Genomic DNA, 54,468 nt, shown 5'->3' on the forward strand with positions numbered 1-54,468 from the left:
TTTACAATACCTAAGAAAATAAAAATAATCTGATTACCTTCAATATTACTAATCATAACTATTATTGGTATTAGAAGATTATCAAAATCTTATATTATTTGATAATCAAACATAATAATCAAGTAATATAAGATGACATAACCCTAATAATATTATATAAACTCCCACCAAACACCCACTAAGATTTTTATTTAATTAATAGAATAATTGGTTTGATTATCATATATTTGAATATGAAACCATTAAAATAAGCACAGCTCTTCCTTGTAATGATGCTGTTATAGAATTCAAAATTTGGAAGCATTATTTAATGGTTAAGGGCGTTTTAGTGGACGTTTATTTATAAGTTTTGGGGAAAGGTAGGTTGCGACAAAAGACATCTGCCGAGGCAACTCATAATGGTGGCCGGAAGAAGAAGATTCCTGAGGCAAAGCAACAAACAAATATAACCCAATCAAACTCAATCTCGGCCTTGCAAAAACACACATGGGTTTGGTGTATGTTTTGATGGAGATGACAAGATGCATCAGCATCACATTTCTGGTGAAGAAGCTAAGCCATTTCAAGTTGATGTTTATGACGTTACTCGCTCATCTGGGTCTGCTCAAACCACCGTCACCATTACAAGAAGTTAATTCTCAAGAAGATCCCACTGCCACTGGTTATGTTCTTGTTATAGATGGTCCAAATCCTTCGATTGTCACTGTCCCACTCCACATACTAACATCCTTGATCAAGAAGAGCCTTCCAGTTGTACAATATAGCAGCTTTATAGAAAGATTTGGAGCTCATAATGATGATGAAGATACCAATTCCGTATGTTCTGTTTGCTTAGAATGTATTGAGAGAAACGAAGAGATCAGAGAGTTGCTCAACTGTTCGCATCTTTTCCATAGAAAGTGCTTGGATTATTGGGTTGATGAAGGTCAAGTTACCTGCCCTCTCTGTAGATCCTTGCTATTTCCGGCTAAGGGAGAGATGATATCTTATTAATTAATGTCTTTTGAAGTACTCTAGTGTAAATATATTTTGGTTTTTGGGTTTTGGGTTAATCCTATTTATTTATGTTTGGCATCTCTTATTTCCTTTCTCTTTCTATGTTTATGATTTCATAAATCTAGCTTCGGACACTGCATTAAACTGGTCAGTGAACACTAACAGGGTGTTCAGATAGACTTAAAGAACTCAACAGAACGAGGAAGCCGCCACACCTCTAAAAGATACCAGAGCAACCTGTCAAGCCAAAAACAAAGTTTTGATTATACCACCTACCATATCAAGCCACCTAATGTTAACCACTTCATTAGCCAAGTCTTTGGATACCCAAATTTTACATTTATTAATTCCTTTTCAATCATGGAATTTGCATTTTATGAACCAAAAAAAAAATTACAGTCATGTGCAGAAACATTATTAACATATTGTTAAGCTAATCTTATATTTATTGTTCTAATCACGTGCTAATACACAGAATCTGTAAAAAGCCAACGGTCAGCTATGACGGGCCTTCTTCTTCTTCTTCTCTCTTCAACACACCCAACTCAAAACACATAATGGTTTGGCCCATGTTGTCATAAAGACGCAGAAAAGGATGATGAGCATCATATTCGTATACCTGTTACATCAGATTAGTTATTTGAAACAGGCACTTATACTTGTGGATCTACTCGAGCCACCTGAGCAAGCTATTTCTTAACAACATCCCACCAATTATGTTCTTCCATTAATGAATGGTCAATCTCCATCACTAGTTCCGGTCCCAGTTTATGTACTCATCTCATTTATCAAGAAGAGACTACCAGTTATAGAATATGGCAAATTACTCAAGGGATTTGAAGATAATAACACGGCATGTGCAGTGTGCTTAGATTGCATTGAGAAAAGCCACAAGATCAGAGGACTATGCAACTGTTCTCACGTGTTTAATAAAGAGTCTGGAAAGATGGATGGACGAGGGTCAATTTACCTGTCCTTTGTGCAGATCTAAGTCGGTATACAAGTACAATGTGTGGCGGAAGTTCATTGATTGTTCAAATTATTGACTATTGGACGATGATCATGTTATGGATGGGACATGATTCTAATATCTTTATCTAATTTGTAACCAAACTGATTATAAACATTTTGAAGGTGTACAATGTGAATATATCAATTTTATTTTATTTTTTCCAAAGTATAAAAGCTCATTTAGAATATGTTAATGTACTGGGTTTCTGGTCAAATATATGGAAACTAACAAACAAAGTGTCAAAGATTGGTTCACATATTTTCCCAAAAAAAGTTCCAAAAAAGTTAACTTTATTTCGCCGATTTTCAAAATAGTTTTCTAAATTATTTAATTTCCTTTAATCTTCTTAAATTTGTTAATTTAACTAAACAACCCCCAAATTTTTTTTTTAAAATTGACAAAAACACCCCAGTAACCAAAATTTACCAGATTCTGGCCACCATTGTCGGAAACTGGCCAGAATCTGGTGTAATGGCGCACTACCGGCTAAATCTGATCGATAGTGCGCCAATCTAGCCTTTTCTGACCAGATCTACGGCCAAAGATCTGGTCGTCAACGGCCAGATCTTTGGCCGTAGACAGTCGTCAATGACGGCCAAGATACGGTTGTCGTTGACCATCAACGACGACTGTATCTTTGGCCATCCTTGACGACCAAATGCGGCCAGATCTGGCTATCAATGGCTAGATCTAGCCGTAGATCTGGCTGGAAAAGGCCATATCGGTGCATGACCGGCAAGATCGAGCCGATCATACGCCGATAAGGCAACTCCGGCCACCCTCCGGTGGTGGCGGCCGGCTGTCCGTATTTTTGAGTGGATTGGGGGTGTTTTTGTTAACTTTGAATATTTTATTATAGGGGTATTTAGTAAATAAATAAACATAGGGGTGTTTGTATTAATTTTCAAAATTCTACATCGTAATACCCATCCAATTTAACTTTTTTCAAAAGATTATTCTAAAAATTACCCAATAATGAACCAAACGGAACCTAGATTTTTTTGGACTATTTCCAGATAATCTGGCACAGGCATGTTTGTCATTAGCCTGAAACAATCTTCTCTTACAATGCTGTCGTTCGAATAATAAAATAACTTAGCCATGCAAGGCAATCGGACAATCGACAATTTGGCATCTACAAATAATTTATTCTGGGCTAAGAATTAACTCATTGATTGACTATGATAATTTTTGTGAAGAGTGTTTTAATAGCCTACAAAACGAAAGTGATGGACTTCATAAAAGGACTGGAGTAAACTTATATAGTAGAAAAATTAAATAAAGACATCTCTGTTGAATGGTGATACCATGCTGGAAATGATAAAGTTGGCAGAAAAATTTGAACGACATGTTTTGCCGCCGTTTGGACTCCCATTGTTCATGCAAAAGCAGTTTTTGGTCACTGTTTTAGGAATGATTCAGTGATGTGTTTAGGTGTATTAGATTTGATTAAATGTAATTTTTCTTATGCCTGTACGTGTATTAGTTGGTGTATTGTGTTTAAATTTGAAATTTGTAAACCATTAGGTGAAACAGTGGCTGATGCTTGTATAAATTTATCCCTGTTTTTTGAATAAAAAACAAAGCATTATTTTCTAGTCTCGGTTCTCTTTCTTTCATCAGTTTCTCTTCTTTGTTTTCATGCAAAACCAACAATTGGTATCAGAGCATATATTGACCTTAGAGGGCCCAATACACTCATCTTCTTAATCCAACCTTTCAACCCCTGTTACGATATCCTCTTTGTCAAAACTCCAAATATTCAGTTTCAATGGCACAACCTTCAGCTTCTCTTACTCCTCCAGTCTTCAATGGCGAGCAATATCATATGTGGGCAGTCAAGATGAAGGCATTCCTTCGTGGACAGGGTCTGTGGTAGTACGTGGAGGAGAACCGTTAACTGCCTCAGTTGGGACCAAATCCCACCCTAAATCAAATCAGGATGCATGAAGAAGAAGCTGCCAAGGCACTGAGAGCCCTTTCTCACATCCATGCAGCAGTAACTAACCTTGTATTCTCGCAAGGATTATGGCGTATGAAACACCAAAGGAAGCATGAGATAAGTTGAGAAAAGAGTATACGGGAAGTGGCACAACAAGAGGCATGCAAGTGTTGAACTTGAGAAGGGAATTTGAGTTGCTGAGAATGTAAGAAACTGAGAAGGTGAGAGAGTATGTTGACAAATTTATGAGTGTGGTTAATAAAATTAGATTGCTTAAAAGAATAGTGGAGAAAGTGTTGGTGAGCGTACCTGAAAGATTTGAGACTAAAATCTCCTCTCTTTAGAATTCTAAGGACCTGATTCAAATAGCACTCATTGAGCTGGTCCATTCCTTACAAGCTCAAGAGCAAAGGAGGCTTTTAAGGCAAGAAGACATAGGTGCAAGTGCTATGATTGCAACACATAAAGGGAAGTTTGTGCAGGGAGGAAATAAGAGAAACACTGGAGACAAGAAAGGGCCAACGTTCAGTGGAACAAATCTGGTAGGATAAAGGAGTATCCACCGTGTTCCCGCTGCAAGAAGAAGGGACACTCAAAGAAAAGGTGCTAGTTCAGACTAGGAATTTAGTGTAGAGCCTGCAAGCAATTTGGTCATATAAAGAGAGTTTGTAAAAACAAAGGGGAACCCTCTCAGCAGCAAGCTCAGATGGTTGAAGACTTGCAGCAAGGGCAGGAAGCTGAGCAATTATTTATGGCATCCTGCAGCACAACCTCACTTTGCAATGAAACCTAGTTGATTAATAGCAGGTGCACCAATCACATGACTCCGAATTTGCAAAGCTTTATCAACTTGGACAAGGCATATCAGTCCAAGATCAAGATAGGGAATGAAGAATTTATGGATGTCAAAGGGAGAGGTGATGTGGCTGTGCAAACTCAATCAGGTATCAAGTTGATTTATGATGTTCTTTATGTTCCTAAAATAAATCAAAGTTTACTTAGTGTAGGACAAATGTTAGAGAGAAAATATGTTCTACATTTTTAAGATCAATCTTGTAAAATACTAGATAGTGAGGGCTATGAACTTATGAGCGTTAGAATGATGGGAAAAAGCTTTCTCATTGATTGGAAAAAATTAGAATTCAAAGCTCATAGTGCTAAGGCAGATGAATATGAAATTTGGTATAAATGATTTGGCCATTATCACTACCACGGCCTCAAAGAAATTCAAACCAAACAGCTGGTCCAGAACATGCCCAAAATTGAGGAAGTTAAATCCATATGCCATGCATGTCAACTTGGCAAGTTGAGTAGACCACCCTTTCCCGTAGAAAAGCTGCAACTCATCTACACAGATGTATATGGACCTATGCAAACATCTTCATTGAATGGGAGTAAGTATTTTATCTTGTTCATTGATGATTGGTCTAGAACGTGTTGGGTGTATTTCTTAAAGCAAAAGAATGAAGTGGCTGGAGTTTTTGGGAGGTTTAAGTTGCAAGTTGAAAACCGAACTAGTTTGAGTATTAAAATGGTGAGGAGTGACAATGGGAGTGAGTATACATCAAAAGAGTTTGAAACAATCTGTATAGAGGTAGGGATTAAGCACCAATACAGCAGTCCATATACTCCACAACAAAATGGAGTAAGTGAGAGGAGGAATATGACTGTTGTAGAGATGGCGAGGTGCATGTTGGTTGAGAAGAAATTGCCGAAATCCTTCTAGGTAGAGGTTGTAAATACTTCAGTCTATTTACTTAATAGTCTTCCCACAAAAGCCTTGATCAACCAAACCCCTTATGGAGCTTGGTATGGAATCAAACCAGCCATGGACCATTTAAGGGTCTTTGGCAGCATTTGTTATGTCCTTGTTCTAGCAGTCAAGAGGAGGAAGCTGGATGACAAAGCAACTATAGGAATACTTATTAGATATAGCAATCAATCTAAGGAATATCGAGTGTATAGTCCAGAAAACAAGAGGATCCATGTCACAAGAGATGTTAAGGTTGATGAGAAAGGTGTGTGGAATTAGGAAGAGAACAAAGTTGATGAAGGAGAAAAACCACGGCTGACTAAAGCTACTGGTGGTCAAGTTCTTGAAGAAGATGGAAGTGAAGCTGAAGAGGAGTTCCCAGTTAGAGGTACCCGATCTTTGGTTGAGGTATATGAGAGCTGTAATATGGCTGCACTTGAACCAATAAGTTTCACTAAAGCAACAAAATCTGAAGCTTGGAAAGTTGCTATGCAGGAGGAGTTAGCAATGATAGAGAAAAATTAGACTTGGAAACTTGTGGACAGACTAGAGGATAGAAAAGTGATTCAAGTCAAGTGGATTTTCAAGAAGAAACTTAATCCTGATGGTTCAGTTCATAAGCACAAAGCTAGGTTGGTTGTCAAGGGATTTGCTCAACAATATGGAATTGATTTTCAAGATACATTTGCACCCATGGCTAGGCAAGATACAATCAGGTTGTTACTTGCTTTGGCTGCACAATTAGGGTGGAAAATCTTCCAACTGGATGTCAAGTCTGCGTTCTTGAATGGTTGGCTCAATGAAGAGATTTATATTGAGCAACCGGAAGGATACCAAGTTAAAGGTCAAGAGAATAAAGTGTACCTTTTGAGGAAGGCTTTGTATGGCCTAAAACAGGCTCCTAGAGCCTGGTATAGCAGGATCAATGATTATTTGATCAGCTTGGGTTATTTGAGAAGTCCCAATGAGCACACATTATATGTGAGAGAGGTGGAAGGTGAATTGATTATTGTTTCACTGTATGTAGAAGACCTTCTCATTACCGGAAGCAGTCCAAGTAAGTTGAATGAGTTTAAGGAAGTCATGCATTGTGAATTTGAAATGATAGACCTTGGGAAAATGTCCTACTTTCTCGGTATGGAAATTAATCAAGCCTCATGTGGGATTTTTGTTAATCAAAGGAAATATGCTAATGAGGTTCTTAAATGGTTTGGCATGGATAAGTGCAAGCCAGTCAATACACCGCTGGTTTCAACTCAAAAACTGAACAAAGAAGATGAGGTTGTGAAGGTAGATGAGGGTCTGTACAGAAGCTTAATAGGTTGTTTGTTGTACTTAACAACAACCAGGCCTGATTTAATGTTTGCAACAAGTCTTCTCTCCAGGTTTATGAGTAACCCGAGTGAAATTCATCTTAGGGCAGCCAAGAGGGTGCTCAGATATATTAAAGGTAATCCTAGATTTGGTGTATGGTTCAAGAAGTCTGAAAATTTCCAGCTTGTTGGATATTCAAACAGTGATTGGGCTGGATCGATTGATGATATGAGGAGTACTTCCAGTTATGAGTTTTTCTTGAATTCAGGAGTTGTGTGTTGGCTGTCCAAAAAGCAGGAAACTATAGCTTAGTCTACAGTAGAAGCAGAATATATTTCTGCTGCTGCTACTGCTGTGAACCAAGCCATTTGGCTTAGGAAAATTCTAAATGATCTAAAGCAAACTCAAAGGAAGCCTACTGTGATTTTTTGTGACAATCTGTCTACAGTTGCTATGGCCAAAAACCCAGTTCATCATGGCCGTACCAACCATATAAAGATAAAATTCCATGCTGTAAGGGAAGCTGAACAAGATGGTGAAGTTGAGTTGATACACTGCCGGGGAGAAGATCAGGTCGCAGACATCATGACTAAGCCATTATCCAAAGCCAAGTTTGAATATCTTCAGTTTAGACTTGGTGTTTCCAGGAATGATATCAAGGAGGAGTGTTGAATGGTGATACCATGTTGGAAATGATGAACTTGGCAGAAAAATTTGAATTGCATGTTTTGCCGCCGTTTGGACTCCTACTGTTCATGCAGAAGTAGTTTTTGGTCACTGTTTTAGGAATGATTCAGTGATGTGTTTAGGTGTATTAGGTTTGATTAAATGTAATTTTTCTTATGCATGTACGTGTATTAGTTGGCGTATTGTGTTTAAATTTGAAATTTGTAAACCATTAGGTGAAACAGTGGCGGGTGCTTGTATAAATTTATCCTTGTTTTTTGAATAAAAAACAGAGCATTATTTTCCAGTCTCGGTTCTCTTTCGTTCATCAGTTTCTCTTCTTTGTTTTCATGCAAAACCAACAATCTCAAACGTTTTTCATTTTCATTTGTAATCACCTTAGTGACTGGTCATGTTAGCTCTGTTATGATGACATGTTAGGGACTGAATAGGCTGTTCAACTGATAAAACTTTCCTTCTCTGCCACATGGAGTTGTTTATATAATTGCAACATGCAAAGAAAAGCATAATTACTCAACTTGAAAAAAATTATTCAATTGAATGCGATTTTCACCCACCTTATACATCGGAATATGATTCATATTTGATAGTACGTATAGCTATAGGACTTCTGACAAAATGCTCACCATCAGTCCATGTGAGGCTCCCGAATCTATAATTTGTATGAAACTTCTCTGTAGTGGAGAAGGTAACTTTGAAGGAAATAATTTTGAGGGTCATGTTAAAACTTAAAACTTGAGGCTCAACCGTCATGTTTATGCCGTAAGGAGCTTCCCCTGCAGCTCTATAAACTGAGTTAACGTGTCCCACATTTGTGACCTTTCTTGTTACTGTCACTGACTTTTTGAGATTTGGGATACTGATAGATGGGAGGTTGAGGTTCAGTCCAAGATGGCTGCTTTTAGAGCAACCGATTTTGGTTTTGGTTAAAGCACTAATGGATGCATTATTGTGACCCATTGAGCAAAGGAACTGAATATAGTCTTCTGTAGTAATATCATAAACCAGCCCTGGTTGCATTGCCCTGTTAGGATTGACATGCCCCCCTCCAATGTCAAATGGATTTGCTGCCTTGCGAGTTAAACCCTCCGCAAATATGTTCATTCCGTCTGTTCCGTTTTGGGAAGCTGCAGTTTCGTCATTTGTATTATAAATGCTGAAGCTTTTTCTACAAGAAAAGAAAAAAAGAGTTTTGAGTTTGAGTCACCAGTAGTAACTAGAGCTGATCTTATGGCTGCAGGAGACCAGCCTTGATGTACAGATTTGATGAGAGCTGCTATTCCTGCTACATGGGGACAAGCCATTGAAGTTCCTGATAGCAGTGCATAAGAATTCAAGTGCTTTCTGCCGAATGGTCTAACTGCAGCTAAGATGTCCACACCTGGTGCAGCTACGTCAGGCTACACCATCAAACGAACATTGTAAGGGAAGGTAATAAGCTCAGTATACAAATAAAAAGAAGAAGAGCACACAAAAAAAAAAAAAAAAAAACGTTTAATTTTACCGAATTTTGTGCAACTCTTTTCGATAGGAAAAGAAAAGGATTGCTCATCAGATTCCACATAAACAGTTTCAATAAATTGATTAACTCTTGGGTGACTTAATTCTCAACTTAAACACTTCATTCCTTTGCCTTCAAAAAGAAAAATTAGATTGTTGACTATACCTTCAATAAAGCTGGGCATATTGAACTCGGTCCTCTGGACGAGAAAGATGCAACTTGTGGAGATACCCATTTTCCAATTTCAGTCTTGGGAAAACTCAGCTTTGCAATTGGCGACCTACGCATAAAGAAATACAATGAATGTTCTTCAGTTCTCTAAACGTCCATGTTTTTTTTTCCATCTTCATATCTCATTACCTTGCTGTTCTGATGTAAGAAAGTATTTCTGTCCCTACTTCATAATCAACTTTAACACAGGGAATCGAAAAGCAGGAGGAAAGCCCGTCGTTATGAAACTGTGCTAATATAAGTCCAACCCCTCCTGCTTCCGCCACCATTAATGATGTATTAACTATGTCCACTGAATCAGATTTTGAAAAGCATAGTATAATTTTCCCTGATGCTAATGTTGCGTTAAGAGTTCCCGGCTCACAGTACTTTCTGAAAGAATTTATATAACACAATATGTTGCAGAAATAAATATAACCAGAACCGGTTCAAAAAAAGAAGAAAAAAAAGGTCTAACGCTGAATCATCTGTAGAGTCAAGGGCTACACGTTCAGAGTATGTTAGGCCAGTGAATCCACGATTATCCTTTCCAGTATCCATGGATTGACCCTGCAAGAATTAAAGCTATGACTAGAAATCTTAACAATTGCATTCTCTGCCAGATTTCGTCTTAAGAAACATTTACTGTTTTATTTTACCCAGAGAGTTTGGTGATTTCCAAGTGTAATAGCCGTTGGGAAGGCCCGGTCAATGGTGGTGGATCCAACTGTGATGATCCAGGGGGCAGTATTCACAATGGTTTGGGAAGTAGGACCATCATTTCCTGCTGAGCAAACAACAGTGATCCCTCTAGAAGTTGCATGGAAGGATCCAATTGCAATTGAATCACGTTGATCAATGTAGGAGAACAAGGGTATATCACCGCCTAAAGACAGCGACAGGATATCTACTCCATCGTGTATGGCTTTGTCAAATGCTTTTAGAATATCAGCATCAGCGCATCCGAAGCCGTCCCAGCAAACCTTGTAAATTGCTAAGTGAGCAAGAGGTGCTCCTCCTCTGGCTGAACCTGCTGCTAGTCCTTCATAATTTGCTTTGTCAACAAAATAGCCAGCTGCTGTAGAAGCCGTATGAGTACCATGGCCAACTGCATCCCGTGGCGATATAAACTCGTCGTCTTCGGTTGCGTTAATGGGTCTTTTGATCATATCCACGAGCCCTTTTATGAACCAGCGAGCCCCAATTAATTTTTTGTTGCAGTTGGAGGAGTTGAACTTCTGTCCCTTTTGACATATTCCTTTCCAGTGGGATGGAATTGGACCCATGCCTTTATCGCTGAAACTTTCGGACTCCGGCCAAACTCCTACAAGTTGAAATTCATCAAAGTCTAAGTACATTATCTTTCTTTAGGTCTTTTTCTTTTAGCAATGACGTGGGCTGTTACCTGAATCGATTACACCAATGATAGTTCCTTCTCCCATGTTGCTCTCAGTTAACAGATTTTTGGAAGAATGATAATTCAGCCCAATGAATTCCCAGCTTCTGGTTGTGTGGAGCTTGACAATGCGATTTGGAATTACTTGGAGAACACCGGGAAACTCTGCCATTTTAAAGTAGCAACATTTTAGATGATAGAAAGATTTTAGTCCACACAGGTGCTTTCTTCAAATTATCATACCTGCAATGTTTTTAGCTTGAGTTTCTGTTAGCCTTGCAGCAAATCCAGAAAAGCCATGCTTATAGCTGTAAAGAATTGAACGCTTTGCTGCTTCTTTGCTGTGGTACAGATGTGGTAGAAAGTTTTGAAAGTTGTTGATTTCAAAACTAACAGCGAATTGGAGTTATAATGATGATGTAGATTTAGAGCTGTACCTTCCAAGCAAAGTTGATAGTACTTTATGGTGAGACTTTGTAATTGTTACTGGATCTTCACACTTCTTCTCTCCCATATACACAATGTGTACCTATAAGAATTTCAGCAGATACTCAAACCAGGGAAAAATGGAAAAGGAAAAGCAGTATGAGAAACCGAATCCGGAACTTAAAGTAACACATATATACTTACATTAGTAGAGGCATCAACAGATATTAAAGAAATTTGAACATAGTATTGAAGAAGAAAGAGAACAAGAATTCTGAGGAACTGATTTTTTCTTGTTGCTATCCTGTTAATCAACATGATATCCATCAGCAATGCATATAGTAATGTGGATTCAGATATTGAGTTATCCTATGGATTTTGAATTGTGTTATGATAATGCGATGAGCAGGTTCATAAAATAGCCATCGCAAATGTCCGATTATAATAGAACTTGATAGACAGAATGGGGAAAGTCGAACATCATTCTTTTGGTTCACTTTTGCTCTTTATGCTAAAATCTTTCTTTATTTATTGTGAAAGCTTTATGCTTAATCAAGGAAAAGCATGTGAGAATATATGTGATTATGGAAATTTCTGGGAGTGGAAAGATGCTCAAGCAAGAGCTCCTTCACAAATAAGGAATCATGACAGAGACATTTAGTGTAGGAATATTTATTGAGATTTAAATTGATTGCTTCCTCTACTTTTCCAAGCTTTCGATCCAGTCAGTATGCTCTGTAACCCATGAATACTATTGATGCAGTTTTTGAGCATTCTTGTTTATTACCCAGTTCGTAACTTGCAAATCATAAACTGATAGAAGAGCTGAGGTTTCACAGTATCCATACTTATTATGCTGCGGTGTCCTTATCGGCTCTTAGATGCTTTAAGACGATGACATTGCATTAAAATTAATCCACTTTCATTATTACTACCTTTTATTTAAAGTCCAGTCCTGTGAGAATCCAATCCCTTAATTTTTTTTTATTTGTGCTTTTTGCTTTTATTTGCTTCTCAATAGTTACCAGTGGGACTGCTCATTTCGAAGAAAAAAAGGCAGGATAGCTTCAAAGAAAAGGTCTTGTGGATAAACCCATATGCTCAACTCAGAAAAGTTCCAAGGGATGATGTGGGATCATCTGTGGTCTTCTGAGAATTGTTGCTTCAATTGTTTTAAGTGAGAGATTTTTTAATATTTGATTCTTCTTTCTGTTCATTTTCTTTTTCCAAAGATATCTTTTCTTAGACGATAAGATGGTTTAAAAAAGAGGGGAAATTGGCTGTTTCCAAAGTTAACAAACTGATTGATTTATTCTCCAATATTTATCAATTATACAAGCATACTTTTTTTACAGAAGATCTTGGATACCAATAAAGTATCTGCGATGTTTATTGTATTTTATTAAAGAAGATTAGGGAGGAACAAGAAAGAGATTACCAGCCCAAATGAAGAGGTTTAATTTTCAATTGTCATCAGTATAAAATTCTATAATCTGTGTCCTCACAGATATAGGAATTGTCACATTGTGCACTCCATCAGTCCATGTTAGGCTCCCAAAGTAGTATCCCGTGTTCACTTTGTGGGTGGTTGAGACTGTAACTTTGAAGGAATTCATTTTGGTGTTAGAATTGAAAACCAGTATGTCAGGTTTTACAGCTACAGCTATGCCAAATGGGTGCTCAATAAGGGATTTGTATATGGAGTGGGGAGGACCAACATTTGTAACACTTCGAATGAGGGTAACAGATTCTTTTAGATTTGGAATGGTGATAGAAGGTAGATTTACATCCAGAATGGAAGGCTTGGTACTAGGACACATTGTGGCTTGTCCTACAAGCTGAGAAATAGAAGACTCATTGTAACCAACAGCGCAAAGGTAATGTATGTAGTCAGCAGTGCCCATGTCATATATAAGACCAGGTTCCGACGCCTTACTAGGGTTTACAAGGCCACCTCCATAGTCAAATGGATCAGCAAGCTTTCGAGGGGACCCTTCCGTAAAGATAGGCTCTCCAAAAGGATCAGTTTTCCATGCTGCAATGAAGTGTTTTCATTAATTCATATAATTAAGTGCAACTGTTTTCATTTCATTGGATAGTTATTTAAAATAGTTTATAGACCATCTAAGCTACCTGTTGTGACAATTGCAGATCTAATAGCAGCAGGGGACCAATCAGGATGTTCTGCTTTCAGAAGTGCAACAATTCCTGAGACAATGGGAGCTGCCATTGACGTACCAGAATGAACGGCAAACCCAGCATCCATGAAGGGATCTAATGGAGCACTAGCAGCCAATATGCTTACACCAGGTGCTGCTATATCCGGCTGTATTGCAGGAAACCATTATTGGTTAGCACAATTCAATGAAATTACAATATTAGCATGGATTTTTATGCTCTTGTAGGGAAGAATGAGGATTTTTCATACTTTCAGAATAGCTGGAGAAATGGAGCTTGGTCCCCTAGATGAAAAGTAGGCAACCTTGGTTGCAACTGGCTTCCCCACTAGTGTTCTAGAGGTACTCAATTTTACAGTGGGAGAGCTGCGAACCCCAAAATCATATCCAAATTTCAGCATATCAATTAAGAAAAGAAAGAAAAACAAATATAAATATCCTATAATCATAATGATTTGAATACCTGGTGGAACGAATGTAGAATAGTATCTGGGTGCCAAGCTCGTAGTCTACTACAATGCACGGAAAGTCATCACTGCAAGGTCCAAAGAGATGACTGGGATTTCTAGCAATAATCACCCCAACACCCCCCGCTGCTCTCACAGCAGTGACAGCACTAGTCATTGCAGATCGCCTAGCGACTGTCGTGAAGCAAAGAACCACTTTGCCAACCACTGAAGTGTTATTAAGTGAAAGGGACTCGCAGACTCTGCAAAGATGCCCTTAATTGTTACATAAAATAGTAAAATAGTTTGCATATACTAATAGAACATAGACAATGCTTTACATGTTAATGTGCCATTTCCAAATTCTGTCAAGCAAGGGAAAGTAGAAAATGTTAGTAAACAAGATGGAATGACTTATATTACCCTGGTACTGTGGGGCGTAGTCCTGGGACCTCTGGGTACACCAAACCAGTAAAATCAATTTCCTTCCCCGCAAACAGAGCTTGACCCTGCAGGATTTGCCAAATCAATTAACACATCAAAAGCATGTTTGCGCTATGGATATAAAGTTAATGTATCTGGCAATATGCTGAATATGTAAACCAGTACAGTTATGTTGTTTCCAAGTGTAATTGGTGTAGGAAAGGACCGATCAATGGTGGTAGCTGCTATTGTTAAGATCCAAGGTGCAGTGTTGTGAACGGTCTGAGCGGCAGGTCCATCATTAGCAGCAGCACAAATAACAGGAATACCCCTTGCAACCGCGTGGAATGAACCAACAGAAATTCCATCAGGCTCATCAACTTCTGGAAAGAGAGGAATTTGTGTGCCAAGAGACAAAGATAACAAATCAACCCCGTCATGTATAGCTTCATCAAAGGCTTTCAATATATCAGCAGATGAGCATTGCCCTGCTGGCACATTCCAGCATACCTTATACATGGCTATACGAGCCCGGGGGGCACCACCTCTCACCGTACCTAAGGCAATGCCTTTGTAGCTTGTATTAGCCACAAAAGAACCGGCAGCAATAGTCGATGTGTGAGTGCCATGTCCAACAACATCTCTAGGGGACATATAATCCGGACTTTGAGTGGTGTTAAATGGTTGCTGATTTTCTGCTAGGAAACCATCAATAAAATATTTTGCTCCTATCAATTTTCTGTTACAGTCTGTAGTGCCATTGAAGAGCTGTCCGGATTGACAGTGACCCTTCCAACGAGTAGGGATTGGACCAAGCCCTTCATCGTTGAATATCTCTGACTCTGGCCATACACCTATATATCACCATTGGAGGACTATTAAGATTAACTTATCACTACATAAATTAATGCATTAATTTGTAGTTATATATGTTAATGTGTGAGTTTCTGTTACAGAGACACAGAAAGAAACCTGTGTCAAGGAGACCAATGATGATTCCATCTCCCATGTTGGTATCTTGCAGAATATTGTTGGGAGAATAAGAAGAAAGATCGAGGTAATCCCAACTTCTTGTTGTTTGCAGTGAATGAAACTGATTGGGTGTAATACGAACAACCCCATATAACTCTACGTAGATAAGAAATAATCAGTCACTTTTAGAACACTTTTATCATACAGCAAAATAGTCTCAGGATGAGTTTTGATAAATAGAACTGCTGTCAATAAGATAACAGCGAGCACTCGAGTTCACACACATGCAGAAGAAAAAAAGCACAGAATATTCTGTTTAATTTTCTTTTTATTTCAAACATGTGGAGTTTTACCATAGAAGAAAAGACTTAAATGTGATATTACCAGCAAGTTTTTGAGCTTGAGATTCAGTAAGCTTGGCCGCGAATCCAGAGAAACCATGTTTATAACTGTAAACCATCAAGTCAGCAGCAGCCTCCTTGCTGTAGCATGAATATAACCGCACATAGTCAATAACCAGAGTAATTTTTCCAGCAGCTGGTTCTTCTTTATGATATATAGAAATATTTTCTTATTTGGACATATAATTTATCTACGCTTTTGACTTATAAAGCAACATGATAAGAAATTATTAAGCTAACTTTATCGATAAAATTACCACTAAGCAGTTAAGTTTTGGTAAATTATGAAACAGTGAGTTTTAAATGCTAGTAACTATGTATAGGACCTATATGGGTATGATGATCAAGTAAGCACAGTTTGTGTTTTCATAGGCCATACCTTCCAACAATTGATTCCAGCATTTCATGATGTGATTTAGTGATGAGCTCAGGATCATCATGCTGCTTCTCACCAAGATAAACTATGTGAACCTAACAGTTTAAAACAATTCCAGGTGTGAGTTTTTAAGATGCATTACGTTCCAATTTGGAGAAAAAAAGCTATCTCCATGATTTACTTACTTTGCTTGTGGCGCTTACTGGTGCAATCAAGCTATTATGGACATTCAGAATCAGGAAAAGGTTTACTATCACAAACAATGAAATTTTGTAGCCCTTCCTTCCAATTAAAAGAGATCCCATGTTGTCTTTTTATACTTGAGAGGAAGAGATGACAATCTACAACTAGGGTGTTTATGCAGCTGAAGGAAGGATTAGTTTACAGTCTTATATAGGCTTTATTTATCATTAATTAAGCCTTCAAGCTTGGAACCTTGCACAAGCAAAATTTGACTTTGAACATTTATTTATTTAATTTAGCACTATAATATAATTATAACCTCTGCTGATCACATTTAACCAGTGGCAAAGACACAGAAATTTCTTATCCAAAGGAATTAAATCTACCAATTTTGAAGTTGTGATAGGATATATATTACTTAAATGCAGCATTCAACCATATACCATATCATTCAAGGCATTTCAGGATATGCTCTTTGTATAAAATTAATTTTAGAGAAGTTGAACTTTGAAAATAGCTTGAAGAGCAGATGGTGTTACATACTTTTAGTTTGAATATCTGAGATTGAAGGAGGAGAAACATGAGAACCGTTGGATAATTTGCCATAAATTTATAATAAAGATAGACAATCAGCCAACTAGGAAAGTAGTAAGGAGCAAGAAACAGGCATACAAATCGTCTAAAGGATAAGCAGATAAGCTAATTGACAAAAATAATATTGTTGATTATAATGTAAAGTCTCCTGACGTTTCTTAAATTCATAATATAAGAGAATTTAATTACATGTTTCACTGTTTTAAGCTCTCATTGACTTTATAGCTTATCTGTTTCCAAAACGGATGGATAATATCTGATGCTGATGATGCATCCACTCTAAACCCTTTAATATTTGCTCAAATTTCAAATGAATAATCCAGTTTAAATCTTTTGTCAAAAGCTACCTTTAGAAATGAAAGCCTAGAGGCTAGAGAGGTGTAATTGTTAAATTATCTTCATCACAATTACACAGAGAATTATTAACTAGTAATGATCAGTCATATAATAAGATAGTAATACATCTGTTCTCACGGACAAAGGACTTCTAACATAATGAACCCCATCAGTCCAAGTTAGGCTTCCAAAATAATAACCTGCGATGAGCTCGTGCGATGTCGAGATGGTTACCCTGAAAGATATCTTTTGGTTTGTAGCATTGAACACCAAGACATTAGGTTGTACTGATATCATTGTGCCAAACAGATGTTCAATTACAGCTCTATAAACAGATTTAGAGTTTCCAACGTTTGTTACTGTTCTGGTGATGGTGACTGAATTTCTAAGACTTGGTATTGTAATGGAAGGTAGATTTATATCTAACATTGAAGGTTTTGGATCCGGGCACATGGTGGGTTGCCCTGTAAGCCGAGAGATATCAGTGTTGTTGTATTCCATGGCACAGAGATAATATATGTAGTCGGCTGTGTTCATATCATATATGAGACCAGGATCTGCTGCCTCATTCGGATTTACAATGCCACCACCAAAATCAAATGGATTAGCAAGCTTTTGCGGAGATCCCTCAGCAAAAATTGGAAAACCTGATGGACCATTCCTCCGAGCTACATTAAATTTTCGAAATGGTTAGTCGATTCCTTTTGTATGGTTTTGCTAAATTCATTAAATAAAAGTGATATTACCAGTGGTGATAAGTGCAGATTTAATGGCTGCGGGAGACCAATCAGGGTGCAATGCTTTGACAAGTGCCACAATGCCTGAGACATGAGGAGTGGCCATTGAAGTTCCTGAAAACAGGACATATCCATTATCCGCCAATCGATGAAGGGGAGAAGTGGCAGCTAATATATTCACTCCAGGAGCAGTAATGTCCGGCTGTACCACAAAATTAACCCAAAATTAGGAAAATTTATCTAAGTTGTCTGGTTTTAGTTTTCAGGCAGGAAGAATCCCAGAGAATACTTCCAAGGTTCAATCTGAACTATGCACTCCAGAGGCAGAGCCTGCCTAGAACAGTACTTGAAGAATGTACCTTGAGAATTGCTGGTGCAATGGAGTTAGGCCCTCTTGATGAGAAAAAGGCCACCTTGGCTAATAAAGGCTTTCCTACAAATGTTCTAGAGGGGCTCAATTTTACTAGGGGTGACCTGTATACACCCATCCAAAAACAAAAAACCATAGATTAATAATTAATAAGAAATCCAGTGACAGTAATCATGAAGTATAAAATGAAGATGGAAATGTAATTACTTGGTTGAACGGATATAAAAGAGTATTTGGGTGCCAACTTCATAGTCAACTTCAACGCAGGGAAAGTTTTCGGTGCACGGAGAGAATGCATCAGTGGGGTTTTTGACAACGATCAGGCCGACGCCACCAGCTTCTTGCACAATTGATGCAGCACTTCTTATGGCAACTCTACTAGTCACTGAGGTGAAGCAGATCACAACTTTTCCAGCTACCTTAGTAGCATTAAGTGAGAGAGCTTGACATACGCTGCAAGTTAGTAGTTGAATAAGTGAATTATTCTTTATCTAATTATATGATAACAATTAACATGTAAGCAAATTCCTGTAAACTCAATTGATATAGTTACCCTGCAGAATTGGGATCAAGCCCTGCCGCCTCTGGATATACCAAACCTGTAAAACCACTCTCTTTTCCAGTAAACACGGCTTGACCCTGAAACAAACAAATACCATTCAAATCAATTACTGCATCCTTGCCCCTAAATCAAATGGAGACGGATATGGTGCTCAATCCACAGTTCGAAAAATATGATTTGCCACAGAACATACCACTAAAGTTCTATTATTTCCAAGTGTTATTGTTGAAGGGAATGCTCGATCCATGGTGCTTGCTGCAACAGTTAAGATCCACGGTGCCGTGTTCTGCACTGTCTGAGCTGAAGGTCCTTCATTTGCAGCTCCACAAACAACTGTGATGCCCCTCGCCACAGCATGGAAGGAACCGGTAGCAATTCCATCACGTTCATCAACATCTGAGAATAGAGGAATGGCAGACCCAATTGACAGGGATAACACATCAACTCTATCATGTATGGCTTCATCAAAGGCTTTCAGAATATCAGCAGATGCACATTGCCCTCCAAGTACATTCCAACAGACCTTGTAAATGGCCAAACGTGCACGGGGTGCACCACCTCTTACATTTCCAAAACCAAGGCCTTTGTAGCTAACATTGTGCACAAAAGAACCAGCCGCAGTGCTGGATGTATGCGTGCCATGTCCATTTGCATCTCTTGGGGAGAAGAACTCCTGGTCTCCTGACGTGTTTAATGGCTTTCCATACTCTGCAAGAAATCCATTAACGAACCAACGGGCTCCAATGATTTTTCTGTTACAATGGGTCGAGGCATTGAATTGGTCTCCAGATTGGCAAAGACCTTTCCAGCGAGATGGGATAGGTTCAAGTCCTTCATCACTGAAGGCTTTAGATTCTGGCCATATTCCTGTTCCATCAAGCGACTAATTTTGATTCTTTGCATCAGAGAGATGAAAAAAGGAGGAATTGAATTGAGTGGGGTAACGATTCTAACGAACCTGTATCAAGTACACCTATGATAACTCCATTTCCCATGTTGCTATTATGAAGAACATTGGAAGAAGAATGAGAAGAGAGGCCAAGGTAATCCCAACTCCTAGTTGTTTGCAGTCTGTGGAGGCTATTTGGTACCACTCGAATTACTCCGGGCAACTCTAATTAAATCAATAGCATAAATCAAAAAACACATATAAGAACAACATATTATCATCTGCTCCTGATCCAGGTGTTTTTTTTTTTTTTTTTTTTTTGGTGATTTGAGGTGTGGCTGCTGCCGTTTTTGGCTGTGAAAAAGGATTTTTGGTTAGCCTTCCCGGGCCCTTTTTTGGGGCTGTTTAAGCGGTGTTGATAGGTGTGTAAAGGTTGTACATTCAGGCTCGTTTGCTCTTTTTGTTAGGTGGCGTTCCTTGACTTATTAGGTCATTGACTTATTAGGGTCGTGCTTTTTTCGAGTTCGTCCCGATTAGATTGTAATTCTTTATTTTTTATATAATTACCAGTTACCAAAACAAAAAAGAATATTATCATGATAAATTTTTTTACGAATGAATGCATAATTTAGACATTATTCAATTTTAAGGAAAAAAACAGAAGGTTAAGATCCAGTATCGTTGTTTTGACAAGCACCTGCAAGTTGCTGTGCCTGAGCTTCTGTAAGCTTGGCTGCAAATCCTGAAAAGCCATGCTTGTAGCTATACACCATCAATTCTGAGGCCAATTCCTTGCTGAAACATGAAAATTTCGTTGGACTAAACGTTTCATTAAAATCTGGATTTTCAATAAGCATTCCCAGATGAAAAAAAAAAAAAAAAGAGGAAAAAAAAAAACTTAAATTTAATGTTATACCTGCCCACTACCGTGGCAAGCATGTCATGATGAGCATCTGTTATGAGTTTGGGATCATCGTGCTGCCTCTCTCCCAAATAAACAATATGAACCTGTCAAGATCAAGAGAAAGAATTTTGATTAAACAACCTGTAAGGAAAACGATACAATGGTATATGTGATCAACTTCATTTTCTTAAAAAACAAACATTGCTTTTATCATCAACCTTTGCTGTCACAAGGATTAGACCATTGAGAACGAAGACAAGATACAGCATAACAAGCACTGGCGTTGAAGGGACCTTACTCTTGCTCATTATGTCTCTGTATCTCTTCAAGATAGAATGAAATTAAGATATGCGGGGGTGATCAGGTATGAATAATGAATCAACAACTTCAAGAAATCACTTGGAGTAATGGCAATACCAAATATAGAAACCATTTACGCTTTCTGCAAGACATGTACAAGGTGCAAAATACCGGACTATCTGTATTAATGATTACAAGGTTTGGCAACTTAAACCTGTGGTTGTGGGATGGAGCTTAAAAGTCAAACTTCATTCTCTCTTTAAAAATCAAGAATTTGACAATGACCAATCAATACAAGTGCTAAGTTAATCAAACACATTAATGAAACTTCAATGGGTACACCTGGAGTTGAACAGCCACGCACGTTGACATCTCTTAGGGTACACGGTCAGACCATTAAAAAGCAATTCGCTTTATAGTTGTATTCATCTGTCCACGCACTTTTAACATACGCCACCATTTCTCTTACAGTAACTGGTAACTTAAACGTTAGTTATCTTATTTCTTATGAGAAATTAGAGCAAATTTTCCTGAAAAGCACTAAAACCAAATCTCAGTCGACCCCATATGTGCTCATGACATTGGAAAAATGTATGTAAAACTACGACTTTGCATAAGCTGTTTTAGTTTACTGTTATACTAGTTGACCAGTGAGGCCATACAAGGGGTTATTTTTGCCTGTGTTTAGTTTATGAATGGAATATATCCACTACAAAATTTTCTATTCTAAATATGATAGCCATCAAAGGACCACTAGTTGGTATGAAAACATTTTATTGGTTGACATTTGAAAATGTATAATTGAGGAGATCAATTATATGACAAAAACCCAGATCATGCTTAGGTGTGGAAGGAATGTTGTATCTTGGAAGAGAGAAGTAAATAGCAAAACAGAACCTCCACAATGTAAGCATCATAAAACTAGCAAGCTCTCACGGATACTTCTTAAATTCTTCCAGAATAAGGTAACTAACACTTGCGGAGCCAGGGGGGAATTGACATGCTTGGTTGTACACAATAGCTTAAAAAAAATAAACATATATGTATGGGCTCTAAAAAATCGATCTTTAACACACTTTTAATGTACAGCAGCTAGCCGGGTAATCTAATTACACTCAGATTTTCTTTGTAATGGCTAGGCTGTACTAATTAACTTACATTCCACCTTCAGAAAGAGAACCTACAGCAACAGAGAGACTAAATTTGGAAAATTGGCCTGTCTTCGGCTGGATAGTTGCTGTATTCGACTTCATAGGACACAGGTCTCCTTCACATTGACTTGAAGCAAGATTTTTGGCATGCTGAAGTCGAACTGCTGTAGGCGATATATTCAAACCATTGAATTCAGAATATGGTTAAGTAGCTCCTGGATGAGGAATGAGGAACTACTGCTATGATGGGTGTCGCAATGGCCCTATTTGTGATATTCCTCTCTATTATTTTGGGATTGACAATAAGAAAACAAAAAAGGGGAAAAACAGTCACAATCTCTGCATATGCACATTCATTAACTCTCATCTTACTCCCACATAAAAATTTGGTAATCATGCTCCAGAAGTTGCCTCCTTTATGATGAGATTAATACCACGTATCCAAAGTTCTAAACTAGAAGTAGAACCTGCCTCAAAATGGATCTCCCTTCCTGTCTCTGTTAACACCCTAAAGGTTACTGTGTTTCCCCCACATCCGTTAACTTCTCTCCTATTCTTCAAAAAGCTCGCACTTGGCCCTGCCACAGCCTCCTTACACACCACATTCCTCCTACTAGACTTTCCCCACGTCAACAAGCCAGATTTGAGCATACGAGCAACCTTTACATGTGGTGAACCTCTTCCCTGACGAGTGTGTTTGAAGAGCTCCTCACCCAGTAGCACATGCGAACGAGCCAAATAATCAAATATCACACTTTCTGCAGCTTTACATTTATTACGTCTCTTAACGAGGGATAAAGCTGTCTCACCTCTGAAATTGGCACTCCCACAATCTGCACCTCTTTGCAATAAAATCTTGCAGGCATCAGCATGGCCCGCTTTCGCTGCAAGCATGAGAGGTGTATACCCATTTTCATTCACAGAATTTATGGGCAATCCCATTGCCAAAAGCTTAACTATTGCTGACAAGTTTCCAATTTGTGCTGCAAAATGAAGTGATCTAAATTCGGAGTGGCCAGTCAGCCTATGAGCAAGAACAGCATCAAGCAATATCTCTTCAAACCGGGATATGACAATGGCATGTGCATGATGCAGCAAGATAGAAACAACTGTTTGCTCATCCCTGCTTTTGACACTGATGTCAGCCCCATAATTTATGAGGAGTCGGAAAGCCTCAGTGTGGCCAGCCTTTGCTGCGACTGCAATTGGTGTCATACCTAAAGCATCATGCTTATTTATATCTTCCGTTGATTGTTGCAGTATAATCTGTAGAAGCTCTACATTGCCCATTCCTGTAACAAAGTGCAGAAGCGAGAACACCTCAAGATTGGTGGAACAAATTCTCTTTCTGGTGATGATAGCCTGCCGGAGGATATTGGCCAAAGAGGATCCAAAAGCACTTCTCTTTGCCAATTGCATAGTACTGTCACCATTATTGTTGATCAGACCTATATCAGCACCAGAAATAATAAGCTCAAGGAAACAATCAGCTTGATCCGATTTGGCAGCCAACATCAAGGCTGTGTCACCAGTTTCAGTCCTTGAATCAATTTGGCAACCATGCAATATCAATTGTTTCAAAATGAAAACACATCCCATTCTAGCAGCCAAATGAAGAGGACGAGATTCATGCCCCTTCTTGGTTCTTATAGGAAATTCAATATCAGCACCAGCATTAAGGAGCACCCTCACAGCATCCAGATTCTGGCAGAGAATGGCATGGCAAAGAAGGTTTCTGCCTTGTTGTTGACTTTCAAGAGATGAAATTTGGTGCTGAAGCAAAAGTTTTAAAATTTGTCCACTTGCTTCATAATATTCAACTGCACACCAGACTTCATTGTATGGCTCACCCAAACATGCACCCACCCTCAGCTCCTCACCAGAGAAGATGTCCCATGACCAGGCTCCTATCCTTACATAGCAATCAGTTTTTGCACCTGCCTAGGCTTACACAACCATTTATATGTTTTAGCTCTGATAATTAGTTTTCTTCGAATTCCCCAAATAGAAGACAGGTACACAAGAAGCATCCATCAGTTGGGAATACTTAAACAAAATCGAAAAACTTATGGATCTAGACAGTAAAATTTTGGACCTCATACGAATTTAGATCTAAAGAACAGAAATGAAATTCCTACATGCTGCAACAATAATGCAGTGCAATCATGTGGCCATAATCTGCTTATAAATGATAAGTCTTACTGGATGAGATTATTGTACAGTCCCAAGCTACCTAAAAGTAATTTACATCAAGATTACCAGTAAGAAATGTGTTATGAATAAGATAGTAGATCCTTACCTCCAACAAGTATTTGACCACAGAAACTTGTCGATTCACAATTGCAGCCACTAATGGAGTGCAGTCTACATTAGCGTGCAATGCTGGTTTGAATGAACGCAAGAGGAGCCTGTCCAAGCAATTTAGGTCCACTCCATTCTGCAGACATAAAGGCTAATTAAAAGACAGATACCTCCAAATGAAACTGAGATGACGAAGAACCAATCTACACCTTGATTAAGGTCGCCACTACATCAACAAATCCTCAACAGCTTGCAGATACAAGTGCATGTTGGGCAACATTAGGTCCTGTCATCTCTGAACAGATCAACAATTCTGCAGCTTTAGCCTGACCCCAGAGGCAAGCTTCAAGTAAAGCATCCTCACAAGCTGATTGAGATGCACCAGCCTTGAGAAGCATGTCAAGAAGAACGAAATGACCTTCACGAGCTGCAGCAGTAGTTGCAAATCCCCGAAATAACTCGTGGTTAACATCAGCTCCAGCTGACTGTATATGAATTAAAAGAGAATAAGGGTCTCACAAAAAGTGAAATGCATGTGAACTGGAGGCAAAAAATTCCTGAATTCAGAAGCAAACTATTCCATGAAGCTTGAGGTAATCATCCATTTAGAAGGCTAGTTTGACGAATGAATGCATTACTTTAAATCCACCAATAACAAGACTGCAACTTTTTGTTGATTCACCTCAACAGTGTTAAGTAATAACCATATGCATATTTGCACCAAAAGAAGTTTAATTACAAATGAACATAGATATAAAGACTAAAAATTTTAATGCACTGAGGGAAATTATTAACAAAATAGCAGCTCAAATGCTTGAGATATAAATGAATCCAGAATATTTTGTTTCCAAAGAGAAAAAGTTAGAGAGCTTAAACAGACCATGACATGAATATTCTTGAGAGTTGAGACAACAATAAGAAACCACCCAAAGGTAACAAGTAAAAATCAACAATTATAAAATCAACGCAAACTTGGTTCTCTCGGATAAACTTCCATAAACCAAAAAAGAAATTTAGAACTTAACAAAAAAAATAAGCACCATCAACCAAAAAGAGACAGAAGAAACGAATTCTAAGGATTAATCGTGAACAACATAACACAAAAAACAGATATGATACCAGAAGTTTTCGGGCAATCTCCACGTGACCAGAATGGGCAGCCGCAAAAAGAGGAGTAACATCAGTGACAAAGTCTCTAAACTCGATCTCAACCTCATCAGCCTCGTCCTCTCTAAGTAGAGTTTCAATGCACTTGACTCTCAAACTCAGAGTCCCAATGTAGTTGACATCCACTGTGTTTAACGTCAAAACCTGGGCAACGCAATCTATGTCTCCTCTCAACGAAGCCTCTATCAGTTTCTGTGATGGCATTGCCAGCTCTTCTCTGTTCCTTCCACCGACAGCACTGAACCTCCCCGTTTCTTTCATTCATTCATTCACATCCATTTCTTTCATTCATTCTTTCACATCCAGAAAAAAATAAATAAATAAATAAAAATTTAATTAATATAGTATTAAATTGAAAGGGGTATCCGAGGGAGTATCGGTAATAATAATATAATAAGAAGTATTTGGATTAGTATTACAAGGGAGAACAACATTTTCCCACCCAAGGTTTGACGAGACGACCCTTTCGCACCCATCAAGTTTCAAAATGACACGTTCCCACCTTTTGTCAGGTTCTGTTAGTGTTTTCTGTTAATATTTAACTAAAAGACATAAATATCCTTAAATAGTTTATTTCTTAATTAGTTCATTATAAATTAAAATTTAGTTAAACAAAGTCCTTACTCAAGTGTAAAGATACATTTTTTCTTTGTTTATTTAATTAATTAGGAATATTAACTATTAAGATTTTCTATGTTAATTAGTAAAAATGAAAAATATTATATTAATAGATTATTGAATAATAGTGATGAGATATTTATGATATTATAAATAAATAAATAACCAAATAAATATTAAGGTTATTTAATTTTAAACAATTCCATAGTATTAATCTTAACTTTTTAGTTGGGGTTAACTTTTTTTTTTTTACTTTTTAATATCTTACTTTTTGGCTAATTCAAAAATAATAAAAAATTTATAAAATTAAATATTTAAAAATATTTTTATCTTTTCAATCAAATATTAACAGAAAATATAACAAAAATGTCATTTTAAAACTTGATGGGTGAAAAAGTGTCATTTCGTCCAACCTTGGGTGAAAAAATGTTCGTTCTCCCATTTCTAAATAATGGGGTTGTCGGGGTGACGTAAATGCTAGTAAGAAACAAAGCAAAGCTATATGCGGTATATAGGAATAGGACTATGATAATTCATATCTCAAATAAAAATCTGTTTGAATTGACATGATTGGTTAATCTTTTTACATGAATAATAATAAGTTTAAGTTTGAAGTGGAGGAGGGAAAACTTCAGTTAGATTTTGTGGAGAGCGACAGATGAAGGTGATTTATTTTTGTTAGCAAAAATCACGGGCCTGTCGGGAGACCCCACAACGTGATGGGCTACTATTTACCTCATCCACAGCCCGTCAACCAAATTCAAATTCAAATTCTGGCCTATTACCATTAGATGGTTGGATAGAGTATGTATTATAAGATAAAATTTAAAAATTAATAAAAAAATCCTCTAACTTTTCTAATTTAATTAAACACACCAATATATAAATTTTTTATAAAATTATAAAAACACCCCCACTCACTTATAGTGTCAGATTCCAGCCACCATCATCGGAATCTAGTTGAAAAATGACGTTACGACGTAGATCGGTCGGATCTAGCTGGTTGTGCATCGGCACGGCCTTTTCTAGTTAGATCCACTGCGGATCTGATCGGAAAAGCCAGATCGACGAATTACCGACTAGTTCCGATCGTTTCTATGCCGTTGTGATAGATTCCGGCAACTACCGATGGTGGTTGTCAGAATCTAGCAACCATAGATAGATAGGGGTGTTTTTGTTAATTTTAAAATTTTTTTTCTAATGGTGTTTAATTAAATTAATAAACTTAAAGGGTCTAAAAGTAATTAAAAATAAAATAGTATTTTTTAAATAATTAAACATGTATTTTGAGGATAGAATTGGGAATAGAGTATAAAATATTAAAACAAAAAACACCCTAAGCTTTCAGAAAAAGAACCATTTTATGATTATGAATCATATGTATACGCATACACATACACATACAAATACACATATAGATACACATACATATTAAAAGGAATTGTGGAATCTCAATCTGAATCCCCATCACGATGCCTTGTCTTCTATCTGCAACTGTTACTCATGCGCTGCTCACATTACCATTTACCTCCTGTCTCTTCGTGTTGACACCCTGTCACCTTCAAATGGCCCTTTTATCCCCTCCTTTATCTCTATTTTACTGCATTTTATTTGAATCTAAATATCACTGTTACCTTATATATATATATATATATACGGACCCAATTACCCTTCTTTATGCTGAGAAAGTCCATTTCTACTTTTTGTAAAGCTTCTCTTTAATAAATAATAATCCTTAATCTACACTAACCATGTTTACTCATATAATATATTCAACACTCAAACGTCCAAATGACTTGCAACAAGTTACAATGACGTTGAGTAAGTAATTGGCGCAATGTTTCAGTTTTGGAGGTATTTTTAGTTGTCCAATCCAAACATGCTCATCAAACTTGCTCCTTCAACCACTGCTTCCTTCTTGGTTTCTGTAATCAATATAAAAACAATTTTATCAACGACTTCTGAGCTTGGCTGTCCAACATTAGAACTCAAGTTTTATACAAAAAAACCAAAGATTGACATTATAAAATGCCAAAATTTATAGTACACACTAAACACATCGAGCCCCCCCCAATTTGAATAAGTAGACAGAGAGTTGAATTGGGTGAAGGTGAGGAAATATAATGGCTTCTCTAGTGGGTTCTGGGTCTGTGGGGAGTAGCAAGTTAAATCCTGAAAGCAAATGGAAAACCATCACACAAAAACGTTAAACCTTACAACCTATCCACTACTATTTGCTTATAAAAACACTCACCACCTAACCAGAGGCATTAAACAAGATATTCATCAGGCAGTTGACAGGTTCAGCTACTCACTAATTTGATAACACAAGCCACCTCCTCCCATTTTATCCATAACTTGTTTTTGTGAACTTCCTATAATAACTTATTCATTAAACGTTCTTCATCTTGTTTATCTCGTAAAGTTTGTATTTCTCGTGCAGCATCTTTTGTTTCCAAAAAAAAATATATATATATATATATATCATAGGGGCATTATGGGTAGTTAGTGTGTTGTCTGTGGCTTTAGCCTTTAGGCATTACATTATTTTAAGATTTTGTCTGTCACAAAACATGAAGTGGAACATAATTACAGAAGGCCCATTCTTGGGGTGGTTTTGATTTGAGAAAGCAAATCCATCTCCACATTATTTTACTTTAAACACAAATTGAAATGAAAGTCTGTTTCAGGCATTATTTCGTTGATGTACTTCTCCATGCTTTCCTTTTCTCTAATCTTAATCTAATGGGGTCGCTTGTTTTCTCTTTGTAACTCTCAAGTTTTTAAGAAAAGTAAGAGGCAGAAGCGCCAGCTTCCTTAAAGTTGAAGCTTTTATTATTTGATACATTGAAATGGGTTTTAACAGACCTCAAAAGGTAGCTAATGGAGTTTCAACCAGATGGGTTTCTCTTCTCTGCTTTGCTAGTTTCTTCTTGGGTGTTCTTGTTATCAACAGGTTCTTTTCTTTATTTCTCTCTCTTCTCAATGCTCAAGATCTTGTCTTTTGCTGATCACCTCTTAGATTAGCTTTAATACCTTTCAATACTGTTGCTTTATTTTTTGCTGCCTGTTGCTTTTCTTTTTCAACAATTTTATTCCTGTTCTTTTTTGGATGTACTGGAGAATCTCTGGTTGTCTGATACAGATTCACGAGCAAAATGCAATAGTTCCTAATAGTTTGGCCTTGTTTTCTCTTCTGGACTTTAAGTCGGTGTTCAAAATTGGGACTTTGTTGTTCTGTGTTAATAACTTTGTTTTAAGTTACTCTCTCTATCTCTCATACGAAGATACATGAATTGTTAAACAATGGGAATAGTTGGAGTGAGACCTCTGGGGTTGATTGGTACTAGATTTGGACGATTCATTTATTCTGGTGGTGTGATTTCATGGATATTGTGATACAGGCTTTGGACACTGAGAGATTTTTCTCATTTAGTTTGTAATTATCCAATGTGGGGGATTTGTTTGCCGCATTACCTTAGAAAATTAATTTCATGATCTGAGCAGGGGATGTTGCTCCGGTTGGAGCTTCACCAATAATAAGGATTCAAGTGGCCTACCCCATTAATTTGGTGAAGCATTGGTTAAATTGTAGGGAGTTCAAAACCCTACTGATGGCCTTGCAAATGTGAGTGAAACTTGTGTTATAGCTTCAGAATGGATAGCCATTACGATGATCTATAAGCTAATGGCAACTAACTGAAGAGATTTGCTTGAATATAGGGTATGTATCTCTAGGAAGGAATCTAACTGTCATTGGGGGTTTTCTGGATCTTATACATAACTTGGCTATGAAGATGAATGTGATATGAGATTAGTGTACATTTGCTGACCATATTCCCCAGGCCATTTTCGACTGAAGTTTTTAATGGAGTTGAAGATGACAATCTATTATATCAGCGCAAGTGCTTCCTTATTCAAGTTGATGGTAGAAACTGTAGCCATTGTTATTTGATAAGTGACCAAATTATATTGATGAATTCATTTGATACTAAATAAAGCACGTTAAGAGAAAATGTTAACAAAATCAGAATCGCCAGAGAAACATATTGGCCTGTCAAATTTCTGATACTTGAATCAATTATTGAGAAACTAAGTTCCATAGCTGATGAACAGGTGCTATGCTGATGTCCTTGATGAAGGATTTCTGTATTGTCTTAGAAAACAATATTTTTTTTTAATGAAAGTAGAGTCTTTATAAACCCAAAAAAAAAAAGATAAGTGTATTCATTTTGGAGTCTGGTAACACCATTTTCTGGACTACAAGATAAAGATTTATGCAGTCCATAGAACGAAAAAGAACTATTCGGGTATAGAATCACAATGAATGATATGAACAGAGTAGTTCTGTTTCCGATGAACAATTCAAGATAATGCCAACTTGTGCCAAACATGTCATTCTTGCTTGTTCAAATCCCCAGTATTTGACTATAGCATAAAAAGTCATTTAAAGTTAAATGTTCTGATTGGCCACACACCATTACACACTAGCGGTTACTCCTTTTCCATTTATGTGATCTTAGTTTACTAGCATTATTACCTTTCTATATGTATTTCCACTAACAAGTTACTTATACCTATTTGATAGATTTTGGGCTGTTCCTGATCCAATCAAAAGGGATGACGAGGCTTCATCTTTAAAGAAGCATCATTCAGAATTACTGCACCCAACAGTTAATTGTGAGAAGAAGGCAAGTACAAGTTTATCCTCGTTATCATAAGCTAAACTGAGTATTAGTAACACATTTTCATAATTTGTGTATGTTACTACAGGATGCTTCTGTCCAGGCAGGGGACATTCTTTCTCAAGTTTCTCAAACTCATGATGTTATCATGTAAGTTTATTATCCTGCTGACTAGTTACATTAAAGGATTTTGGATCACTTTTCTACTTCTATCAATACTTTATTTGTAATCCTTTTCAAACTTTGAACTGAAACCCCCAGGTGAGGCTGGGTACATAAAATTTATCGTTAAGTCTAAGATGGTTCATTTGATACATCTTTCAGGACATTGGACAAAACAATCTCCTCGTTGGAGATGCAACTGGCAGCCGCTAGGGCTGCCAAAGGTGATAATGAGGAAGGATCTCCAGCAGTTACAAAATCAGGAAATGAAAAATTAAAGGAACGCCAGAAGGTTTTCTTTGTTATGGGAGTCATTACTGCATTCAGCAGTAGAAAGCGAAGAGATTCAATTAGAGAAACTTGGATGCCTAAAGGTTTAATACAGAATTATTAACTGTTCTCCACATGTACATATTTATTAGTAGTTACTGAAATTAGATATTAAATACAATCTTTATTGGCTATTTTTGTTAGGAGAGGAATTAAAGAAGTTGGAGAAAGAGAAGGGAATAATAATGCGGTTTGTTATAGGACACAGGTTGGTTTGCTTGACATTGCAAATGCTTGTTATACTGTTAGCTTACCTCATAATGATAGTTTGGATGAAATATTATAGTTAATTTCTGTGGTCGTCAGTGCAACTCCAGGTGGTGTTTTGGATCGTGCTATTGATGCAGAGGATGAGCAGCATAAGGATTTCCTACGACTGGTATGTTTACTTTTTAGATTCTGGGTGCCTGGTTGAGCCTTATCTCTATTCACAAGGCATGCTATATAGTATACACAATAAAGATCATTAAAACCATTAAATTAGTCACCCTCACCACCTTAACCTGCTCCTCCAAGCCCCCTTCTGATTTGGTAGTTCTTGTTTCATTACATGATTACAACAATCTTTTCATCATCCAAAGGGAAGAAAAAGCATTTTTAATTTGGTCAAGAAGCTAATCACTATTAGAAAACAAATTGAAATGACATTAGTAGATGGAAAATGGTTTTGGTTGTAATTTTAGCCAATTCAGCCTCAAAAACTGGGAAAAATTGTCAGATTGATGTTTCAAATTAAAACAAGATCTAGTGTAAAACATTTTTGTGCTTTTTCAAAGTGATAAGACCAAACTATGAGACACTCATAAAACTTATACAGAGTTACTATTATTCTTTTTGCAGAATCATATAGAAGGTTATCACGAACTGTCATCGAAAACCCAATTATACTTTTCAACAGCTGTTGCTAAGTGGGATGCTGACTTCTACATAAAAGTTGATGATGATGTGCATGTGAATCTGGGTTAGTGTATCTGTATTTTTAAAATCTTCTTCTCAACTTAGAAAAGAGCATGAATAGTTTGATTTCATGTTCAGCAAATTATTTTGAACATTTAACAGGCATGGTTGGTTCTACATTGGCACGACATAGGTCAAAACCCCGTGTTTATATTGGTTGTATGAAATCCGGACCTGTCCTGGCTCAAAAGTAAGGAGTCAAATTTTCAATTTTGTGAATTCTTTCTGGTCATCCCTTAAAGATATTATTTATCTGATATACATTTGGGTATAATATGTAGAGGGGTCAAGTACCATGAACCAGAATATTGGAAATTTGGTGAGGAGGGAAATAAGTATTTTAGGCATGCGACAGGACAAATATATGCAATCTCCAAAGATTTGGCCACCTACATTTCTGTAAACCGGTTAGCATCAGTCTGTTCTTATTACTGGAGCCACTATTAATTGTTTATGCTTTACTCTCTAGGCATGTACTTTATAGCTATGTGATAAAAATGTCTGTGGATTCTTGGTGTATTCTCTATAAATTGGTTGTTTTTTTTTTTTTTTTTTTTTTCTCTTATTATTAATTATTTATGACTTCACTTTTAGGCATATACTCCATAAATATGCAAATGAAGACGTGTCTTTGGGATCTTGGTTTATTGGTCTTGATGTTGAGCACATTGATGACCGAAGCCTTTGTTGTGGGACTGCCCCTGGTAAGATACCTGCTAATTTTCTCTGGTTTATTTATGCTAAAGTTCTTTTTCTTGTTTTTAAGTTGTCTGATCATATTAATGTTTTCTTTTTGGTTTTTAGATTGTGAATGGAAGGCTCAAGCAGGGAATCCTTGTGCTGCTTCATTTGACTGGACCTGCAGTGGCATCTGCAAGTCTGTAGAGAGAATGGAGGAGGTACACCAGCGCTGTGGGGAGGGCGATGAAGCTATCTGGCATACCAGTTTCTGAAGCCTCCCCGCTGGTTTGTAACATATTTGTGTATGTTTGATCATAGCCATGGTTCAGACAACACCATCTGCCCGATTTTTGCTTATTAATGCCTCGGGACAGTGTACATGATTAAATTAATTTACTGCACATATGGATTCAAAGTCTGGTAACACCATTTTCTGGACTACAAGATAAAGATTTATGCAGTCCATAGAAAGAAAAAGAACTATTCGGGTGTAGAATCACAATGAATGATATGAACAGAGTAGTTCTGTTTCCGATGAACAATTCAATATAATGCCAACTTGTGCCAGACATGTCATTCTTGCTTGTTCAAATCCCTAGTATTTGACTATAGCATAAAAAGTCATTTAAAGTTAAATGTTCTGATTAGCCACACACCATTACACACTAGCGGTTACTCCTTTTCCATTTATGTGATCTTAGTTTACTAGCATTATTACCTTTCTATATGTATTTCCACTAACAAGTTACTTATACCTATTTGATAGATTTTGGGCTGTTCCTGATCCAATCAAAAGGGATGACGAGGCTTCATCTTTAAAGAAGCATCATTCAGAATTACTGCACCCAACAGTTAATTGTGAGAAGAAGGCAAGTACAAGTTTATCCTCGTTATCATAAGCTAAACTGAGTATTAGTAACACATTTTCATAATTTGTGTATGTTACTACAGGATGCTTCTGTCCAGGCAGGGGACATTCTTTCTCAAGTTTCTCAAACTCATGATGTTATCATGTAAGTTTATTATCCTGCTGACTAGTTACATTAAAGGATTTTGGATCACTTTTCTACTTCTATCAATACTTTGTTTGTAATCGTTTTCAAACTTTGAACTGAAACCCCCAGGTGAGGCTGGGTACATAAAATTTATCGTTAAGTCTAAGATGGTTCATTTGATACATCTTTCAGGACATTGGACAAAACAATCTCCTCGTTGGAGATGCAACTGGCAGCCGCTAGGGCTGCCAAAGGTGATAATGAGGAAGGATCTCCAGCAGTTACAAAATCAGGAAATGAAAAATTAAAGGAACGCCAGAAGGTTTTCTTTGTTATGGGAGTCATTACTGCATTCAGCAGTAGAAAGCGAAGAGATTCAATTAGAGAAACTTGGATGCCTAAAGGTTTAATACAGAATTATTAACTGTTCTCCACATGTACATATCATTAGTAGTTGCTGAAATTAGATATTAAATACAATCTTTATTGGCTATTTTTGTTAGGAGAGGAATTAAAGAAGTTGGAGCAAGAGAAGGGAATAATAATGCGGTTTGTTATAGGACACAGGTTGGTTTGCTTGACATTGCAAATGCTTGTTATACTGTTAGCTTACCTCATAATGATAGTTTGGATGAAATATTATAGTTAATTTCTGTGGTCGTCAGTGCAACTCCAGGTGGTGTTTTGGATCGTGCTATTGATGCAGAGGATGAGCAGCATAAGGATTTCCTACGACTGGTATGTTTACTTTTTAGATTCTGGGTGCCTGGTTGAGCCTTATCTCTATTCACAAGGCATGCTATATAGTATACACAATAAAGATCATTAAAACCATTAAATTAGTCACCCTCACCACCTTAACCTGCTCCTCCAAGCCCCCTTCTGATTTGGTAGTTCTTGTTTCATTACATGATTACAACAATCTTTTCATCATCCAAAGGGAAGAAAAAGCATTTTTAATTTGGTCAAGAAGCTAATCACTATTAGAAAACAAATTGAAATGACATTAGTAGATGGAAAATGGTTTTGGTTGTAATTTTAGCCAATTCAGCCTCAAAAACTGGGAAAAATTGTCAGATTGATGTTTCAAATTAAAACAAGATCTAGTGTAAAACATTTTTGTGCTTTTTCAAAGTGATAAGACCAAACTATGAGACACTCATAAAACTTATACAGAGTTACTATTATTCTTTTTGCAGAATCATATAGAAGGTTATCACGAACTGTCATCGAAAACCCAATTATACTTTTCAACAGCTGTTGCTAAGTGGGATGCTGACTTCTACATAAAAGTTGATGATGATGTGCATGTGAATCTGGGTTAGTGTATCTGTATTTTTAAAATCTTCTTCTCAACTTAGAAAAGAGCATGAATAGTTTGATTTCATGTTCAGCAAATTATTTTGAACATTTAACAGGCATGGTTGGTTCTACATTGGCACGACATAGGTCAAAACCCCGTGTTTATATTGGTTGTATGAAATCCGGACCTGTCCTGGCTCAAAAGTAAGGAGTCAAATTTTCAATTTTGTGAATTCTTTCTGGTCATCCCTTAAAGATATTATTTATCTGATATACATTTGGGTATAATATGTAGAGGGGTCAAGTACCATGAACCAGAATATTGGAAATTTGGTGAGGAGGGAAATAAGTATTTTAGGCATGCGACAGGACAAATATATGCAATCTCCAAAGATTTGGCCACCTACATTTCTGTAAACCGGTTAGCATCAGTCTGTTCTTATTACTGGAGCCACTATTAATTGTTTATGCTTTACTCTCTAGGCATGTACTTTATAGCTATGTGATAAAAATGTCTGTGGATTCTTGGTGTATTCTCTATAAATTGGTTGTTTTTTTTTTTTTTTTTTTTTTCTCTTATTATTAATTATTTATGACTTCACTTTTAGGCATATACTCCATAAATATGCAAATGAAGACGTGTCTTTGGGATCTTGGTTTATTGGTCTTGATGTTGAGCACATTGATGACCGAAGCCTTTGTTGTGGGACTGCCCCTGGTAAGATACCTGCTAATTTTCTCTGGTTTATTTATGCTAAAGTTCTTTTTCTTGTTTTTAAGTTGTCTGATCATATTAATGTTTTCTTTTTGGTTTTTAGATTGTGAATGGAAGGCTCAAGCAGGGAATCCTTGTGCTGCTTCATTTGACTGGACCTGCAGTGGCATCTGCAAGTCTGTAGAGAGAATGGAGGAGGTACACCAGCGCTGTGGGGAGGGCGATGAAGCTATCTGGCATACCAGTTTCTGAAGCCTCCCCGCTGGTTTGTAACATATTTGTGTATGTTTGATCAAAGCCATGGTTCAGACAACACCATCTGCCCGATTTTTGCTTATTAATGCCTCGGGACAGTGTACATGATTAAATTAATTTACTGCACATATGGATTCTCATTTCAGGAAAAAAAAAAAAAAAAATGATGAAAATCTTATAGTTTCAAGGTTTACAGTTTTTAATTTTCATAACCGCGATATCAAGAAAAGTTGGCAAATGTTTTCCGATGTAATTAGTCACATTTAGCTTTCAGCCAATGCATACATAAAATCTTGTTCATTATCGTTATCCGCTGTCTAATGGTTGGTTTATGAAAACTACATGGACCTTCTACCTCATACTCTAGACGAACCTAGATATCAGCCGTGTGTGACTGCACAATGGATCAAGCACTTTAATTGAGAAATTATTTATGTATGATAATCAAGAAGTAATCAAATTCTGGCAAACTTTGACAACCATTATGTGGATGTGGGTGTTTCTGTATCTCATCAACGCTGTTTGGAAGCCCGTCTGAAGGGTAATTTTCAACTTTTTTGTGCTATGAAATCAACAGTTTACAGTAAAAAGGGCCTAAACATTTTAAGCATGTAATGTAATATACACCGAGGAGTTAAATTGTGCCAAAAGAATTGATGCAATCTCATTAAAACTTGTACTCAACAAAGTAGTCCAAGGCAAAGCCAACATGTAAAACATGTTAACATATTTGATGGAGAAATAAATGAGAGTGGGACGGGTCTGAGATCAGTATAGCAGCCGGAATTTTGAGAAAAAGACACAGATTCTAACCAAACAGATCATCTCAATGAATTATGAAAGATTGAAAATGATGTTGATAACATATAAAAGTGGACCATGTTTCAGGTAAAACTCCAAAAGTAGACCCCTCTTCTCTTCACCGTCATCTAGAAACAGGCCCTCTATTTGATACAAGTCCTTTTTTATTAAAGCTTTTTGAAGCTTCCCATCGACCCCATTTCACATTAGTTAAGAAATTATTGTTAATTCATGGATATAACTCTCTTTCTCTCTCTGAAGTCAAAGAAAAAGCTAGATCAATGTTCTTGTTTAGAAAGAGAACACCGAGTGCATACCACAAACAGAAAATACATGACGAAAACATGTAGTTAATGAATAAATAATTTCATTAGTGGTCGGTCCAGTTTATGAGCATTACTTGAGCCACCTAATTAAACAATCCCCTGTTGGTTTCTGGACCACTAGTTTAGCACACCATTTCATTGTTCATATGCACGCGAGCTTGCAGAAGATCAGCAGCTTGTCACCAGAAAGTTTAGGCTCTACCATATTCATTGCTCAATTAAAAAAAGAAAAACCCATGTGGGTGTTTTGTTTATCTAGTCTTTATGGATAGAATCCATGGACAATCAAACAAAAGCACCATGTGCTTCATACGAGTCATGATTTCCACCTTGATGGGTGTGTTTTAGCAAAAGAGGCTATTTGAAAGGGAGTTTGTTGAAGTAAACTGATGAAAGTAATCCCCATTTTACGTAAACCAATAGCAATTCTTTTGAACTTGTCCACCTTAACTCACAAATACGCAAGTTTTAAATGCCAAAATATAAGGGAGACTAGATTGCAATTATTTCTGGCCACATACTACAATGAACGTGATAGTTTTCAATACATATAAGTATTTTACCCAAAAAGAAACCGTGAAAATAAAGCCTGTTGGTTTGACAACATGAAACCCAGAAAAAGTCACATATTTATAAGTTACAGAAATATTTCTAAATCAAAATCGTTGAAATTTTCCTCTTGTTGAATATTATTTGAGTAATTTGACCTTTTTATTCAATAATATGACTATAGGGGTCCAAGCTTGAACAGTCAACTCAATTGTCTAATTAGTTTAGTTAAGAAGAGGTTATCACAACTAATTAATCCTCTCCGCGTTAAAGTATTTGAGTCAATCTAATAGTAGTAGGTGGAGTTTTAAATTAAACTCGTATGGGGTTTGAATTTGAATGTTGAAGGCTTCTTTCTTCATCTTATTTTTCATTCCTCTTCATATTATATTGATAATTTTATACTTTAAAACTCTTAAGTCAATACCCATGAAAATATTTATGTGAATGAAGAAAATAATAAAGAGGAACTGTGGAAAAAAAATAACTACAGGCTGGTGGTGGACGGAGTACAAATATAAGAAGTAAAAAAAAAATTCATAGTGAGAACTGAGAAAACGTGAAAAACGAGAGGAGGAGAACGCGGCGACCACAGAACAGAGACCACAGCATATATATAAAAGACAATAGAGAGAAGTTGTCATTGTAGATCTGAGCACCACGCGATATTAGACATCAATCTCTAAGTCTAAGCCACATTTTCACATACACTAGTTAAACAAAATCTTTTCATATTATATTATATATTACTATCATCATAATAAAACCAAACTATACACTCTGCTTCTGGCCCTACGGTTATCCGAAGAAGACGATTTTCTACCGCTAATCTCACAATCCTTATCCGTATAATCTTGTGTTTCTTTGCTCTGCTACGCTTCTCTTCTGTACCTCCCCATATCTCTTGTTTCTTTATTCATTTTTTTTTTTTTTTTGTTTTTCTTATTATTAAGCCTTTCTGTTGTTAGGGTTATCTTTCTCTCTTATCTCTTTCAAACCCTCGAAGAAGAACGCTGTGCTCACGCTACTACTTCGATTCAATCGAGGGTTTTCTGGGTGTCTCTTCCTATTTGTATATTCCTTATCCTTCGGTTTATTAAATATAATAAATAGCATGGGTTTGACTTCGGTTTTATGGGAGATTTTTAACAAACCCACCATGGGTGATGTTTTAAGAGAGTTGATAATGTTTATCGCACCTTTGTGGATTGCTGTGATTGTTGGGGTATTGGTTGGCTGGGCGTGGAAGCCGAAATGGGTCAATCTGGGTTGTAGAGATTTGGTGGATGCTTCACTTTCCAAGGATTCGAATTCATCTTCTATTGGTTTGGCTTCCATTCCCAGCCTCAACTTTTTGAAGTTTCAGTTGCCCACTTGCATGTCCGGGGTTTCTGATGATGGACTCCAAACGGACGCTTTCAATAACCAATCTACCATCAATCCTGATTGCAGGTTTGTATCCTTTTATTCAATTCTCCGTAATTTTATGGCTCCCTTTTGCTGTATATATATATTTTTAAAGCAAATTATGGTCCCATGATACGGTAAAGATTACAATTTGGGGACGGAATAAGATTATTAAGTCTTATAATATGGAAATGCTTTAGCTTCGTTTCCTTTTATTTGTTTGTTTGTTTAGTCTATAGAACCATTTCATTTTTGTGTATGATACGATAGGAATTATGATTATTAAAGATGAAGTGAGAGTAGGATTTAGATTACAATTTGGGACATTACTTACCAATTGACTTTGTTTCTTCAGTTCGTCGCAGAGGCAAAACTCAGTGCTAGTGACAGAGGATGATTTAGAGCATTTATGTCGGCTTGTTGAGGTGAAAGATGGAGGGCCTTCTTGGATACACATGATGAATCGTTCTACACAGACTATGCGATATGAAGCTTGGCGGAGAGATCCTGAGGTAGCTCTCATTTCTTGAAATTGTGTCAATTTGGGTATTTGGTTTCGTTGAACGAATGCATTCATAAATGAAGGTGAACTATTAATTACTCTCCGTGCTCAGATTTTTGTGATTGATTATATCGTTTTTGATTGATTTACTAGACTGGCCCTCCACAATATCGAAGCAGTACCATCTTTGAGGATGCCACTCCTGAGATGGTGAGGGATTTCTTTTGGGATGATGAATTTCGGTTAAAGTGGGATGACATGCTTGTACATGCCTCTACTTTGGAGGAGTGCCCCACTACTGGAACGATGGTAGTCCAATGGGTGCGCAAGGTCAGGAATTTTTTCTTTCTTCTATATATAGTCTCCTTTTCTCCTTCTTGTGCATGAGATGTCTTAGTTGTGTTGGCTGATATTAAAATATTTTTTTGTGGTACAGTTTCCCTTCTTTTGTAGTGACAGAGAATACATTATAGGCCGTCGGATTTGGGAGTCTGGACGATCATACTACTGTGTAACAAAGGTATGAGAAATGGGAAATTTCTATACTATCTTTGAGCTAAAATTGGTTTAGGAAGTGAAAAAAAACCATCCAATTTACTTTTTCCCTCTAGTAAGAGATCAGCATCTACTTCATCCCAGCTTCTTCATCTACTTCATTTTTGCTTCTTCCTGTTTATCTAGCTATTGATTATGTGATTATCTGGCTCTTCTGTGTACACACAACAAGGTTTCAATATTTACTTACAAGTGTATCCACCGATAATTTTAGGATTTTATTGTGGTTGGAGCTTTTAATTAGGACATATTTAGTCAAACAAAAGTGGCGTATTTAAGAAGCCATATCTTGCTACATGACTTCCCAAGTATGGAGTTTTTTTTCTGACAGCTGTTGTCTCAGTTTCTTATTAGTGCTTCTGTCTCAATTTATCTCCACTTATTCTTCCTCCCATCTAAATAGATACGTATTAGGAACTGGTTTTACCAGTCTTAGTTGTGTGTGTTATTCTGCAGTCACAGCTTTAGTATTCAGTTCCCTTTGCGCTAGTTTCAGTAGGGATTGATTTTTATAACTGTTTTTTCCATCAAATTTGCTGTCTCTGTTTTGTTGATGTACGTTGTTCCGTAAATGACCTGTCTGCTGTTTATCCATGTTTTAGGGAGTACCCTTCCCCTCTGTGCCAAGGCATAACAAACCCAGACGTGTGGATTTGTACTATTCAAGTTGGTGCATTCGTGCAGGTAACTGTTGTCTTATAATGTATTTCAGTTAGAAGTTCTCTATGGTTTTTTGTGTTACAGACATAGAACGCCACTAATATGCCTTCAATTTCCTTCAATAAAGAGAAGAAATTGTATTGGTCCCCTAGCACGGGTGAAAAAAGGGAAAAATCATCTAAAATTTCTCTAAAAAATTGTGGACAAGTGGTAGAAAATTTCTAATACACTGTCTTTTAATGAACAATCAATGTCTAATAAGTACAAATGTGGATGTGAACCAGTTGAATCAGGGAGGGGGGATGGCCAGCTGACTGCATGTGAGGTCTTACTATTCCATCATGAAGACATGGGTATCCCATGGGAAATTGCAAAGCTTGGCGTCCGACAGGGTATGTGGGGAGCTGTCAAGAAGATTGACCCCGGCTTGCGTGCATATCTGAAGGAAAGAGCATCTGCAGCCTCACTCTCACGTTGTGCTTTCATGGCCCAGATCAACACCAAAGTCAGTGCAGACTACCTAAGATCCTTAGACAGTTGCACTAATAATTCATCAGAGGATGAAATGTTAGATTCATCTAAGAAACCAGTAGGAAGGAACATACCTAAGCTTTTAGTTGTTGGTGGGGCAATTGCCCTTGCTTGTAGTCTTGATCGAGGACTCTTGACTAAGGCAGTTATATTTGGAGTAGCCAGAAGGTTTGCAAAAATTGGAAGGAGGTTGTGAATCACAGAGTTTTTTGCATAATTTTAGAGATGCCGGCCAAGTTGCTGCTGCGGTGAAGCGAGAAATTGCAATGATGATTCCCCGCACTTGCCCATCCTTGTGAAAGAGTAGAAAGTTGTATTCTTTTTTTAATATGTTTGACCTGCTTAGCAGCTTCAGATAGAAGAGGGTAAAAAGATCTTACAGTGTATTCTTTTTAATTTGTCAACAAAGGATCTGGTGCTGCAGGAATAACAAGCATATTCATGTTTCTTTACTTTTTCCATTGTTGCACTGTTTGTATATCTATTTTATTTCTTCATTGCATGATGATATGAAGAACAAATCAGGCATAAAGAAGCAACTTCCTTTTTGCAGTATATCTTTTCCGTGATAATCATGCGGACTTATTTAACAATTTTGTAAAATAAGCAAAGGTGCAGAATTCTCTGTTTAATAGTTGCTCATTGAGGGGATTCGGTTAAATTAATTTCTTGGCCTGCTCGAAGTGATAGATAATAAATCATAATATAAAGGAATAATAGGTATCATTGATTGGACACTAAAGTTGCTGTAATCCAGGTTGATCTAGGTTCATGCGTAATCTCTTTCGACATATTCCTGGGAAGCTGTTTTTTGTTACCCATAACACAGAGACATTAGCATTATGCTTTATGTTGCTTAACATTTTCTTGGTTCCCAACCATGCCTGCTTGCTTTTGTATAATCATGCTTCTCAGATGTACAGGAGTTGCGTCTAATTGCAGTATTCTGAAGCCTTTTGTAGTCTTCACTCTTCAGATCAAGTAATTGATCTTCTCTCCCCGTGCATAGGTTAGCAGGTTTCAAAGTCAAATCAATTGCATAGTGAATGTTTCTGCTAAGGGTGCTCATCTGGTTCTGGTCTTAACCTTGTTTTAAGGCGATAATTTTAAAGTAAAGCCTAGCTCCCAACCAACCCGGAAGAAGAAGAGAAATTAAACAAGATATGAGAATTACCAGGTAGTTTTATGTTTTTAGTTTGATATAATTATGGATTCTATTTTATAACAAGTTCAAACAAAAAGATACAATCAAAGAACAAAAGCCAGGATTTGTTACAGGATAATATTGGAGGCTTATTAAAATGAAAATTAGAAGTACAGCACAAGTATCCGGAGGATGCAGTAAAATGAAAATTATAATAAGCAGGAAACAATGACTACAATTGAAAGGACTTCTGACCATTACATATAAACTAGACATGGGCGGTTCCTTCTGTAAATTTGGGATCCTCACATCTGTACTTTCCATCAGGGCCAATTCCAAAGCCTTTTGGGTCAGCAAAAACATTTTCCAATAGCTGACTTCTAGGTGGATGTGGGCTTGCATCTGCAAATTCCACAGAGTCCTCAACCAGCTCATCGATCTTCTTCTCTATGGCTTTTAATTCAGCTTCACTGGCCAGTTTGCTCTCAATCATGTACTTCTTTAAAGCTGTGAGGGGATCTCTAGCAGCATAGTGAGCCTTCTCAGCTGAAAAACAGTAATACAACAGATTTAGTAAGCAGGCAGGACTAGAAAGGGAAAAGGTGACACCATCGTGAATTCGACATAGTCCTAAATTGTAAGACCAAATGATTTAGCATGGATATTAATTTATACATTTAATATCATCAACTACTTTATGTATATTAAGCTAAAATATACATGTAAAAGGATGATATGCCTATAAACACATACATTCAGGGCAGAGAAATTTCAAAACTTTGAATATGTGCAAGAAATAACAAATTTAAACTGGAGCTTTGTCAAAAATTCTTGTAACCGATATTCAATTAGAATCAAGCTACAAAATTGCCCAAGGTTCATATTGATTGAAAGCAACAGTCGTGTTCACAACTCCAATACCATGTCTTAGTGCATTTCTATGAAGTGCAGGACAAAACCAATAGAATATAGACACAACAATAATAAAGAATAAATACGCAAGTAAACCCCTAAAACAGTATAAACACATTTATTTCAACAAAGATGATGATGAATAAAACCAAGTCAACGAAAATTGAAGACTCACAAGGATCACGAAGCTCATCAGGATCAGCCAAAGAGTGTCCTCTAAACCTGTAAGTCTCACATTCAACCAAAGTGGGTCCATCCCCTCTCCTAGCTCTCTCAATGGCCTCTTTAGCTACTTCTCTCACCTTCAAGACATCCATTCCATCTACATGAACACCTGGCATTCCAAAGGCAGGCCCTTTCTTCCATATCTCAGGATCAGAGGTTGCTCTCAAATGCGACATCCCAATTGCCCACAAGTTGTTCTCCACCACAAACACAATAGGCAATTTCCACAATGCCGCCATATTTAAACACTCATAAAACTGTCCATTGTTACAAGTACCATCTCCAAAGAAGGCAACTGTGACATCATCACAATTAGTCTGTTTCAAGGCCTCTCGTTTATACTTCGAAGTAAATGCAGCACCAGTGGCAACAGGAATCCCTTCACCAATGAATGCAAATCCACCAATCAAATTATGTTCTTTAGAGAACATGTGCATGGACCCACCTTGGCCTCTAACACAGCCAGTGGTCCTGCCAAAGAGCTCACTCATCACTTCACGAGCAGGCACTCCTTTACTTAAGGCATGAACGTGGTCTCTGTAAGTACTAACGACAGTGTCTTTTTTAGTCAACAGTTTGATGAAACCAGTGGACACAGCTTCTTGGCCATTGTATAAATGAACAAAGCCAAACATTTTGCCTCTGTAGTACATCTGGGCACACATGTCTTCAAAAGTTCTGCCCAAAACCATGTCTTCACAGAGCTCCAAACCTTCCTCCTTAGTTATTAACTACAAACACAAAATAACAAAATATGTATTAATACAAAAAAGAGAAGAAACAAAAAAAAAACTTAAAGATAAATTAAAACATCGTTGGTGATTAGTTACCAGATTGCCAACAGATGGAGAAGAGTTAAGATGTTTTTGCTTAACATCAGATACAGCAAAGATGTTGGATTGGCGAAGTCTTGGAAGAGGTAAAGTAGAGTTAGTAAGAGGATTGAAACGGAGGTTGCGGGCGGATCCCAGAAAAGGAGTGAGTGAAGGATTATTATTAGTAAAAGAGCGGGGTGTTATGGTGTTGATTGAAGAAGAAAAAGTGGAAGACATGCTTGTAGAAGAAAGAAGAGAGAATTGAGATTGATAACGAGGGGAATGTGTAAGAGAAAGAGAGTAGAAAGAGCGTATAAAGCGGGAGGGAGGGGCGGAGAATGCAAGAAAAAGAAGCACAGTAATGACCGCCTACACAAAGAGAAGCCGAGTGCCAAGTCATCTAACCGACGAATTTATGATTGTTGAACAACACTACGCATAGTGACTCTTTACGTTACCCAATCTGGGCAGGGCTAAATTCTTTTTAGCCGGCCCAACTTTACTTTGAACTAAGACTTAAGCCCAAAAGCTACTAAAAATTTGCCTCTGCAGTCTGCATTGTCGTTAGGTTGATATTTTAAATTGAATAATACTACACATACATCATTCTCATATAATATTTCTTATATAATATTATGTGACAAGATACGATTAGATAAAAATTTAATTTTAACTTTAAATTAACCAATCATATCTTATTACATAATGTTGTATGAGAAATATTATATGAAAATAATGTATATGTAGTATTACTCTTTTAAATTTAAGTAATGCTAGCTTTACTCTCCCTTTTTACTCATTTCTCTTACTCACTCACGTGGTTCCCCCTTTTTACTCATTTCTCTTACTCACTCACGTGGTAGTGGTAGGTGGGTGTAAGAAGAGAGAAAATGGAGTAAGAAGGGAGATTAACATGAGTAAGTAAGAGAAATGAGAGTAAGACTAACATTATTTTTCTTTAAATTTTACGATAACTACTACTTAATTCTTCACATAATAATTGATTTTATTATTGATTGAAACGTGATTAAGAAGATCGTTTTTTAAGAGTTTAACAATTTTTTTTCACCCAAATAATGTTTTAATGACACTTTCTCACCTACATACTTTTAAAATATTATTTTATTTTTCATATTTATATTCCAGTGATAAATAGAGAATAAACTTTGTATAAACTATTAGGACTTTTGTAGATGAGAGATTGATGAATTTTTTAATAGTAAAATGTTGATTTTGACTTAAAAAAGGTAGTTATATAAACCCTAATCATTAAATTGTTGACGATTTACAAGGTTAATGAAAATAGGGTTTAAAAGGGTTTGATGAATGATGATGGAAGTGCAGAATACTGCGTAATCTCTTTCGACATATTCCTGGGAAGCTGTTTTTTTGTTACCCATACGCAGAGACATTAGCATTACGCTTTATGTTGCTTAAACATTTTCTCGGTTCCCAACCATGCCTGCTTGCTTTTGTATAATCATGCTTCTCAGATGTACAGGAGTTGCGTCTAATTGCAGTATTCTGAAGCCTTTTGTAGTCTTCACTCTTCAGATCAAGTAATTGATCTTCTCTCCCCGTGCATAGGTTAGCAGGTTTCAAAGTCAAATCAATTGCATAGTGAATGTTTCTGCTAAGGGTGCTCATCTGGTTCTGGTCTTAACCTTGTTTTAAGGCGATAATTTTAAAGTAAAGCCTAGCTCCCAACCAACCCGGAAGAAGAAGAGAAATTAAACAAGATATGAGAATTACCAGGTAGTTTTATGTTTTTAGTTTGATATAATTATGGATTCTATTTTATAACAAGTTCAAACAAAAAGATACAATCAAAGAACAAAAGCCAGGATTTGTTACAGGATAATATTGGAGGCTTATTAAAATGAAAATTAGAAGTACAGCACAAGTATCCGGAGGATGCAGTAAAATGAAAATTATAATAAGCAGGAAACAATGACTACAATTGAAAGGACTTCTGACCATTACATATAAACTAGACATGGGCGGTTCCTTCTGTAAATTTGGGATCCTCACATCTGTACTTTCCATCAGGGCCAATTCCAAAGCCTTTTGGGTCAGCAAAAACATTTTCCAATAGCTGACTTCTAGGTGGATGTGGGCTTGCATCTGCAAATTCCACAGAGTCCTCAACCAGCTCATCGATCTTCTTCTCTATGGCTTTTAATTCAGCTTCACTGGCCAGTTTGCTCTCAATCATGTACTTCTTTAAAGCTGTGAGGGGATCTCTAGCAGCATAGTGAGCCTTCTCAGCTGAAAAACAGTAATACAACAGATTTAGTAAGCAGGCAGGACTAGAAAGGGAAAAGGTGACACCATCGTGAATTCGACATAGTCCTAAATTGTAAGACCAAATGATTTAGCATGGATATTAATTTATACATTTAATATCATCAACTACTTTATGTATATTAAGCTAAAATATACATGTAAAAGGATGATATGCCTATAAACACATACATTCAGGGCAGAGAAATTTCAAAACTTTGAATATGTGCAAGAAATAACAAATTTAAACTGGAGCTTTGTCAAAAATTCTTGTAACCGATATTCAATTAGAATCAAGCTACAAAATTGCCCAAGGTTCATATTGATTGAAAGCAACAGTCGTGTTCACAACTCCAATACCATGTCTTAGTGCATTTCTATGAAGTGCAGGACAAAACCAATAGAATATAGACACAACAATAATAAAGAATAAATACGCAAGTAAACCCCTAAAACAGTATAAACACATTTATTTCAACAAAGATGATGATGAATAAAACCAAGTCAACGAAAATTGAAGACTCACAAGGATCACGAAGCTCATCAGGATCAGCCAAAGAGTGTCCTCTAAACCTGTAAGTCTCACATTCAACCAAAGTGGGTCCATCCCCTCTCCTAGCTCTCTCAATGGCCTCTTTAGCTACTTCTCTCACCTTCAAGACATCCATTCCATCTACATGAACACCTGGCATTCCAAAGGCAGGCCCTTTCTTCCATATCTCAGGATCAGAGGTTGCTCTCAAATGCGACATCCCAATTGCCCACAAGTTGTTCTCCACCACAAACACAATAGGCAATTTCCACAATGCCGCCATATTTAAACACTCATAAAACTGTCCATTGTTACAAGTACCATCTCCAAAGAAGGCAACTGTGACATCATCACAATTAGTCTGTTTCAAGGCCTCTCGTTTATACTTCGAAGTAAATGCAGCACCAGTGGCAACAGGAATCCCTTCACCAATGAATGCAAATCCACCAATCAAATTATGTTCTTTAGAGAACATGTGCATGGACCCACCTTGGCCTCTAACACAGCCAGTGGTCCTGCCAAAGAGCTCACTCATCACTTCACGAGCAGGCACTCCTTTACTTAAGGCATGAACGTGGTCTCTGTAAGTACTAACGACAGTGTCTTTTTTAGTCAACAGTTTGATGAAACCAGTGGACACAGCTTCTTGGCCATTGTATAAATGAACAAAGCCAAACATTTTGCCTCTGTAGTACATCTGGGCACACATGTCTTCAAAAGTTCTGCCCAAAACCATGTCTTCACAGAGCTCCAAACCTTCCTCCTTAGTTATTAACTACAAACACAAAATAACAAAATATGTATTAATACAAAAAAGAGAAGAAACAAAAAAAAAACTTAAAGATAAATTAAAACATCGTTGGTGATTAGTTACCAGATTGCCAACAGATGGAGAAGAGTTAAGATGTTTTTGCTTAACATCAGATACAGCAAAGATGTTGGATTGGCGAAGTCTTGGAAGAGGTAAAGTAGAGTTAGTAAGAGGATTGAAACGGAGGTTGCGGGCGGATCCCAGAAAAGGAGTGAGTGAAGGATTATTATTAGTAAAAGAGCGGGGTGTTATGGTGTTGATTGAAGAAGAAAAAGTACAAGACATGCTTGTAGAAGAAAGAAGAGAGAATTGAGATTGGTAACGAGGGGAATGTGTAAGAGAAAGAGAGGAGAAATGAGCGTATAAAGCGGGAGGGAGGGGCGGAGAATGCAAGAAAAAGAAGCACAGTAATGACCGCCTACACAAAGAGAAGCCGAGTGCCAAGTGATCTAACCGACGAATGTATGATTGTTGAACAACACTACGCATAGTGACTCTTTACGTTACCCAATCTGGGCAGGGCTAAATTCTTTTTAGTCGGCCCAACTTTGCTTTGAACTAAGACTTAAGCCCAAAAGCTACTAAAAATTTGCGTCTGCAGTCTGCATTTTGGTTACGTTGATATTTTGAATTTTACGATAAGTACTACTTAATTCTTCACATGATAATTGATTTTATTATTGATTATAAACGTGATTAAGAAGATCGTTTTTTAAGAGTTAACGACTTTTTCCCTCCCAAATAATGGTTTTTTGATACTTTTTCTATTTATAGATTTTTAAAATATTATTTTATTTTTTATATTTATATTTCGATAACGAATAGAGAACAAAATCTACCTAAATTATTGAGGCTTTTAAAAATGAGAGATTGATGAATCTTTTAATAATAAAAGATTAGATTTTGGTGATTTGAATTAATCGAAATTTGACTTAAAATATATGGTTATATAAACCTTAATCGTTAAATTATTGACAATTTATAAAATTAACAAGAGTAAGATTTAAAGTGTTTTGATGAACGATGATCGAAAAAAAAAAAAAAGAATAAAAGTATTATAAGATCACGTTGATGCTAAAATTAAAAATATAATATAAATTTAAAAAATAAAATAATATTTGGGAGGTTTATATTTTATGGTGAAAAAGTATCATTAAATAAATAAAAAAAGCCGTTTACTCTTTCTTTAAAGTGTTCTGATTTGATCCAACGGTCACTCTTGATTCTCTTGAATTTATAAAGAATTTATGTTAATAAATCATGTATATATAAGATCTGTTCTAATTTCATGTACTTATTATAACCAACAACTCGACATCAAATTTTGGTGAGGGAAAAAACAGATCAGAAAATCTTCCACCACCAAGCTTGAGTCGAGTTGCTCAAGATCAACAATAATTTACCCTAAATAATAGTAGTAAGAAGAAAAAGGAAGAACAAGAACAGAGCTTAAACATCATATATTATCAATGAAGTAATCTTGATTTTACAGAGATATGAATGAAAGAATGAAGGACAGAAGGAGGATAAATCCTGTATTAGTCTCTGAATTCACTAACTATAATTCCTATAAATCAACTAAAACTCTTCACTTGAAAGAGAGACAATATATTTGTAGCTCTCCAATAAAAAGACAACAGCTTCTTCAACAACAATAAGAAGAAAACTGAATCAATAGGAGACGATTGTCTCAAAAAAGTTGAGTCCATCCAACTCTGGAGCAAATCTGGCCTNTCTGTATTCACTAACTATAATTCCTATAAATCAACTAAAACTCTTCACTTGAAAGAGAGACAATATATTTGTAGCTCTTCAATAAAAAGGCAACAGCTTCTTCGACAACAATAAGAAGAAAACTGAATCAATAGGAGACGATTGTCTCAAAAAAGTTGAGTCCATCCAACTCTGGAGCAAATCTGGCCTTCCCAGAACTCGCCTTTGATGAAGACGGACCACCCTCTTGCTTCTTCTCCATGTGGGAAGTTTTATTCACCCTTGTAGAATCCTTCGACTCCGACTGCATGTTGTTAACCTTCTTGGTTGCAGAAACAAAAGAGGCCCTCACTTTCTGCCCCAAGAATTCAGCAGAGAAAGCATCAAAGCTGCTGAACATCGAATTCATGGTTGCTAGAGAGAGAGAGACTCGATTTTGATTGAATATTCCTAAAACCGATTTTTCTTGTGTTTATGTTTTGATGCAGCTGTGATTTGTGATAGTCCAAGGACAAGAGAAGAAAGATATTTATATACACAGAGAGATAACGCCTGACGAAAAGAGGAATCCAGTTTCCTACAGGTTTAGGTAAACCGAAAGTTGGGTTCCAAGTTGCTTCGTGATTTGTCTGGAACTTACTTGACCTCCTCTTCGAAACGTGTTAGAAGACTTCTAATGGACCCCACTCGGTTTCCCAATTGGATGATCAATTTGAACAATACAAGTTGGCTACCGTCAATCTGGGATAGGTGGATGCCAGTCGCCTGACTTTGAAATGAAATTAAATTCCACTATCAACGGCCACCCTTCAACGCTCGGTCTACCTTCGCCTACTTTTAGGGAGCCCACACGCCGGTGGGGATGGCCCTTCAAACATAAATTAATATTCCATTTTGTCATTAATTTATCACGCCACCACTTGGAAGAAATTTCAAACAAAGTGACTAGAATTAAATCCTTTACGACCAAGTTTGATATTTCGGGAATCTTCCATTAACAATTTCCAAGATGTTGGCTTCAGCAATTGGTTCAAAACATTTTTTGGCAACTGGCAAGTTGATTGCTGTAAATTCAAACTTCCAAATTAAATGAAAGATATTGACTGGTATTGGATAAGTAAATGACCTGGTCATGCATACATAATTCACAATGTCTATCTCGAAAAACTTTTACATATCCTTTTTACATTACTTTAAATAAAAGAAAAAGAAATGAATTGACCCTTATAGAATTGATGAACGTAAGAGCATAAATCAATCAATCAATCTTTGGCAGAAAGTACGAAGCTAAAAGCAGATTCAACGAAGAACGAGCGTTTCATAGAATCCCAATCCATCTAAGTTGGGTGCGAAAGCTAAAGCAACATGCGGGGGTGTCCCTTGCAGCGACTTGGGCGAGGTGTTGCTGCTGGTCTTGTTCATCGGCTCTTGCAATTTCGTTGAGTTGGAAAAAGCAGCTGCCTCTGGTTTGTCATCATTTATGGTCGTCCTCTTGATGCGTGGAAGAGGCAAACCAAATTCATCACCAAAGTAGTCGCTACAGATTGCACTAATTGATGAACCAAATACAGACATTCTCCCTTTCTCAAAATTCTCCACCTTGAGTGGATGATTATGCGTTAATGAGTCTGAAAATTAAAGGGATTTGGTCTTGTAATTGGAAACTTTTCTTTCTCTCGAAGTTGACTCCCTATTTGAGGTTGAATTAATTGGATTCCGAATTTCTAGTGCTAACTGTTTCCTCCCAGCACTTGGAATGTTTCCCAATAAGTAAACCGTATACCAGAAAGAAAACGATTTGACCACCAATTTACAATTACCTAAATCCAAATTTAGACGATTAATTAAAGTGGATTAATACAACCCATAAAACAAATGCACAGTGAATTATAACTCCCTTGAAATGGTCCATGGAAATAATGCACAGATGAAGATTAGATGAGGTGAATTATCACTAACAGGACTTGCACGTTTTGCGGTGCAAATTAAAGGTTCTATTTTTATATTAAAAGAATTAAACTTCTTTTTGTCTATTTTTATATTAAAAGAATTAAACTTCTTTTTGACTATTTTCATATTAAAAGAATTAAACTTCTTTTTTACAATAGTACGCAACTTTGAGTAATACTATACTTATAATACAATTTCAAAAACTTTCCTTTACAATCCTGACATGATAGTTCATAGTTGATAATTCATAATAGGTATCGTCTGTCAAACAATGAATCTCATCTACCCAATTGTGAGCTGACCAATTATGAGATTGGATTATAAACTAATCTTTATTGTGCAACTTTTTACAATCTTTTTCACATTATTTTGATTTTTGGTGCTTGTAAATACAGTATTATGTATTTCTTTAAACATGTAAAATGCGAAAGATATAAAACATACCATGAGTTTAAACTAGCATGACTCTGTTTAAGCTCATGTCTCATTCATTCATCCATATCACTTCTTTATTTGCATATTGTTTCACTTACTGTCTCCTGCAAAAGTAATGTGATCAATTTTGTACATTTTTCATGATATAATTTGCATGAAATGTTGAAGCTTAATAAAAGCATAATATTTTTTGTAATTCTTATTAATGTGGGGACTTTCCCAAAGAATATGATAAAATTTATTAGTAGACAATTTTTTCCCACCTAAATAATGGTCTAATGACACTTTTTCACCCAAAAAGTTTCAAAATACAACTTTACTACTCAAAACACAATTCTGTTAATAAATTTCATTGTGTAAAAAGGACAGGATAGTCAAAAGTTCATTATAAATAAGAGCAGGATAATCAATTAACATTATGTGTCACCAAAGAATCAACTCTCAAGTTTTGATTTTTGGCCAATTTTGGTCGAAAATGTGCCGGTTTCCCGTGACCCATGACCTTCGTTTTTAGGCTATTTTCGGCTTGAATCTAACGTCATTGAGCCCTCCCACCACCACCAAATACTCCTCATCACTCCCTCACCAAAACCTCTCCCACTCTCGTTCGTCTAACCTCTCCATTCGTCGGCCACCATACACGATTAGTTCACGTGACTCTTGCCCTTTCTGGCCACTTTCGAGATCGAAAATCCCTATTAAGACCACCAATCAACTCACTGACCTCCCATCCCCAAAACCCCTAACCTTCTCGATGCCAACTGCACATAGTTCGGCGCTTTCCACTACCTAGAGTTTTGCAAATTTGAAGACTTGGGGTTGGAATTAATTAAGTGGGGAGAGTAGCCAAAAAATCTGTAGTCAACCAATAAACCCACAAACACTTCCAATAACCCAACCTCATGTAAAAAATAACTCCAAATCAATCTCCAATCAAACCCAAATTCAACAAACAAGCAAAACCCTAAGAGAGTGGTAGATGACAAATGGCAAGTAAACGAGGTTGAGGGTGTTGAGTAGGGGTGTTCAAAAGAACTGATTGGAACTGGAACCGACGGGTACCCAGGGTTTGGTTCCGGTTCCTACCTGGAACCGGCCATCAACGGGTAGGTTCCGATTCCAAATTTTTGGAATCGTTATTGTACGATTTCGGTTCTTATAATTAGGAACCAGAATCGGAAACTGAGACTAATATAAAATAAAATTAAAGAGTAGGGGGTTAATAAAAACTTTTGTAGAAAAAGTAACGTGAATACATTTATATTTATATTTCATAACATTTAAAGTAAGTTAGTTTGACTTTTGAGAATCTATCTTTACAAAGTAATAGAGTTTGTAATTTTGAATTTATAATTTGTAATTTTATTTTTGTTAACAAGTTCTAGGTGGGGCGGTATCTGTAAGTTTTTAAGGATTTTTTTTACCATTTTAAAAATTTTTGGGGGGTCATTGTAATTTTATAGGGTACCAGAACCGGAACTGGAACTGTTGTTACAGGTTCTGGTTCTGGGTACCTAGGAACCGGCTGGTTCCGATTTCAGTTCCAAATTTCAAGGAAATGTCGGTTCTGGTTCCTTCACAAAATGCAGGGTACCTAGAATCGAACACCCATAGTGTTGAGGGTTTTGTACGGCGAATGTTGGTGGTGTAGTTGATGTCGGGATCGACCGAAAATAAGTTGGAAAAGGTATAGCAATGGCATGAAACCGTAGAGGTTGGTAGCGGTGATTGGTGGTGCAAACGGGTGGGGGTGATGGGGATTTTGTTGTGTGGGTTGAGTGGAGGTAGTATTGGTGGTGGTGGTGGAGTAGGAGGAGGAGGAGGGGGAGGTGAAGTTGATGGTGATTTTGGCCACAATAGAGGTTAAGAAGAGAAGAGAAGAGAAAAGAAGAAAAAGATATAAGAGTATTTTTGTTTTCACAATGAATATCATTATATTTAGTAAAAATTATTAATAGAATATAACGTTTAGATAATAAAATTATATTTTGAAACTTTTTAGCTAAAAAAGTATCATTAAACCATTATTTGGGAGAAAAAAATTCGTTTACCCTAAAATTAATTCATTGAAAATCGCATTTTACGAACATA

At 36.8% G+C, this 54,468-nt stretch overlaps 9 protein-coding genes across 10 annotated transcripts; 3 read left to right on the forward strand and 6 right to left on the reverse strand.

The window, feature by feature from the left end:
- Nucleotides 1-8,119: 8,119 nt before the first annotated feature.
- LOC116117212 (subtilisin-like protease SBT3.5) lies at nt 8,120-11,712 on the reverse strand. Its single transcript, XM_031403247.1, has 10 exons — nt 11,442-11,712; nt 11,249-11,340; nt 11,055-11,152; nt 10,821-10,976; nt 10,075-10,739; nt 9,894-9,985; nt 9,566-9,808; nt 9,371-9,485; nt 8,912-9,104; nt 8,120-8,831 (listed from the first exon to the last, which is right to left on the reverse strand). The coding sequence occupies exons 1-10, from the start codon at nt 11,562-11,564 to the stop codon at nt 8,263-8,265; spliced, it is 2,346 nt and encodes a 781-aa protein (XP_031259107.1). The 5' UTR covers nt 11,565-11,712; the 3' UTR covers nt 8,120-8,262.
- Nucleotides 11,713-12,524: 812 nt separating this feature from the next.
- LOC116117193 (subtilisin-like protease SBT3.5) lies at nt 12,525-16,385 on the reverse strand. Its single transcript, XM_031403221.1, has 10 exons — nt 16,218-16,385; nt 16,036-16,127; nt 15,640-15,737; nt 15,256-15,411; nt 14,464-15,137; nt 14,284-14,369; nt 13,878-14,123; nt 13,666-13,780; nt 13,371-13,563; nt 12,525-13,272 (listed from the first exon to the last, which is right to left on the reverse strand). Exons 1-10 carry the CDS (start codon nt 16,335-16,337, stop codon nt 12,701-12,703), a joined length of 2,352 nt encoding a protein of 783 aa, XP_031259081.1. The 5' UTR covers nt 16,338-16,385; the 3' UTR covers nt 12,525-12,700.
- A 585-nt stretch (nt 16,386-16,970) lies between these two features.
- Nucleotides 16,971-21,083, reverse strand: LOC116117255 (subtilisin-like protease SBT3.5). Of its 2 annotated transcripts, none has more exons than XM_031403290.1 (10): nt 20,826-21,083; nt 20,620-20,711; nt 20,401-20,498; nt 19,773-19,928; nt 19,008-19,681; nt 18,806-18,891; nt 18,460-18,705; nt 18,242-18,356; nt 17,892-18,084; nt 16,971-17,813 (listed from the first exon to the last, which is right to left on the reverse strand). In XM_031403290.1, exons 1-10 carry the CDS (start codon nt 20,913-20,915, stop codon nt 17,236-17,238), a joined length of 2,328 nt encoding a protein of 775 aa, XP_031259150.1. In that variant the 5' UTR covers nt 20,916-21,083; the 3' UTR covers nt 16,971-17,235. The 2 variants fall into 2 exon arrangements, with proteins under 2 accessions (XP_031259150.1, XP_031259152.1); XM_031403292.1 differs by having other exon boundaries at nt 16,972-17,813; nt 20,906-21,083.
- Nucleotides 21,084-21,820: 737 nt separating this feature from the next.
- On the reverse strand, nt 21,821-25,818 carry LOC116117256 (ankyrin repeat and KH domain-containing protein 1-like). Its single transcript, XM_031403293.1, is given in 4 exon segments — nt 21,821-23,999; nt 24,358-24,495; nt 24,569-24,844; nt 25,479-25,818. Coding segments are annotated over 4 exon segments (2,271 nt in total). The 5' UTR covers nt 25,788-25,818; the 3' UTR covers nt 21,821-22,451.
- Nucleotides 25,819-28,734: 2,916 nt separating this feature from the next.
- Nucleotides 28,735-33,267, forward strand: LOC116117257 (beta-1,6-galactosyltransferase GALT31A-like). The gene is made up of 11 exons (XM_031403294.1): nt 28,735-29,100; nt 30,733-30,835; nt 30,918-30,979; nt 31,154-31,365; nt 31,466-31,529; nt 31,628-31,700; nt 32,162-32,282; nt 32,381-32,468; nt 32,560-32,685; nt 32,873-32,982; nt 33,083-33,267. Exons 1-11 carry the CDS (start codon nt 28,997-28,999, stop codon nt 33,229-33,231), a joined length of 1,212 nt encoding a protein of 403 aa, XP_031259154.1. The 5' UTR covers nt 28,735-28,996; the 3' UTR covers nt 33,232-33,267.
- Nucleotides 33,268-33,756: 489 nt separating this feature from the next.
- On the forward strand, nt 33,757-36,521 carry LOC116117200 (beta-1,6-galactosyltransferase GALT31A). The gene is made up of 10 exons (XM_031403229.1): nt 33,757-33,828; nt 33,911-33,972; nt 34,147-34,358; nt 34,458-34,521; nt 34,620-34,692; nt 35,154-35,274; nt 35,373-35,460; nt 35,552-35,677; nt 35,865-35,974; nt 36,075-36,521. Coding segments are annotated over exons 2-10 (945 nt in total). The 5' UTR covers nt 33,757-33,828; nt 33,911-33,970; the 3' UTR covers nt 36,224-36,521.
- Nucleotides 36,522-39,016: 2,495 nt separating this feature from the next.
- LOC116117195 lies at nt 39,017-42,018 on the forward strand. The gene is made up of 6 exons (XM_031403224.1): nt 39,017-39,354; nt 39,665-39,821; nt 39,965-40,141; nt 40,248-40,331; nt 40,969-41,050; nt 41,311-42,018. Exons 1-6 carry the CDS (start codon nt 39,017-39,019, stop codon nt 41,751-41,753), a joined length of 1,281 nt encoding a protein of 426 aa, XP_031259084.1. The 3' UTR covers nt 41,754-42,018.
- Nucleotides 42,019-42,797: 779 nt separating this feature from the next.
- On the reverse strand, nt 42,798-45,221 carry LOC116117249 (pyruvate dehydrogenase E1 component subunit alpha-3, chloroplastic-like). Its single transcript, XM_031403285.1, has 3 exons — nt 44,669-45,221; nt 43,789-44,569; nt 42,798-43,247 (listed from the first exon to the last, which is right to left on the reverse strand). The coding sequence occupies exons 1-3, from the start codon at nt 44,888-44,890 to the stop codon at nt 42,970-42,972; spliced, it is 1,281 nt and encodes a 426-aa protein (XP_031259145.1). The 5' UTR covers nt 44,891-45,221; the 3' UTR covers nt 42,798-42,969.
- A 1,250-nt stretch (nt 45,222-46,471) lies between these two features.
- On the reverse strand, nt 46,472-48,564 carry LOC116117220 (pyruvate dehydrogenase E1 component subunit alpha-3, chloroplastic-like). The gene is made up of 3 exons (XM_031403252.1): nt 48,343-48,564; nt 47,463-48,243; nt 46,472-46,921 (listed from the first exon to the last, which is right to left on the reverse strand). Exons 1-3 carry the CDS (start codon nt 48,562-48,564, stop codon nt 46,644-46,646), a joined length of 1,281 nt encoding a protein of 426 aa, XP_031259112.1. The 3' UTR covers nt 46,472-46,643.
- Nucleotides 48,565-54,468: the final 5,904 nt, after the last annotated feature.

Source organism: Pistacia vera, unplaced genomic scaffold, assembly GCF_008641045.1.
Source record: "Pistacia vera cultivar Batoury unplaced genomic scaffold, PisVer_v2 Contig800, whole genome shotgun sequence".
Taxonomy (NCBI): Eukaryota; Viridiplantae; Streptophyta; class Magnoliopsida; order Sapindales; family Anacardiaceae; genus Pistacia; species Pistacia vera.

Bases quoted from the DNA above. Each gene is read 5' to 3' on its own strand.
- LOC116117212 (XM_031403247.1), bottom strand. From the start codon at position 11,564: ATGGATATCATGTTGATTAACAGGATAGCAACAAGAAAAAATCAGTTC. The intron at 11,341-11,441 runs GTAAGTATATAT...AAATTCTTATAG, and splicing joins CTGTTGATGCCTCTACTAAT to GTACACATTGTGTATATGGG. The intron at 9,105-9,370 runs GTATAGTCAACA...TTGATGGTGTAG, and splicing joins TATGCCCAGCTTTATTGAAG to CCTGACGTAGCTGCACCAGG.
- LOC116117193 (XM_031403221.1), bottom strand. From the start codon at position 16,337: ATGGGATCTCTTTTAATTGGAAGGAAGGGCTACAAAATTTCATTGTTT. The intron at 15,138-15,255 runs GTTTCTTTCTGT...GGTGATATATAG, and splicing joins CATTGGTCTCCTTGACACAG to GTGTATGGCCAGAGTCAGAG. The intron at 13,273-13,370 runs GTAGCTTAGATG...ACTTCATTGCAG, and splicing joins ATCTGCAATTGTCACAACAG to CATGGAAAACTGATCCTTTT.
- LOC116117255 (XM_031403290.1), bottom strand. From the start codon at position 20,915: ATGAGCAAGAGTAAGGTCCCTTCAACGCCAGTGCTTGTTATGCTGTAT. The intron at 20,712-20,825 runs GTTGATGATAAA...TGATCTTGACAG, and splicing joins TAATCCTTGTGACAGCAAAG to GTTCATATTGTTTATTTGGG. The intron at 18,085-18,241 runs GTACATTCTTCA...TTTGTGGTACAG, and splicing joins TTGCACCAGCAATTCTCAAG to CCGGACATTACTGCTCCTGG.
- LOC116117257 (XM_031403294.1), top strand. From the start codon at position 28,997: ATGGGTTTTAACAGACCTCAAAAGGTAGCTAATGGAGTTTCAACCAGA. The intron at 32,469-32,559 runs GTAAGGAGTCAA...TATAATATGTAG, and splicing joins GGACCTGTCCTGGCTCAAAA to AGGGGTCAAGTACCATGAAC. The intron at 32,983-33,082 runs GTAAGATACCTG...TTTGGTTTTTAG, and splicing joins TTGTTGTGGGACTGCCCCTG to ATTGTGAATGGAAGGCTCAA.
- LOC116117200 (XM_031403229.1), top strand. The intron at 34,359-34,457 runs GTTTAATACAGA...TATTTTTGTTAG, and splicing joins AGAAACTTGGATGCCTAAAG to GAGAGGAATTAAAGAAGTTG. The intron at 35,275-35,372 runs GTTAGTGTATCT...AACATTTAACAG, and splicing joins TGATGTGCATGTGAATCTGG to GCATGGTTGGTTCTACATTG.
- LOC116117195 (XM_031403224.1), top strand. From the start codon at position 39,017: ATGGGTTTGACTTCGGTTTTATGGGAGATTTTTAACAAACCCACCATG. The intron at 39,822-39,964 runs GTAGCTCTCATT...TTGATTTACTAG, and splicing joins CTTGGCGGAGAGATCCTGAG to ACTGGCCCTCCACAATATCG. The intron at 41,051-41,310 runs GTAACTGTTGTC...GATGTGAACCAG, and splicing joins AAGTTGGTGCATTCGTGCAG to TTGAATCAGGGAGGGGGGAT.
- LOC116117249 (XM_031403285.1), bottom strand. From the start codon at position 44,890: ATGTCTTCCACTTTTTCTTCTTCAATCAACACCATAACACCCCGCTCT. The intron at 44,570-44,668 runs GTAACTAATCAC...TTGTGTTTGTAG, and splicing joins CTCCATCTGTTGGCAATCTG to TTAATAACTAAGGAGGAAGG. The intron at 43,248-43,788 runs GTGAGTCTTCAA...ACTGTTTTTCAG, and splicing joins TGATGAGCTTCGTGATCCTT to CTGAGAAGGCTCACTATGCT.
- LOC116117220 (XM_031403252.1), bottom strand. From the start codon at position 48,564: ATGTCTTGTACTTTTTCTTCTTCAATCAACACCATAACACCCCGCTCT. The intron at 48,244-48,342 runs GTAACTAATCAC...TTGTGTTTGTAG, and splicing joins CTCCATCTGTTGGCAATCTG to TTAATAACTAAGGAGGAAGG. The intron at 46,922-47,462 runs GTGAGTCTTCAA...ACTGTTTTTCAG, and splicing joins TGATGAGCTTCGTGATCCTT to CTGAGAAGGCTCACTATGCT.